The sequence below is a fragment of the Pygocentrus nattereri genome, chromosome 3 (genome assembly GCF_015220715.1).
Source record: "Pygocentrus nattereri isolate fPygNat1 chromosome 3, fPygNat1.pri, whole genome shotgun sequence".
Classification (NCBI taxonomy): domain Eukaryota; kingdom Metazoa; phylum Chordata; class Actinopteri; order Characiformes; family Serrasalmidae; genus Pygocentrus; species Pygocentrus nattereri.
In genome coordinates, this window is record NC_051213.1 from 37,869,815 (window position 1) to 37,937,491 (window position 67,677).

General features: G+C 40.9%; 3 protein-coding genes across 3 annotated transcripts in view; 1 reads left to right on the top strand and 2 right to left on the bottom strand.

Annotated features, from left to right (window-relative positions):
• The window catches only part of LOC108429188 (C1q-related factor-like), a 10,253-nt gene extending 2,813 nt beyond the window's left edge, over nucleotides 1-7,440 (bottom strand). The window contains exon 1 of the mRNA XM_017700751.2: nucleotides 6,439-7,440. Within this exon, the coding sequence (XP_017556240.1) occupies nucleotides 6,439-7,083 (645 nt within the window). The 5' untranslated portion in view covers nucleotides 7,084-7,440. The remainder of the gene's footprint in view (nucleotides 1-6,438) is intronic.
• Nucleotides 7,441-31,967: 24,527 nt separating this feature from the next.
• Nucleotides 31,968-39,186, bottom strand: LOC108429160 (endonuclease domain-containing 1 protein-like). Its single transcript, XM_017700708.2, has 3 exons — nucleotides 39,060-39,186; nucleotides 38,340-38,717; nucleotides 31,968-32,952 (listed from the first exon to the last, which is right to left on the bottom strand). Exons 2-3 carry the CDS (start codon nucleotides 38,658-38,660, stop codon nucleotides 32,329-32,331), a joined length of 945 nt encoding a protein of 314 aa, XP_017556197.1. The 5' UTR covers nucleotides 38,661-38,717; nucleotides 39,060-39,186; the 3' UTR covers nucleotides 31,968-32,328.
• Nucleotides 39,187-42,291: 3,105 nt separating this feature from the next.
• LOC108429187 (UDP-glucuronosyltransferase 2A2-like) lies at nucleotides 42,292-49,988 on the top strand. Its single transcript, XM_037536705.1, has 2 exons — nucleotides 42,292-42,400; nucleotides 46,421-49,988. Exon 2 carries the CDS (start codon nucleotides 46,429-46,431, stop codon nucleotides 48,034-48,036), a length of 1,608 nt encoding a protein of 535 aa, XP_037392602.1. The 5' UTR covers nucleotides 42,292-42,400; nucleotides 46,421-46,428; the 3' UTR covers nucleotides 48,037-49,988.
• The last annotated feature ends 17,689 nt before the right edge of the window (nucleotides 49,989-67,677 follow it).

Below are 67,677 nucleotides of genomic sequence, written 5' to 3' on the forward strand. Positions count from 1 at the left end.
AAAACCACAGAGAGAAAGCAATGTAAAGAAAGAAGGAGAAAAAGAAAGCTGTAGAGAGAAAAATGTAGAGAATGAGAAAGTGATGTAAAAAAAGAAAGAGAAAGGGATGTAGAAATGGAAGAAGAGAGAGAGAAAAGAAAGATGTGGAGAGAAAGATGTAGGGAGAAAAAAGAGTAAGAGACAGTAAGAGAAAGATGCAGAGAGAAGGAGGTAGAGAGAGAAAGATGCATGTATCAGAGATAGAGATAGTAAGAGAACAAAAGAAGCAGAGAGAGAAAGAAAGATGTAGAAAAAGAGAAAAAAGGACAAATACTTAGCGAAAGCGAAAGTAAGAGAACGAAAGAAACATCTATCTAGCTTCAGCAGTATTATCACTATTACTGTTAAGCCATCTTATAGCTTTGGCAGCAGCTGTTAATGGTGAAGTGTCCCAGTTAAGCCATTAGGATCTGAATAAGAGAGAGAGATTAAAGTGGACTGTGAGTGTTTTGTGGTTGTGTTGCAGTGCTGTTGGGATCGAGGTGTGAGCTGGACAGGCAGAAAGGAAGTTGTTGCGAGTGCAGAGAGAGAGAAGTGAGGGGAATGTCAGTGTATCAGTCAGGCGAGGAGAAGCTGTCCCTGTAGGCTGCATCATCCTGCTCTCTTTAACATGAGTAACAACGCTGACTCAACCAACATGCACTGTCTGCGTGTGTGTATGTGTGCAAGTGTGTGTACTAGATCAGTGTGGGTTAGCGCTTAAAGCACTCAAGGTCAAACCACAACACGCACGCACGCACGCACACACACACACACACACACACACACACGCACACACACACACACGCACACACACACAAACAAATCTGCACATTTTACTCTGTTTAGCAATGCTTTAGTACACATTTGATGGTTTTGACAGATTTTATATCAGCAGATATGACTGTAAGGTCAAATTGAACTCCACATACACATCGCTACATTAGATCCCACATAAAAACAAACACACACACCAGTATTTATGTGTAAACCCTGCAGTCATTCAATTTCTAGTCAAAACAGTTATTAGATGTTTATTTTTCAGTGTCAGAAAAAACAGAAAACATGTCTTTAACCAAAAATGACACAGCCGAAAACGCTTTCAGCTTTGATCTATTTCAGATCTGAAATAAGAGTGGAGCTTGTTTTTATCAAAGATAAAGGTTTACAAACTGTTCATATGATAGTGACAGTTTTGGTGGTCTACCAGGTGCAGTTGAGCTCCATTTTCTCTACAGTTTGTAAAAATTTTTTTAACTTTTTGAATTTTGGAAGCTTTTCCCCCCTCGCTTATTTTCCTTTGCTATTCCCCTTTCCTTATGCCTAATCACATTAGAAATTTCAAATGAATCATTTGTACCTAATTGCCATTGTAACTGAAAATTAAGTAAATGATATACTTCAGTATATGTATGCATATTGTATAAGTAATTTTCACAATTCAGAGATTGAATATGCACAACCATTTTAATGAGTGGATTACACTGAACATATTATTAACAGATAATAGTAGCAAGACCATTTTCTAAACCACTTATCCTTCTGGGTCACAGGGGGCACTGGAGCCAATCCCGGCAGTCACTGGGCGGAAGGCAGGATTCACCCTGGACAAGTCGCCAGTCCATCACAGGGCTGCATTTATTTAGTTTAGTAATATTTTGGACATGAGCATATATACATCACCTTTTCTTTTAAGAACACTTAATGTTCTAAAGTGGAACATTTGGCATTTGTCTGTATGTAATATACAAATCTTCAGCTGAACAACCATACAGGGCTTTTGCTGTCATAGGTTAAGCTTAATAAAATACACATTTTCAATAGGATACAGGCCAGGCCAGTCTTGAACCAGCACTCTCTGATTACACAGTCATACTGTTGTAATTCATGCAGAATGTGGCTTGGTGTTTTCATGTTGAAACAAGTTTGGATGTCCTTAAAAAGACAATGTCTGGAAAGTGTCTAAAAGGCATCATATGTTGCTCCAAAATGTGTCCAGCGGTAATGATGCTTTGACAGATGTGGAGGTTACCCAGTAATATGCCCCCATACTCTGACAGATGCTAGCTTTTGAACTTTATGCTGGTAACTGGGTTGACTCATCAGACTGCAGTGTTCATTTCCTCTGTGCCTCAGTGCATTTCAAACGAAGTGAAGCCCAGGATGTTTCTGGATATTGTTGATATGTGACCAGCTTTTATGGGTACAGCAGTGCGATGGTGTTTATTGACAACGTTTTTCTGACCATGTGAAGTGATATCCATCACAGAAAAATGCACCGTTTTTAATGCAGTGCAGTGCAACTTTTTTTGGAATTGAGTTTGTATAAGTGAGCTAAAAAACAAAAAGGTGATCATGCTAGACACCATTTATATCTAAGGTTGGCTGCTTTTGAGGGACGTCAGAAAACCATAATCAATTGTGCATTTGGGCAAATGCTCTTTTATTTTAAACAGGCGCTTTAACAGAGGCAGCGAAATGCCAGGCTCAGTGCTCCCCCAAAGCAAAACATGAGCAGGGGAAGACACAGGAAGACATGACACGCAAGGAGGGTAGACAGTTCTAACCACTAGTTATACTACAAGCCCTCCTCCTCACAGGCAATTCTGCAACCCAAAGTCTGTAAGGCATGCAAGTGTGCACTGCAGCCTCTCTGCAGCTGGAGTCCCAGCCTCTCCACCATCCTGGCCAGTACAAGGGCCGTGGGGTGCCTCCTTCTTGGCAGCAAACACCTCCAGTCATCTCTTGGGGCTATGTTCTTGGCACAACGGTGCTTCCTTGTCCAGCGCACAACATGGAGACGGTGAAATGGCTCCTACTAGGGGCAGTGTAACTCCTCACAGCTCACAGCGTGAAGTCCAGGGCTACTGGGAGCAACGACAGCAGCAGCAGTCCTCCTCTCAGCCACCTTCCACTTTCTCTATCGTCCATTGCGTCGTCGATGCTGAAAGGGTTGCTGCTAGTATGGCCTACCCACGGCCTTTGGGATCCACTGTTAGCCGTCACAAACAGCATCACTTGCCCCATTTCCAAGCCCAGACATAATTTGGACAGTCTTTGCTTCCCAGTTGTTGGGTGTACCACTCCTGGGATGGGGGAAGCAAACCTGAATGTAGCGTATATATGTTCGGTTTGGACTGAGAGTTATTGTTAGCTGCAGACAGTGGTTGTTATTCAAATTAAAGTTAAATTTCTAGGTTTATCTCAAAAAGAACTGTAGTAGGATAAATGATTATTTTGTGTTGCAAGCCTGTTGTCTCGTGTTTTTGTAATGTAAGGCTCATGAATCATTGTTTAAGAGGAAATGGGCTGGACAGAATACAACAGATTGCTCTTTGCATTTGTGAATGCTACTAGTTCAACATGCAAGTCTGTTTCAGTGATTATCACCATCTTAATGTGTCCTTCAGTTGCACAGCGAGATTTATTGGACTATTAAACAGCAGCCCCCTTCCCTATTCCATGACCACCATCCGCCTACTCTTCCAGCCATTCTAATGGAAATTCTCATTTAGAATGTCTTTAAATGGCTGATTACAGATGTTCGCTGCGCTGCATGTGTTTATTTTGCACTTTTAGCACATGACAGGTGTTGTTGCCATAACACTAACATTTTACAACAGCTTTTGGCAGCAATAGTGCTGCCTGTGAGAGTTCTGTTCAGTGCTAACAATGCTGTGTGTATCTGTGTGTGTGTGTGTTTGTGTGTGTGTGTGTGTGTGTGTGTTTGTGTGCACTGTATACTTGTTTTTCTATACTATTGAGGACTTGAACACCAGACGTCTTCATAAAGATGTATAAAAATTCTAAATGTCTATTTATTTTTGAGATTTGGTTATGGTTGTGTTAGTTAGGCTTATGATTAAGTATGAAAACAACTAATTATACATCAGACAGATCTGACAGAACAGAATTAGAAGATTTCACCTTTAAATAGCCAGGACCCACCAGAAGATTCAGGCTTTTGTGGCACACTTAAGTGTATAGTAATAAGTCTGTTGCATGTACTTCCATAGTATAGATGATGAACTTGTACGGCAGCTTCCAATTTCTTTACAGCTAAATTGACAAACTTTTTGGTTGATTTCTATGTTCTATTTTTCTATTCTATCATATTAACTTTCCAAGTCACAATATAAATTACATTCCTTGCTTGTTATGTGCCTAACTGGCATTTCAGGTTCTAAAAAAACAGTTGAAAAAAGTTATTTCAACAACAAATGAATAATGAATCAAATTAAGTTCTACATCAGCAGGACGAGGCACCTGGCTCTTTAGCACAATCTGCTCATCTAAAATGATGCTGCTGAGGTGTAGCAGCATGTAAATGTACTTACCATGTCAGTTACACCACAAAAAACAATACATATGAACTGAGATATTTATAATAAATTGGCCGATTGCTGATTGTAGGTTTGGAAAATACATACAAAATATTTGTAGTTTATGTTTATATACATATTTTTTGTTTAATTGCATAGTGTATAGTGCATAGAGAAAATATATTTTTGGTGTAAAAAAAATGTTGATTTTTATTTTTCTGCATCATTTGAATCTGGTCATCAATAGAAATGCTCCAAAATCTCTATACTAAAATCTCTTTACACTGACTTACATACGAAGTTAAGAATTATATGTAAAATGTGTTAATACATCAAAAATGCTACACCATTGGCTATGGCTTGGTTTTCTTTGGACAGTGATGATATGTAAGTATAAACATATATGCATAGACACTCAATCCCTGTCGCAGCCTTCACAGGCTGTGTATGGGGGTGTGTGTGGGTGTGGGTATGTGTGTATGTGTGTGTGGGTGTGTGGGTGTGTGTGTGTGTGTGTGTGTGTGTTTGGCGGGCCGTATGTGTTTGAGAAAGCTACTGATTCTGGATGACACAGTAAAAGAAGGCAGGAAAAAAGGACACACATAAACACACACACACACAAGCAAACATGCTGTTCTTGGTTTGTCCTGCGGAGGAAGCTTTTGGTTCAGTGAAGCCTCATAAGCTCTCACTTCTGTTTACGCTCAGTAGCGTACGCACTGAAATATGTACTGACATTGCTCTGTTTTCAAATGTCTTCCAAAAGATAACTTCATTGGTGTTTGTGGCAGCATGTACACTTTCAGCGCAGCACTCAGATTCCCTTAAGCGTTTCATTACAGAGCCAAGAAACTCAACCGTCTCTGCTTGGACAGATGGGATATGACTGGCTATGACTCTTACGCTCATGCTGCATTTATAGGTACTGTTTTCTGTAGTCGGTCTGTCCGTCCGTCATGCACCTCCACTCCATTTCTTTACAAGTACAGTCAAATACAGAAGTTTGGGCGCCCCTGGTGAAATAACATGTTTTGTTGGTTTTGAAAATAAGTGAACACATCCTCTACAGAGGACCATTTTAATGCTTAATAATTAAAAGGTGCACTTTATATAATAAATTTAACATGTTGGGAAAAATGTGCATAACATATGGCCTGTGCTAAAGTTATGGCACATTTTGTTTTTTTCAATATGTAAAACAAGTGAATGGAAACTATGAATTAAATGAATTAAAACCTATGAATTAAAAAAAAGTCTTTACTTATAATGGAAGTTAATGTAACAGGATTTTTTACGTAAGTAATTCAACCTTTATTGTTGAAGATGAGTCCATTCACCATGAAATGTAACATAATGTATCACATGGAATTAATTATGGAAAAAGTTTCAAGAGTGGTACAAGATTTGGACAGTGGACATATCCTGCCCACTTTTAAAATTTTGTGAAATAATTTCGAATGGTCTGTGGATGGTTGTCATAATATACTAGAAATATTGTGCCCTGTATGTATGTGTTTTTAAAACCATTTTTAAGTACACTGTAAGTTATTAATAGTACTTACTGCTTAATTATCATCACATTTCTCTTTGAGATTTTTTTTTTGCTGAAATATTTATAGGTATGTTTTGTTCACCAAGCTGTATGCAGGCTGTAGCCTCCCAATGTTGGTACTCCTTGTCAAATTTGACAGGGGTTAAATGTGTACCCCTGTCCTCAGTTCTCTCCGTGATTAATAAAGTACATCTGCAATTATCTGCAAAGTGAAATTAGGTTCACACATCATCTACAGAGAACACACTTCTCTACATTTTCCTGCACAATTATTGTTTATTTACTGAATTTAACATACTGTGGAAAAAATAAAGCATAAATGTGGACTGTGCAAAAATGATGTCACATTTTATATTTTAAGGTTTCTTTTTTTTCCAATTCATTCAACTCAAAATTCCATGTAGAGGATGTGTATTCTTATTTTCTCTTAGAAATCAACCTTTCCATACAACTGTTTGTTTGTATGTTTGCCAAAATGACATTCTATAAAAAAAAGCATCTATAGAAACATCTATTAAATTCATTAAGCAATGGCAGAACCCTCACCTGTCCGTTCTTCAGAAGGTCCGCCCACATGCTGGTCCCATCCCCACCCCTCATCAGGACGTTGTAGGTAAAGAAGTACGTCCCGGGCACCTTGCACACAAACTTTCCTGATGAACTGTCATAATTATTCCCGATGTTGGTGACCACGTCATCGAACCTCAGGATCTCATAGCCCTCCTGTGGGTTCCTCAGGCCGGCATAGAATGCCACACGGGGCCCCATTGCGTAGGTGGCTGTGCTGATGCCTGTCGCAGCTCTACCACCCAAGGAAAAGATCCCTGGCTGCTCTACCTCATTCTTTTCACCCGGTGGTCCCATGGGTCCTGGTGGACCTGGCTCTCCAGGTGGTCCTGGTGGTCCTGGAGGTCCAGGAGGTCCAGGCTTCCCCGGGCGTCCCGCCCTGCCCTGTGGCCCATGGGCATAGGTGGGCAGTGGGGGACCCATGCTGTTGTCAGTCAGGGCCTCAGCCTGGATGTGCGTGACGGCCGTGCCCATGGCTCCGGCTGTTGTGCCGCCTGCTTTATCCAGGTAAGGGTCGCAGACCATCCGGCAGGTGCCTAGCATCTCATAGCGGCTGGTGTCCTCACTGCTGCCCACTGAGCTGACCAGGACGGGGATGAGCACCACCAGGATGAGTAGCAGCATGACGGCGGCTGCGGCCCCCAGCAGGGTCTTCCGTCCCAGGCTGAGGCGGGAGAGGGGCGGGGCCGCCAGCGCGGAGCTCTCCCCGCACGGCGGAATGGTGAGAGATGGACGGGAGAGGGAATCCAACTCCCTCCACCTATACGCTCAGCACGAGGACGCTGGAGGGTCCTCCAAGTTTGTGTGCACGTGTCTGTGTCTGTGTGTGTGGTATGTGTGTGTGTGTGTGGTGTATGTGTGTGTGTGTGTGTGTGTGTGAGTGTGCGTGTGTGTGTGTGTGTGTGTGTGTGTGTGGAGACTAGGAGGGTTCTTAGGTGAGTAGAGAAGAGTCTATGTATGTGTGCTGGAGAAAGAGAAGAAAGAGAAAGAGGATGATGTTCTTACACTCTCCTGACATGACTCAGAGAAGGCAAGGCGGGGGGAGTGGGAGGAGAAAGAAAGGAGAGAGAGAGGATGGAGAAAAAAAGGGTTGGAGGGAGGGAGAAAGAGAGAGAGAGTGAGAGGGAGAAGTGTAGCCAGGCAAACCCAACACTCAAAGACATCACAGAGTCATTTTAGTGTGCTTTCATTGTTCAGTGTTTTGAAATGTGATTTCATTTTTCACTTGTTGAGCTGGGAGATTTCAGACTGGTGGACAGACAGAAAGAAATACAGAGGGGGATAGAAAGTCACCTTATGGGCTTTTGTGTGTAGCGTTATATGGCTTTTTGTGGCCTTAAAGGGGAATCCTAATGAATTTTCCAAATTTCTCCATAAATTGTTGAGAGTTTAATTTAAATTACAGATCACCTTCTATGCATTCTGGATCCAAGGGTCTGTCTCACAACAATGAATTTTTATTTTTTTTGCTTTTCCAGCTAACTAAGCAAAGTTTGATCTAACCCTGGTGGCAATGGTGACCGCATTGCCTTTTAATATTATAAACACTTTTTTCTCATGTTTTTATGGATTTATTTCATCATAAATGTCATGCTTTGTTTGAGGATCAATCACAGCCTAAATATCTAAACCTGGATTAGTCACAGCCTAATCTAAATTTAGATTAATCTCAGTTTGAGTATCTGAACCTGCACTAATCACAGCCTGAGTATCTTAACGTAGATTAATCTCAGCCTGAGTATCTGAACATGCACTAATCATAGCCTGAGTATCTTAACCTAGATTAATCTCAGCCTGAGTATCTGAACATCCACTAATCCTAGCCTGAGTATCTAAACCTGGATTAATCACAGCCTGAGAATCTAAACTTGGGTTAATCACTGTCTGAGTATCTAAACTTTGGTTAATCACAGTCTGACAATGTAAACCTGGACGAATAACAGACTGAGTATCTAAACCTGGGCTAATCACAGCTTGAGTATTATCTAGATTAATCACAGTCTGAATACTATCTAGATTAATCTCAGCCTGATTATCATCTAGATTAATCACAGTCTGAGTATCATCCAGATTAATCTCAATCTGAGTGTCCAAACCTTGATCAATCACATCCTATGAGTATGTAAACCTTGAATAATCACAGCCTGAGTATCTAAACCTACATTAATCACAGCCTGAATATGTACACCTGGATTAATAGAGGCCCCAGTATTATCTAGGTTAATAACAGTCTGAGTATCTAAACCTGGATTAATAACAGCCTAAATATCTAAACCTGGATTAATTACAGCCTACATTTTTAAACCTGGACAAATCACAGCTTGAGTATTATCTAGATTAATCACAGTCTGAGTACCATCTAGATTAATCACAACCGGAGTATATAAACCAGAATTCATCACAGCCTAAATATCTAAAGCTGGATTAATCACATTTTGAGTATCATCTAGATTAACCTCAGTCTGAATACCATCTGGATTAATCACAGCCAGAGTATCTAAACCAGAATTCATCACAGCCTAAATATCTAAACCTGGATTAATTACATTTTGAGTATCATCTAGATTAACCACAGTCTGAGTACCGTCTGGATTAATCACAGCCAGAGTATCTAAACCAGAATTCATCACAGCCTAAATATCTAAACCTGGATTAATTACAGACTAAATTTTTAAACCTGGACAAATCACAGCTTGAGTATTATCTAGATTAATCACAGTCTGAGTACCATCTAGATTATTCACAACCGGAGTATCTAAGCCTGAATTCATCACAGCCTAAATATCTAAATCTGTATTAATCACAGTATGAGTGTCATCTAGATTAATCACAGTCTGACTATCTAGCATTTAAAGCAATAAATGCTTAAGATAGCTGGTTCCTATCATCACCATTATAAACAATTTTGACTCTGTAAGTTACACCAGAATGTAACATTTCACATCAAATCACTCTGAATGACTTTACACTTTAATTTAATTAGGCAGAAACTTTGAAAAAATGGTGGAATTTTCCTTTAAATTCCAGGGACATATTCAAGCATGCCTGTGCCTAAATGGAATATGAGGACGAGATGGAAAAAAAGAAAACAGTGAGAGCCGTTGAGGGAAACTAAAAATGAAGAAGAGAGAGGTCCCACCATCATAATGTCTCAGCTGATTAAATATCAAATTAAAGCCTGGATAATTGTCATTTTATCTTAATCATCTTGCTGCCTGGAGTTGGACTCTGGCCCAGTTGGTTGGGCCAAGCTCTGTCCACCATTGATTCTTGAGCAACAATCACTGACCACAGAGAACGGCAGGGTCTGGCTTTCACCTGCTGCTAAGCTAGGTACCTGCCAGTTGGAAGTGCATGGTTGTGAGGCCAGGTTAAACGATTAGAGATGTCTGAATGCCCAGAGGGTGCTTGGTAGCAGAGCATGACCAGTAGTCCAGAAAATTGGCCAACTTTTGCCTTCCCAGACTGGTGATGTGGATCTGTCCTAGAAGAAAGAGTTGGCTGGAACTGGCTGCTACCTTAAATTGGATGGAAGAAGGGAAAACATGTTTAGCATCTCTCTCTCACTCGCACACACACTTCCACACACTCACATCCTCACGCAAGCTTTCTTTATGCCCTCTGCCTTATGGAACATTATATAATCATGTCATTATACGTTAGCTCGCCTTGATTCTAGCTGTTGACAATGTCCGCATCTGAGGCATTTCCGCTGTGCTAGTGAGTTGAGTGGAACTGGTTCCAGGCATTGCATGTGGCTAGCAAATGCCTAACTGATTCATTAGAACAGAAAACAAACCACTTCTGTTGGAAAAGACCTCTCTTGTTAAAACTGGACATGATTCCGGTGTGCTGGTGCATGAAGTAATATTGCCCTGAAATGTTGGCTTCTATATTAGCATACTCAGGCCATGCTTAGAAAATCAGCATTAGCTGACTAGCAGTAGAGTCCTTATAGGCAAGTCTGTTCAGTTCATGGCAAACATCCATTATTTACAGTCATACAAGACTGTTTCCAATCAACTTTCAAAAACTTGGGGAATGGTTTGCATTAAATACAAATTTTAGTTCATTTTTATTGAACATAATCATAAGCGTAATCATAATTATGCTACAGTAAGACTCTTTTTTTTCCACCGTTAAACTTTGGTTGGAAACAAAAGGTTTAAACTGGAAGGATTTATTTTTTCTGTGGTGTCAGATGCTGCACTGAACACAGATTAACCACTTATGTAATTAGAAAGTCATGTTTTGATTCAATAAAACATCAAATGTCTATTGTAAATTCAAATCTTTAATCTACAGTGGCCAATATATGTGAATCACTATTAGATTAGTGCTAATGTACTACTAGAATCCCAAATTAGTATTATCATAGTTTTTTCATGTTTTTGATATTTATAAAACAAATGCATGCCTCATCCTGATTGTCACAGTTTGCCACTGATAAAAAAAACGACAATATCAATTTTTTTGACAAAAAGTTTATTTGTTCTAGCCTCAACACATATGTGTATTTTCACAAAAAGGTGTCTTTTACATCTTTACAAGCAGTTGTATGCTGGAGGATAGGGAACCAGCCATATGACCGGAAGGTCGCTGGCTCAATCCCCTGAGCTGACAATATTAAGCAAGGCACCTAACCCCCAACTACTCCCTGGGCACAGCAGATAGGGCTGCCCACCACCCTGGGCAAGTCTGCTCACTGCCCCCTAGTGTGTGTTCACTAGTATAAGTGATAAGTGATACTTTTTTGATCCCACAACCGGGGAAATTCCACCTCCGCATTTAACCCATCCATGAAGTGAAACACCACATACACACTAGTGAACACACACACTAGGGGGCAGTGAGCAGACTTGCCCAGAGCGGTGGGCAGCCCTATCCACGGTGCCCGGGGAGCAGTTGGGGGTTAGGTGTCTTGCTCAAGAACACAGTCATGGACTGTCGGCCCTGGGGATCGAACCGGCAACCTTCTGGTCACAGGGCCAGATCCCTAACCTTCTGCCCACAACTGCCCCCTAAGTGTGTATATATGTGAAGTTTCACTGCACTAATTGTGGAAGTGAAATTTCCCTGTTGTGGGAATAAGGGTTAGTTAATCTAAGGCAGTTAGCTTTTTATGGAAGGTTGGGAAGGTGGTGACATGTTAGTATATGTTGTGCTGGTACGAGTGGATCAGACACAGCAGTGCTACTGGAGATTGCACTAATTGCACACTGTGTCCACCTGCTATCCACTCTATTAGACACTCCTACCTTGTTGGTCCACCTTGTAGATGTGAAGTCACAGATGATAGCTCATCAAGCTACACAGTTTGCGTTGCTCAACCTCCAGTCCATCATTAGTAGTCACAGGATGCTGCCCACAGGACGCTGTTGGCTGGATATTTTTGGTTGGAGGACTGTTCTTAGTCCAGCAGTGACACTGAGGTGTTTAAAAACTCCACCAGCACTGCTGTGTATGATCCACTCCTACCAGCGTGATAGACACTAACATACCACCACGTCAATGTCACTGCAGTGCTGAGAACGACCCACCACCCAAACAATACTTGCTCTATGGTGCTCCTGTGAGGGTCCTGACCATTTGAGAATAGGGGCGAAAAAGGGACTAACAAAGTATGCAGAGAAACAGGTGGACTACAGTCTGTAATCATAGAACTACAAAGTGCAACTATATGGTAAGTGGAGCTGATAAAATGGACAATGAGTGTAGAAGCATGGAGGTGGTTTTAATGTAATGGCTGATCTGTATATATTCATGGCAAAATACCATCATAATGTATTATTTATACTTCATTCTAGGCCTAAGAAAACCATACAGCCCAGCTGTCCCCATTCATAACCAACCACAAGCTGTAGAACATGACTTATTATGTCATCCCTTCTCTCATTCTGTTCATCAGTATGTCTGTAATAGTTTCAGATGCTTAGTATTAACCATAGCTTTTAGTTTGAATTGTAGATGACTGGCATATCACTGTCATGTTGCATTTGTACAGAATTCAGAATCATCTGCGTCCTTCCGCAGTCGGTCTAAATGACACGACCTTTTCGGATTGAGCCCCTTCCGCTGCTTGAAACAGTCTAGACTGAGGCCATGGCCATAATCCCCCCTTCCTTCGTCTCTAATACTACACATTATGACTCAAGTTGTTTGACTCCCGACTTCATTTATTAATTTTTTATCCCCCGCCTTCTTCATGGGTGGAGGAGTTTAGCTGTGGGTTGTTGGAGGGGGAGAGGACGTTTCATCACTGACTGTGGGCTGCCTGAACAGCGGGCGGTAGAACTGCGGGCACCGTCCACTCGCCGCTGACTCACAGGAGCCTTGCCCTTGACCGGGGCCGTAACGGAATGTGGACAGCACACTGCAGAGAGATTCTCTCATCAACTCTCCACCGTCCCACAGTTCCTCCACTCCCCTCATCTGTCCCTCACCCACAAGGGGAGAACAACATCTCCCCCGAGTCATTCCTGGAGGCCAAAGAAGCACATCCCGGTCATGTTTGTGTACCAAGAAAAAAATCCATGAGGGCTCATCGCTAACTTGTAATTTGATTTTACTTGAAAGCAAACATAATGCAGAGATCAGACCCAGGGCAGAGTCAGGGACATGATAGGAGCTTGTGTGTGCATGCGTGTGTGTGTGCGTGGGTGTTTGTGTATGTGTATTTGTGTGTATGTGTGTGTGTATGTGTGTGTGTGGGTGGGTGTTTGTGTGTGCGTATTTGTGTGTGTGTGTGTGGGTGGGTGTGTGAGTGTGTGTGAATGTGAATGTGTGTGTGAATGTGAGTGTGTGTGTGTGTGTGAGTGAGTGTGTGCGAGTGTATGTGTGTGTGTGTATGAGTGAGTGTGTGTTCGAATGTGTGTGTGTGAGCGTGTGTGAGCGTGTGTGAGTGTCTGAGTGTGTGCGAGTGTGTGTGTGTGAGTGTGTGTGTGTGTGTGCAAGTGTGTGTGTGTGTGTGTGTGTGAGTGTATGCGAGTGTGCATGTGTGTGTGTGTGTGTGTGTGAATGTGAGTGTGTGCGAGTGTGCGTGTGTGAGAATGTGTGTGTGTGTGTGTGTGTGTGAATGTGAGTGTGTGGGTGTGTGTGGGTGTGTGTGTGTGAATGTGAGTGTGTGCGTGTGTGAGAATGTGTGTGTGTGTGTGTGTGTGTGAATGTGAGTGTGTGTGTGTGTGTGTGGGTGTGTGTGTGTGAATGTGAGTGTGTGCGAGTGTGAGAATGTGTGTGTGTGTGTGTGTGTGTGTGTGTGGGTGAATGTGAGTGTGTGCGAGTGTGAGAACGTGTGTGTGTGTGTGTGAATGTGAGTGTGTGTGTGTGCATGTGTGTGTGAATGTGAGTGTCTGCGAGTGTGTGTGTTTGTGAATGTGTGTGTGCATGTGTGTGTGTGTGTGGGTGAATGTGAGTGTGTGTGTGTGTGTGTGGGTGTGTGTGTGTGAATGTGAGTGTGTGCGAGTGTGAGAATGTGTGTGTGTGTGTGTGAATGTGAGTGTGTGTGTGTGCATGTGTGTGTGAATGTGAGTGTGTGCGAGTGTGCGTGTGTGAGAATGTGTGTGTGTGTGTGTGTGAATGTGAGTGTGTGGGTGTGTGTGAATGTGAGTGTGTGGGTGTGTGTGTGTGTGTGTGTGTGTGTGTGTGTGTGTGTGTGTGAATGTGAGTGTGTGGGTGTGTGTGTGTGTGTGAATGTGAGTGTGTGCGAGTGTGAGAATGTGTGTGTGTGTGTGTGAATGTGAGTGTGTGCGAGTGTGCGTGTGTGAGAATGTGTGTGTGTGTGTGTGTGTGTGTGTGTGTGAATGTGAGTGTGTGTGTGTGAATGTGAGTGTGTGTGTGTGTGTGTGGGTGAGTGTGTGCGAGTGTGTGTGTGTGTGTGAATGTGTGTGTGCATGTGTGTGTGGGTGAATGTGAGTGTGTGCGAGTGTGCGTGTGTGAGAATGTGTGTGTGTGTGTGTGAATGTGAGTGTGTGTGTGTGCATGTGTGTGTGTGTGTGAATGTGAGTGTGTGCGAGTGTGCGTGTGTGATAATGTGTGTGTGAATGTGAGTGTGTGGGTGTGTGTGGGTGTGGGTGTGTGAATGTGAGTGTGTGCGAGTGTGCGTGTGAGAATGTGTGTGTGTGAATGTGTGTGTGTGTGTGGGTGTGTGTGTGTGAATGTGAGTGTGTGCGAGTGTGCGTGTGTGAGAATGTGTGTGTGTGTGAATGTGAGTGTGTGTGTGTGTGTGTGTGTGTGTGTGGGTGTGTGTGTGAATGTGAGTGTGTGTGTGTGTGGGTGTGTGTGTGTCAATGTGAGTGTGTGCGAGTGTGCGTGTGTGAGAATGTGGGTGTGTGTGTGAATGTGAGTGTGTGAATGTGAGTGTGTGTGTGGGTGTGTGTGTGTGTGTGTGTGTCAATGTGAGTGTGTGCGAGTGTGCGTGTGTGCGAGTGTGCGTGTGTTTGGATTTGACTCTGATTCTGATCTAGAAAGATTGAATGAACAGCAGCAGAGCTGAATAAAGAATTAAACGAGGAGTGTGTGTACAAGAAGCATCCCTATAAGAACAAATTATCTCCAAAATGGTAAAATTTGCAGCAAGAAAGAAAAAACATTTTAGTTGTAATGTTAGACAATGTAGCAACTTTTTTCCATGTAATTTTATACCATTTTTATTCATCTGTTCACCATAAAAGTTTAACACAGTGACAAGGGTTTGTATATTTACACTCATTGTCCATTTTATCAGCTCTACTTACCATAAAGGAGCACTTTGTAATTCTACAGTTACAGACTGTAGTCCATCTGTTTCTCTGCATACTTTGTTCACCCCCTTTTGCCCTGTTCTTCAGTGGTCAGGACCCCCACAGTACAACACAGAGCAGGTATTATGTCGGTTGTGGTTCATTCTCAGCACTGCAGTTACATGGATGTGGTGGTAGTGTGTTAGAGTGTGTTGTGCTGGTAGGAGTGGATCAGACACAGCAGTGCTGCTGGAGCTTTTAAACTCCTCAGTGTCACTACTGGACTGAGAATAGTCCAACCAAAAATGTCCAGCCGACAGTGTCCTGTGACCACTGATGAAGGACTAGAGGATGACTAACGCAAACTTTGCAGCAACAGATGAGCTAACGTCTCTGTCTTCACATCTACAAGATGGACCATCAGTAAAGATATATACAACTAAATATATTGTTTGTTGTATTTACTGCTTTTCACAATCCAGGTGATCCCAAACATATTCAACATCACTGAAAGTGTTTGAGATTGCATGCATTGTCCTTTGTTCCTTTGGGTTGTTCTTTTTGCTGAGAAAAGGTGCAACACATCCTTTCAGACTCACAGTGCTGAGTTGTCTTCTCACAGTAGAAGGATAGGCAGAAACACCTGTGGATTTTTTCAGATGTAAAGCAAGAGTGGATCTTAATTTTGTTCTCTCTCTCAAAGATAAAAGCTTTAAGTGCTGTTTATCTGATGTGGACAGTTTTGGTGGTCTACCAAGTCTTGCATGGTTGTTAGGAGTCCCATTTTGTCTGTAGCTTCTGTTTTTTCACATATTTCTCTTTGACATTGCTGATAGTTTTATATATAATCTATATGAAATATTTGCTTCTGTGTGTGTGTGTGTTTGTGTAACAGTGAGCAAGGAGTGGTCAGTGGACAAAATAAACCTACTAGTGAGTCTATTTAAAGTCATGTGACTGTGTATGTCATGAGTGAGTGGTTATGTGTTCTGTGTATGTGTGTGTGTGTGTGTGAGTGTGTGTGTATGTGTATGTAAGTGCTATCTAAAACTGGAGGAACAGCAGAGCGGAGCTAGTAACGTCAGAATAAGCAGCTGTCTGCTCCTGTCAGCATCACACACAGCGCAGTGCTGACACCCAGAGCGCTCACCACAGTCTCACACACTTCACCAACACACTCTGTTCTCACACACCCTTTGCACGCTCAAGCTGCAAATACACCTCGCACAGTGCAACCAAACTCAAGAAGTTGTATGTAACTGTGGGAAATATGACCAGAATATAAGACCATGATATCTGAAGACACTGTCACAATACATGATGGGTATCATGACAATTAGTGGTTCTGAGGTTTGTGAACTAGATATGCCCCAACACAGCAGCAGTGCACCATTTTAAAAAGGACTAAAAAAAGAAAAAAATAATGTAGTGTTTGCAAAGAAAAACAAAAAAAATTGGTATTATAATAATAAAAATTACTGTACAGTTTGTGCAGTTGCTGTACACATCGCTGTTTACAGGCTCTAAATCTGTGAATTATGTCATCTATGATACATACAGTAGCTCAGTGTTATGGAAGATGCTCATGATACACTCAGAAAAACATATCATGACATAGGTTGTTTTGACAGTGATAACATAGTGTCGTATTGCCCATGATTACTCATACGCAGAGCTCAGCTGAGACTGACTCTTGTGCACTGAATTCTTGGTCAGTTACAAAGTATTTACATGAGATTCCATATATTTTCAGGAGACTCAGTTATGACATGAGATGTGAGTACAAACACAATTTTGATATCTTTAATTATTGTCCCATTTTTAATCAAAAAGTTTTTTGTACACTTTTGCGTTTACAAACAATTCAAATGTAGTGAGTTCAAATATCTTGTCACAAATGATTAGTGTCTGTGGCAGTGGCAGTGTGACCATATTTTTATCGATTTTCTCTCCTCTTGGTTTTATATTCGGCAAGTCAGTATGACAGGCCTTGGAAAGCCATGGTACATTATTTACATATTGCTTATATTCCTTAAACAATTCCACTGAAGAACACTGCACTGTGCAGAAAATGCACATACATGTGGGAAGTCAACTCAGTACAATGGAATCAAAACCAACTCCTAACCCACTGCAGTGTGTGTGTGCCGTGTTTTTCCACCCTCCACACTGAAGGATGTGTCAGAGCCGGTTTGTTCTGTGTGAATTGTTTGGAAGCGATCCCAACAAGCTACATTTGAAAGGCTGAGCACCCAAACCGACACTCTGGTGTTGCCCTCAAATCCTCACTTTCACACACGTCTCTCCCATTATGCTGCAGTCTTCATTCCCTCAGCCAACCAATCACATCTGCAAACCCGCACACATTACACTGTAGCCTACCTACCACACAACATATATCGGTGTTGACAGTTGCTCCAGATTTGGCCGATACTTTTAAAGGCTGGACTTTTGATTGGTTGGACCATCAACCAATTCACAACTTAAAGAGGAATCCCACCCAGTTTTTTCACAATTATATGGTTAAAATGTACACAGTCATTTAGAGCGCATTGATGTGAGTAGGTGACAGGAAGCAGACATCTGAAGAATTTAATGCCCGTATAAGCTCACTCACACTATGTGAATACATTAAATGGTTATGAATATGCTGGTTTGATGCTTAGACATTATTATATGATAATTTTGCAATAGGATGCTGGTTTAAGCTTTTTAAAACACATTCATGGTGGAGAAGTACATGCAGGGTGTTATAAGGCAAAATAATCCCCAAACATACTTTTCAGATTTACCACAATTTTACTGTTATCATCATCGTTACATAGAAGAGCTCAGAAGACATGTGTAGGTAGGATAATAAATATAATGCTGATATTTGTTATGTAGGGGTGGTGATCTCTGGTTTCTGTCACTACCACTGTAAAGAAATCTGAGTTGGTAAGTCTCTTTACAACAGACATTATGCAGACATTTTGAAAAACTGTTGGTAGTACCTCTTAAGGTGAGTCACTATGGGTGAATAGTGTACTTTTTAAAAAACAATAGATATTACAGTGATTGCTTCTCAGTTTTTGCCATAATTTTAAATGGGACATTTTATAAAAAACTGATTTAGATGCAAATGTGTTTTAAAAAAATATTTAAATCAAATCAAATGAAATGTATTTGTATAATGCTTTTTACAACTGATGTCACAAAGCAGCTTCACAGAATTTCAGAATTACAGTGAAGACAAAGTTTTAACATAAAACGTAAAAAGATTTAAAGATTTAAAAATTTAAAGATTTTTAAAAATATTTTTCCTCTTCTTGGATCACCCCTTACCGTGGTGGAGAGGTTTATGTGCCTACATGATCCTAGGAGCTATGTTGTCAGGGGCGAAAGCTCCTGGTAGGATCTCCCAAGGCAAACAGGTCTTAGGTGATGGGCAAGACAAAGGGTGATCCAAAAACCCTATATGATGAAAAAGACGAGGACCCAGTTTCCCTCGCCCGGATTAGGGTTACCGGGGCCTCGCCCTGGTGCCAGGCCTGGGGAGGGGCTCCTCGGCGTGCGCCTGGTGGCTGGGCCTTTACCCATGAGTACCCGAAAGAGCTGCATGAGACCACTCTCCCATGGACCTACCACTCGTGGGAGAGGCGCTTATGGGGGTCCGGTGCAATGTGGATCGGGTGGTGGCCGAAGGCGGGGGCCTTGGCATTCCAATCCTCTGCTACTGAAACTGGCTCTCAGAACATGGAACGTGACCTCTCTGGCAGGGAAAGAGCCCGAGCTAGTGTATGAGGCTGAGAGGGCTCACCTCAACACATGGCAGGGGCTCTGGAACAGACTTTCTCAAGAGGGGTTGGACTTTATTCCGTTCTGGAGTTGTCCAGGGTGAGAGGCGTTGGGCATGAGTGGGCTTACTCATAGCTCCCCGGCTCAGCACCTGTACGTTGGTGTTTTCTCCGGTGGACAAGAGGGTTATTTCCCTGTGCCTTCGGGTCGGGGAATGGACTCTGACTGTCGTCTGTGCTTATGCACCGAACAGCAGTTCAGAGTACCCGGCCTTCTTGGAGACCCTGGAGGGGGTACTGGAAAGTGCCCCCTGTGGGGACTCCATTGTCTTGCTGGGTGACTTCAACGCTCACGTGGGCAATGACAGTGAGACCTGGAAGGGTGTTATTGGGAGGAACGGCCACCCCAATCTGAACCCGAGTGGTATTTTGTTATTGGAGTTCTGTGCTCGTCTGTCCATAACAAGCACCATGTTCGAAAACAAAGATGTGCATAAGTGCACATGGCATCAGGACACCTTAGGCCGCAGTTCGTTGATTGACTTTGTAGTTGTGTCATCGGATTTGTGACCATGTGTTTTGGACACCCGGGTAGGACACATGGCAGGGGCTCTGGAACAGACTTTCTCAAGAGGGGTTGGACTTTATTCTGTTCTGGAGTTGTCCAGGGTGAGAGGCGTTGGGCATGAGTGGGCTTACTCATAGCTCCCCGGCTCAGCACCTGTACGTTGGGGTTTTCTCCGGTGGACAAGAGGGTTATTTCCCTGTGCCTTCGGGTCGGGGAAAGGACTCTGACTGTCGTCTGTGCTTATGCACCGAACAGCAGTTCAGAGTACCCGGCCTTCTTGGAGACCCTGGAGGGGGTACTGGAAAGTGCCCCCTGTGGGGACTCCATTGTCTTGCTGGGTGACTTCAACGCTCACGTGGGCAATGACAGTGAGACCTGGAAGGGTGTTATTGGGAGGAACGGCCACCCCAATCTGAACCCGAGTGGTATTTTGTTATTGGAGTTCTGTGCTCGTCTGTCCATAACAAGCACCATGTTCGAAAACAAAGATGTGCATAAGTGCACATGGCATCAGGACACCTTAGGCCGCAGTTCGTTGATTGACTTTGTAGTTGTGTCATCGGATTTGTGACCATGTGTTTTTCGACACCTGGGTAAAGAGAGGAGCGGAGCTGTCAACCGATCACCACCTAGTGGTGAGTTGGATCAGATGGCGGGTGAAAATACTGGACAGACCTGGCAGACCCAAATGAGTGTGACGGTTTGTTGGGAACGTCTGGCAGAAGAACCTACCAGAATGATCTTCAACTCCCACATTCGACAAAGCTTCGACCGCATACCGAGGGAGACCGGTGACATTGAGTCCGAGAGGGCTCTGTTCCGTGCCTCTATTGTCGATGCAGCGGATCGGAGCTGTGGCTGCAAGGTCATAGGTGCCTGTCATGGCAGCAATCCCCGAACCTGTTGGTGGACACATCAGGTAAAGGAAGCTGTCAAGCTGAAGAAAGAGTCCTATTGGGCCTGGTTGGCTTGTGGGACTTTGGAGGCAAAAGATGGGTACCGAAGGGCCAAGCGGGCCCCCTTTTTTTTTTTTTTTTTTGCTGAGGCAAAAACTCTGTGTGGGAGGAGTTTGGTGAGGCCATGGAGAAAGACTATCAACAGGCACCGAAAATGATCTGGCAAACCGTCAGGTGCCTCAGGAGAGGAAAGTGATTTCCAACCAACACTGTATACAGTGGGGCTGGGGGGCTGCTTACTTCGACTGGGGATGTCATTGGACGGTGGAAGGAATACTTCAAGGATCTTCTCAATCCCACCAATGATCCTTCCCAAGAGAAGGCAGAGCTTGGAGACCTGAGCGAGGGTCCGTCCATCACTCGGCTGAGGTAGCCAAGGTGGTTGGAAAACTCCCTGGTGGCAGAGCACCGGTGGTGGATGAGATCCGCCCGGAATTCCTGAGGGTTCTGGATATTGTAGGGCTGTCTTGGCTGACACGCCTCTGCAACATCGCATGGACATCTGGGGCAGCCCCCCTGGAATGGCAGACCGGGTTGGTGGTCCTGCTTTTTAAGAAAGGGGACCGGACGGTGTGTTCCAACTACCAGGGGGATCACACTTCTCAGCCTACCCGGTAAGGTCTATGCAGGGGTACTGGAGAAGAGAGTCCAACCAATAGTTGAATCTCAGCTACAAGAAGAACAATGCTGGTTTTGCCCAGGTCATGAAACACTGGACCAACTTTTTATCCTCAACAGGGTCCTGGAGGGTGTGTGGGAGTTCGCCCAACCAGTCTACATGTGTTTTGTGGATTTGGAGAAGGCATTCGACCGCGTCCCTCGGGGGATCCTGTGGGGAGTGCTCTGGGAGTACAGGGTGAGGGGCTTGTTGTTACGGGCCATTCAGTCCCTGTAGAAACATAGCAGGAGCTTGGTTCGTATAGCCAGCAGTAAGTTGGATTGGTTTCCAGTCAGGGTTGGACTCCGCCAGGGCTGTCCGTTGTCACCAATTCTGTTCATAACTTTTATGGACAGAATTTCTCGGAACAGCCAAGCGGCGGAGGGTGTCCAGTATGGTGGCCTCAGGATTACACGTCTGCTTTTTGCGGATGATGTGGTCCTGTAGGCGTCATCAGGCCCGGACCTCCAGCTCTCTCTGGACCAGTTTGCAGCCGAGTGTGAAGTGGCTGGGATGAAAATCAGCACCTCTAAATCTGAGAACATAGTCCTTAGTTGGGCAAGAGTGGAATGCTCTGTCCAGGTCAGGAGTGAATTCTTGCCTGAAGTGGAGAAGTTTAGATATCTTGGGATTTTGTTCACGAGTGAAGGAAGGATGGAGCGAGAGGTTGACAGGGGGATTGGTGTGGCATCTGCAGCAATGCGGACCCTATACTGGTCCGTCATGGTGAAGAGAGAGCTGAGCCAGAAGCTGTCAATTTTCCTGTCAATCTACATTCCGACTCTCACCTATGGTCTTTTGGTAGGAGATAGGGTGAGAAGATCGGTGAATCGGGAGAGGCTCGGAGTAGAGTTGCTGCTCCTCCACATTGAGAGAAGCCGGTTGAGGTGTCTGATTCCAGACATGTCTGATGGGGAGGAGACCCCGGGGAAGACCCAGGACACGTTGGAGGGATTATATCTCTCGATTGTCTTGGGAACGCCTCGGTATCCCTCCGGAAGAGCTGGAGGAGGTGGCGGGGGAGAGGCTGTCTTTGCTTAAGCTGCTGCCCCCACGACCTGGACCTGGATAAGTGGTTGAGGATGGATGGATGGATGGATGGATGTAAAATCCCCCAGGTGAGCAAGCCAGGGGCAACAGTAGCAAGAAAAACTCCCTTTGAAATGCATACATTTCCATGAATGAGAAAGAATGGCTGGAATCTCAAACATTTTTCCATAGAACAAAATCAACGTGAACATAAATTCAACAGTGAGTGATATATTAGGATTCTTGAACATGTAACATTTAAAGAATGCATGTTCTAGCTGAGAATTTTGGTTCTGGATGTAGACAAAAATTGATTTTGAGAAAAAGACTTAAAGATGAACTGCACCACCCAGTAAAATTTCAGTAAACATGCACCAAATAGACATATTTAGACTCACTGTACAGGAAACAAGCTTTTCAGTGATATATGAAATGACATAGTTGTGCCAGATGGGTGGAGCTAAGCCTTCTTTAAAGTTGCCAGATTTTAGAAAATATAGTTTGATGCTAGTGGCCGTGACTTGACTAAACATACTGAAATAATAATATTTAATTCAAACTTTTTTATGATTACAGTTTTAGGGATGCAATTTTTCCAAAAATCATTTTTAGTGTCTTGCTTTGAAAGGATTAGATTTCAGAGCAGTATTTAGTATGCTGAACAGTAATTATATGTCACGTTGAATTACGTAGACAGTTAATGCTGAGTCAGCATGGAATCAGTGTAGAACAGCCTCAGGAAGGTCCTGCCCCTGACTGAGAGTGTTTGAGAGAAAGAACCCATAGTGGACACAGGATACTCCATACTGCACATTTAAACACTGCCGATCAAAAGTTTGGTGGCACGCAGCTTTTTAAAATGTGTTTATTAAAAATAAGTCTGTTTTTTTGTTTGCAATAAAGAGATATGTTAAAAACAAAATTTTTTAGATATTGTCATATAGACACTTTGAAAAACTGCAAAACTGACAGAAATGATAAAAGTCCTACTGTGTGAATGATGCCAAAGCTCACTTACTTTATCCCTTTGCTGTGATGTCAACTCTCATCAGCGCTCAAACTTCTCCGCTGTGTGATTTTCAATATGTGCTTTTAAACCTTCAAATCAAGGAAGACACTTTGCTGAATATGAAATTAATGTTGCAAAATATACTCAAAGTTTTACTAAATAGCTGCTTCATGTTTTTAAAAAGGTTTATGATACTAATTGTTTACATGTGGTTTGAAGACATCAGTGTTTTCAGTAAGACATCCTGGGCTTGCCAGAAGCATTGAAATAAAAGTAAAATGAATTAACCCCATTGTGTATATTTATAACTAAATGGCAAAAACTCATTGCTGTTACTCATTTAAGCCTTTGTCAGCAAAGAAAACAAAAAAGTGAGATATTGCTCCCAAGTAGATTAACACATTTTGTGACTGTTTAAATGCATATTTTCTTCGATACAATGCTGAAAATTGCTAAAAAAAATCAAGTTTAATATGTACGAGTTATAGTTGCTAAATGGCATCCCAATCATTGAATCACCCAAATTATACAAATAAATACAAAGATGCATTATATTCAGTATGTAAACTAAAGGTACAGAGCTCATTTAGCTTTTTATCTAACCAAACAAACTTTGTTTACTTAGTTTTTATCAAGAGGATATGACTGCACATGTTCAAAATGGGCTAAATATGATATCGCCCTGTTTTTACTCAGTCCATCTCACACTCTGTGCCCACTGCTTGCTCCACTGCTCTTTTCCCACCTTCTTCCACTTTTTTTCTGTCCTTCCACAATCTTTCTCTGTCCCCTCTTCTCATCTCTCTCCTTCTCTCGGATTTTAGATGTCCAGTGGCTAGCACTTGGATGCCCTGCTGCCTGCAGGCTGCTCCGCTACAACTGACATCTGCTCCTTGACTGAAGATGACAACATGGCCCCCAGTCTCATGAAAGGTCCTGACCTCCAGCGGGAGCTCTTCAGCTAGCTGGGCCTTGGCTGCAGCGAGGTGATCGCGTCATGTTCTTCACGACCTTCCACAATAGCTTCTGCAAGAACATGCTGCCAGAGGGAATCTTTAAACCTATCAGCAGTGCAATGAAATGCTGTGCAAGCACATGCTCTGTGAAAAGGACTTGGGGTGTGGTGTGCAAGGTCAGAGTGGAGTACTAATTACACTGAACAGCATTTCAAAACATTCTTATGGGAGGTGTTTATGGAGGTCTAAAATAGCAAAAGTTATTGCCTTATCTGATGCGTTCCAGAGGAGGATGTATTTGCTTTTGAGTCTGGATTCCTGTGTTTCTTCCTTGTGCTCTCAGGCTTTTTCCGGACCCTGTCATCCTCAACTATGCTGGATCTGGATCCATGTTTTTGGAAAACTGCTTTAGAATATCTACTGTATCAAGGATGCACAGTGTCACTGATTCAAAGCACCACACTTATGAAGCACCAAAAGCTATATGAAAGGTAATAGAACCCTGTTGTGGTGACCCTCTTTGCACCAATGTTAGAAAACCTTTTAAATCGAAATATGGTACAGTTTCTGGTAATCTGTAAAATGTAACATGATACTGATGGTCTACAGGAAAAATAATCCATAACCTACATACAAAAACAATTAAGATTTTCTTAAAAAAATAATTAAGACTTACTAGGTAAGATACATTCAAGGTAGCTTAAATGCTTAGAAATATGATTGCATATAAAAACATTAGGCTATCATGATTTGTGTTTAAAATAGTTTATTGTGATTAATGTGTCTTATTCCTCCCGTAACAGAAACAGTGGTTGCAAATTCCAGCGCCTCTGCCATTGTAACCTTTCTCTCTCATAGTGCTGCATTACTTCTTATTTTGAGGGAAGCTGTATATTTCCACTTTGCTGATATTTTTCAATAGAACTCACCATCTAAAAGCTGTGTTTGAATGAGCTACAGCAGTGGAGTCACATTACACGACACAAGCAGCTGGGCTTTAAACTGTTTAGGCTGGAAGTATGAAGAGGCTGATGGCTTCTTATTCTAATTTGCAGTTCCACTTTAATTGAATAGGTGCCAGAATGAAACTGCTGCAACATTTAAGGTGGAACGACAAATTTGAATAAGAAGCTGGCGAACAGGACTTTGGTTTTGTGGAACTGCTGATGGCTGGAAGAGAAGTTTGAGGAAAATATGTTAACTGTATAAAAAAACTGTGGTGTCGTTCATTTACTGCGCTAATAATGTGTTAACTTTAACACCACTAGAATAAATACCATGGCGCTGTGGGACCCACTGTCCTCAACACACATGATCAAACTCATCAACTGATTATTAAGCAATGAGTTGGATTTGGTGTAAGACAGACTCATCCTAAAGATCAGTGTCATATCAAGAGATAAGATCATAAGATCAACCATATGGTCAGTGTTTCTCCAGACTATCCTTTCTTCTCTTTGGAGCTTCAGGATTTTCATGATTCATGATTAGTCCTACAATTGGGAAATTTCATCTCCGCAATCTAACCCATCCATGCACACACTAGCGAGCAGCAAGCACACTTGCCCAGTGCAGTGGGCAGTCCTATCTGCCGTGCTGGGGGTGCAGCTGGGAGTTAGGTGCCTTGCTCGAGGGACCTCGGTCTCAGACTGTCAGCTCAGAGAATCGAACCAGCGACCTTCCAGTCGCAAAGCTGGTTCCCTAACCTCCAGCCCATGACTGCCCCATTCCTCATACAATCAGATTCCTCTGATTGTATCCATCCGTCTTGTAGCTAGTCGTTTTCTTCTTTTAAATGTTCCCAGCATAATGGTCTTCACTAATGAATTTGTTCTTCTGACAACATGTCCACGATAAGATACTTTCATATTAGGCATCTGGGCTTTGAGTGAGAGCCGAGGCCTGATATGGTGGAGGATCTGTTTGTTTGTTTTCTTTGCCGTTATCTGATTCTACCAATCAAGGACTACTAAAGAAGATCATTAGCTGGAGCAGTGGCGTCGGACAGCGGTTGGATCTAATGTCCAGCGGAAGGTTAATCTCCAGGACCAGGGCTGGTAACCACTGAGGTAAGTAATTAAAATATTAAAAATAATAAAATATTAAGTTGGTTATTAAGTCATTAAAAATTGTTAAGTTAAAACTGTGTCTACAGTTGAGAAATACAGGTACAGAAGACCAAGATCAAAGCTAGCAAAAGACATATAACTACAAAAGACAGCGCCACCTCTAACGTGTTGGAAACTTCATGGAAGCCTCTTGCACAGCCGAGCTGTATAGCAGGTATTGTCCTTATCAAAGCATGTGAATTACACATTTAATGCATGGCTTACTAGTCTTATTTCCATTGGGATGGTATAGCTGCAGGTCTTCCTTCCAGCCCAGCAGGAGCACACCTTGGAAGTGGAATATCAGGTGCTTCTGCTTGACTCTAAGGAAAACCTTCAGTCACACCAGTCATTTGTGATAAGACTAGTAACCCCTTATGTGGTGTAAGTACATACAAGTCAACATGGATCGGAAATCGTCAAATACACCGATCAGCCATAACCTCGTTTCTATATTCATTTAGTGTTTTTTTTCTCTGATAGGTGAGGATGACAGGGGTGTGTATCGCGATGTTTCTGAGGTGGCCAAAGGTCATTTTGATGGAAGATTACCACTAAACAAGAATCTTGTCTTTTAAATAATATTATAAGACAAATTGTGCTGAATATGACCAGGTAAGTGAATTAACAAGATGAATTTCAGGTTGACTTTAAATATTAGGCTTTAGGATTTATTTTGTCTAAAATACATCTAAGTTAATGTAGAGATACATTCAATACGTTTTGCATTACTTTGCATTATTTAGTTGCCTGTTATTGAAAACTGATATCTTTACTGAGCCCCAGTCTTCATGAAATAAGAGGACAACTCATTTCAGGCTCATTTTGCATGAAACGCTGTGTGAAATTGCATTGGGATTGGATTTTCTTCATGATTTTCTTCATCGCGTTGCTCTGATGATTGCAGTAGCAGCAATCATCCTAAGGTAAAAAGGCTGGTGTTATTGTGGCACATTTACTACTACTGTAATCTATGATTTATTTCTGGTGCAAAGCAAAAGCAATAGCCTGTGTATTGTGTTGCCCTGAAGTCTTCTCAAAAATGCACCAAATAAGTCCAAGATTCATTTTGTTCCAGGGTGCAAGTGATTTACTAATTAACTGTTTTGTAGACTTATAAATTGCATGAATATATGAGAAATGGAATACTGAGGTATAGGAAAGTATGTTGATGTGTTAGAGAACATTTCTGTACAGTTAATACAGTAATTCTAAACAACGTGTGAATTATAGCAAATTAAAATTGAATGTTGAAACAATGTTACAAAATTGCACACATGATTTTCAAAATCATGATAAGTATGTGATTTGTTCTACAAAATCTACCAAAAATCTGCTTAGTCTTTTTTTGCATACTATATATACAGTTTATTAACCTCACACTGTGGTCTCGCTGCTGTGCTGCAGTCTTCCTCTCGTTTTTTAAACATGTGCTGCCGTCCAGTGGTGGAACCACACAATTGCAGTGATTCATCTGGTTCAAACATTTCAGTTGGATCTATACCTTACGACTACATTAGGGCCACTGTTAAAAAATGTAAACTGCTGTACTGACAGAAGTAATAGATGGCAGTACGCTTTACAGTTTCGTTTTTCAGGTTTGCTGCTTTCACCGTCTTTCTTGTATTGTCGTCTTCATTGAGGTATTTGTGTTGCTTGTAAAGGGGGAATGCATGCTTTATGGGAAATGTTGCAGACATTGTTTGGTTTATGTTAACTGGTGTTCTCATTAATGTGTGCATAATGGTATTATTTTGTTCTAAAAATGTGCCTATAGTGACAGTGATGTGCCTAACACTGCAGTCAGTATGCTGACATAATGGTGCTGAAAAAGCCTGTTACCTGCTGTGATATCATTAAAAATACACTGACCATCCCAAAAAAAAGGCAGCTAGGTAGAGGACTACCAAACATGTGAGCCCAGAGCCTTAAAACTTGATAATTCTGGCCTGCAAAGAGCCAGGCTGAGGCAAATAATGAATAATAAAAAAAACTATTGTTAATATCGTTGTTAATTTGTTGTTCGTTAAAGATATGTGTTTGTATTCATTGTGTTATTGTGTTGTGGAGTGGGTTTCATACTAAGTACAACTGTATGGCTAATCTGAATACTGACTGGTTGTGAGTACTGCTACTGAGTGCTGGTTGGTTGTGATTACTGCTACTGAGTGCTGGTTGGTTGTGATTACTGCTACCGAGTGCTGGTTCGTTGTGATTACTGCTACGGAGTGCTGGTTGGTTGTGATTACTGCTACGGAGTGCTGGTTGGTTGTGAGTACTGCTACTGAGTGCTGGTTGGTTGTGAGTACTGCTACTGAGTGCTGGTTGGTTGTGATTACTGCTACCGAGTGCTGGTTCGTTGTGATTACTGCTACCGAGTGCTGGTTGGTTGTGATTACTGCTACCGAGTGCTGGTTGGTTGTGATTACTGCTACGGAGTGCTGGTTGGTTGTGAGTACTGCTACTGAGTGCTGGTTGGTTGTGATTACTGCTACTGAGTGCTGGTTGGTTGTGATTACTGCTACCGAGTGCTGGTTGGTTGTGATTACTGCTACTGAGTGCTGGTTGGTTGTGATTACTGCTACGGAGTGCTGGTTGGTTGTGATTACTGCTACTGAATGCTGGTTGGTTGTGATTACTGCTACGGAGTGCTGGTTGGTTGTGATTACTGCTACTGAATGCTGGTTGGTTGTGATTACTGCTACGGAGTGCTGGTTGGTTGTGATTACTGCTACGGAGTGCTGGTTGGTTGTGATTACTGCTACTGAATGCTGGTTGGTTGTGATTACTGCTACTGAGTGCTGGTTGGTTGTGATTACTGCTACCGAGTGCTGGTTCGTTGTGATTACTGCTACCGAGTGCTGGTTGGTTGTGATTACTGCTACGGAGTGCTGGTTGGTTGTGATTACTGCTACTGAATGCTGGTTGGTTGTGATTACTGCTACGGAGTGCTGGTTGGTTGTGATTACTGCTACGGAGTGCTGGTTGGTTGTGATTACTGCTACTGAATGCTGGTTGGTTGTGATTACTGCTACTGAGTGCTGGTTGGTTGTGATTACTGCTACCGAGTGCTGGTTCGTTGTGATTACTGCTACCGAGTGCTGGTTCGTTGTGATTACTGCTACGGAGTGCTGGTTGGTTGTGATTACTGCTACGGAGTGCTGGTTGGTTGTGATTACTGCTACTGAATGCTGGTTGGTTGTGATTACTGCTACTGAGTGCTGGTTGGTTGTGATTACTGCTACCGAGTGCTGGTTCGTTGTGATTACTGCTACCGAGTGCTGGTTGGTTGTGATTACTGCTACGGAGTGCTGGTTGGTTGTGATTACTGCTACTGAATGCTGGTTGGTTGTGATTACTGCTACGGAGTGCTGGTTGGTTGTGATTACTGCTACTGAATGCTGGTTGGTTGTGATTACTGCTACGGAGTGCTGGTTGGTTGTGATTACTGCTACTGAATGCTGGTTGGTTGTGATTACTGCTACGGAGTGCTGGTTGGTTGTGATTACTGCTACGGAGTGCTGGTTGGTTGTGATTACTGCTACTGAATGCTGGTTGGTTGTGATTACTGCTACGGAGTGCTGGTTGGTTGTGATTACTGCTACGGAGTGCTGGTTGGTTGCTGATCCAACCAGATCCTTGATGGTTCACATTCACTGGTGTTGTGGTGTTGCTAAGCAAGTTCAAAAGTGTACTAAAAGAGGTGTTAAAATATTTTATACTGTTTGGTATTTATTTTCTCTTTACACACACACACACGCACACAGACACAGAGAGAGAGAGAGAGAGAGAGAGAGAGAGAGAGAGAGAGAGAGAGAGAGAGAGAGAGAGAGAGCGAAAACAGTTATAAAGGCCTGAGAAAGTAGGAGTCTCTTTTTCTCTAAACATTTTAACAAACTTACCAAATACTTCAGGAATTTGTAAAGGCTGTTACCATTTTTCCTGAAGAAATGGATTTGCCACTATTCACCACTTTCCTGCCTAACAGATTCCAACAGATATTTAGTCTCTCTGAAGATGAATAATGCAAAGATAATTCAAACTGCACCACCACAATCTGAGAAATTCAGACATTTATTCCCACTGAGGTCCATCTTAGAAGACTACAATCTGCAATTGAAGCGGTTCCAGACAATTCAAAACTAAGACATCCAAATTAAACAAAACAGAATCAAATATGAGGGTATGCAGTCAACATTTCAATTCAGGGACAATGAACATGATCTGCAAGCAGTGAAGGGTCACCCAACAAGATGTAAACTGAAAGAAACTGCCATTTATTGAGTGTTCTGGTATGAAGCAATGATTCTGTCTTTGATGCATATATGTATCTCTGCATTCTGGCTGGAACAAGTTTACTTGGACTTCTCTGCGCACCCAGGTTGCTGTTATTGTCCAGATATTCTCCAGGAATTCTCTGTATGGGGCAGCATTCATGGTACCCATTCATAGTTTGCTTACAATCTCTGAGTATGTGTCTGTCTGGAGTAAGGTGATCTGTTTCGATGCATGAACAGAATTTTTTTTGGTGAGAAATGTTCTCCTGGTGACAAGGAAGTGGCTTCCCATATGTAAAATAGGTGAACTCTACTACTACTACTACTACTACTACTACTACTACTACTACTACTTTTCTAAAGCACCTTTTATACATTAAAAATACATTTCTAAAGCATCTTTCATACATTAAAAATGCAGTTCAAAATGCTATAAAAGCAACAGCAGAAAAGGGAACACACACACACACACCTTCTAAGCCACGGGGGGTGCTGGAGATTATTCCTGCTGTCATTGGTTATAAGGCAGGATACACCCTGGACAGGTCACCAGTCCATCGCAGGGCGGAAAAGGGAATATATTAATAACTAGATGTGCATTTCCTGAAGGAACTGCAAGAGTGCTTGAAAAGAGCTGCAAGTGTGTGTGTGTTTCTGTGTAGGTGAACAACACCTCCTTAGGTCTGTGTGTGTGTGTGTGTGTCTGTGTGTGAGGGAGAGATGTATGTGTTTGGGGTGGGGGGGAGTCATTCAAATGAACTGCCACTCTGTTATTAGGCAGCTCTTAGTGGAGAAGCCTTGTTTGAGTCCGATTTACGCCCTCTGAACAAACAGTCATAGGATAGATGGTGTGAGATAAGACCCCTTGAGGATTATTTTGGTGTAAGGCTGTTTGTATTGAGAAGAAAATATCTGAGTTATGACAAGTTAAACATAGAGAAAATCTTGAAATAAGCACATTCTGATTTTGAGAAATTTATATGGGAGTGAATGGGGCAGTTTTCTGTGCCTAGTGCCAAACAAATGGTCATAACTCTAAAGCTAATTGATGAAATGATGAGATATTTTGAGGTTTCAGAAATGACACCTTTCTTTACCATTTAAAACTGAAATGGAGTTTCTAGGTAAAAGTTTAAGGATTTTAAAGCAGATTCCCTGCATGACAGCTGTGTCTGTGAGACTGAGTGGCCTGCTGTGACATCATCGATGTCAGTTAGAATTTGAAGTTCTGACCATTCTGCCATTCATTCTTCATGGGAGGTTTTTAAATTTTAAACTTAATTTTATTAAAAACTACCAATCCGATTGACTCCAAAAATACATAGCACAAGTCACAGCGCCGAGACCTTCGAAACACAGTTTGAACAGAGTCTGTATGTTAAGCGGTTCGGGCTGTATTAAATCACAGAAAAGTGTGGAAGAAGAATAAGAAGAAGTATGAGAGATAACAATAGAGTGCTTTTTCAAGCACTCTAATAATTCAAATTAAAATGCACAAGATAAAAACAAATACAAAAGATTAAAAGTAAAAAGAAAAGAGTAAAAAATCCCTTTATCTTTTTAAATATCAAGCCCTGAGAGTAATCATAAAAGACAAAGTGAGGTATATTCTTGCTCAGATGGTAGTTTGTGAGACAAAAAAATAAAATAAAATAAAAAAATTCATATTTGGCTCTGTTATGTCAAGTTCTTGACAATTTGAAAATAAATATGACAACAGTTTTAAAAAAGCTTGGAATGAGAAGCTGCAGCCCCACTAGCCTTTTGTGGATAAAACTGGACATCATTGGGATATAGATTATTCATGACTGAAGGTCATGACCCTGAGCACTGCTTGTAGAAGACACTGAAGGGTGTTCCGTAGCGCTGCATCAGGTAGGTCTCCAGAGTGGGGAGAGGCATGGGCCGGACATCATAGCCCAGGACGGCCTTCTTCCGGTGTGGGTTCACTGGCACAATCTCCTCTGTGCTGTTGGGATCATTCCTCCCAATGGCTGCATACGATGGAAATGTGTCGGTAAGGCTCTTTGGAAGGTTGTGGCTGTAGTTGCGGCAGCAGTATGCTGACCACAGGTACTCAGGGATAGCCACTCTGCCCTGGTCCTTCAGCCATCTGTCTTTCTCATATGGGATGACCCCGGTCACTACGTATGCCTCCCCCAGGCAGTACGCCTGAAGGTTCTTGCTGACTCGATTTTCCAGAGAAGCCCAGGGGCCGTCATTGGAGCCGGCCCGCTGCGGGACCACGTTGGTGAGGGTGAAGGTGGCGTGGCGGTCATCAGGGTCAGTGTGGTGCTGGCTGGGGTTCAGATGACCACGGGTGTATGTGGAGTTGATGTAGTCTTCCTGAACAGCCTGGCTCTCCACTACGTTTTGGTCCACTTTCTCCGGCGGTATGGGGAATGGCACCATGTTACCATCAGCCTGGGATTTGGCCAGCTGGAGGAGAGAGACACAGGGGTTGCTTACTTAGTATAAGTATTTATAAAGTTCCTTCCAATGTTCAAAACTTTGAAATCACAATTTTTAAATGATAAAAAGCCTGCTTTGCATGTACATACAGTACTGTTGATCATCAGAGAGCACGTTTTAGTCAATTACCTGTCAAAACTGGTGTAAATTTTTCAGGAGCTATTTCTAATATAAGATAACCCACTTGCTTATGAAAGAGAAAATAAAAAAGAATCAGTGAAAAAACAGGAGTTGATTAAAAGAAAACAGACAAATATGGGACTCCTAACAACTGTGCAAGGCCTGGTAGGCCACCAAAACTGTCACCATCAGATAAACAGTACTTCAGTCTTTCGTCGTTGAGAAAGAGGAGAAAATCAAGCTCCACTCTTGCTTCAGATCTGAAAAAAAAAATACATTTCCATCCTACCACTGTGAGAGGATAACTCAACACTGACTGTGAAAGGATGTGCATCAAGAACCCAATACTGAGAAAAATGAAATCCATCCATCCATCCATTTTCTAAGCCGCTTCTCCGTCAGGGTCGCGGGAGAAAAATGAAATGAAAAAAAACAAAAACAAAAAAAAAAACAATGAAAAATGAAATGAAAAATGAAAAAACAAAAAAGGAGAAAATCTGCAATAGAAAACTGAAACTGGAATATAGAATGGAATATAGAATATCTGAAATGTGGAGAACAAATGATTTTGTCACTGGTATTTTGTGGATCATAAGAAGCAAAAAAAATGCAACCACCATCTAGCAGGCAACAAAGCGTCAGGCAACCGGTCATTTACATGAGAGTGGGCGATCTGTAGTGGCAATATAGCATCAAGTGACACGGAGGCAGGGTGACGAGTCAAGCTGAATTTTTTTTTCAACTTTACGCAAACAAACTATAATGCAGACCAATTAATGGGATTTAAGGTTAGCTTTTTGCTCCTACCAAAATTCCCAATAGCAGCAGGCAAAAAATGGGGAACTTATAACTCATAATCTTATAACCACAGTTCATATTTTGATCATGATCATGCTGGGCGACCAGCTAAACCAGCACCAGACCAGCATAAACAAGCATATACCAGTTTATTCCATGTGGGTCTGCACTGTTTTTCAGCAAGGGAGACAGAAGACATGATATTAGCAATTAGCAAAACCTCCTTATGTGAATGTATGGGAAGGCTAAACTTTGGAGGTATGGAAAAATATCCCTGCAGATTTCCTTACAAAATGGTAATACTTTATTTGAATAGTGCCCATAAGGTGCTTTGTATACAGTCAATTTACCTTTAACTTGCAATCAATTAAATAAAATTTTACTAATATGATCTTTGTATTGTGTCATATGTATAATGTATAGGAAGCACAGCTGGGCAACAATTATTATTGTAATAAACTGTATTAAAATATGTTACAATATACTCCTCTGAGTATATTGTGGACATTGTTAGTACGGAACTCATGTTTGATTAAAAAGAGACCATCATTAGTCTTATCAAATCAAATCAAATCAAATTTATTTGTATAGCGCTTTTTACAACGGATGTTGTCACAAAGCAGCTTTACAGAATTTCAGAAAAGACAAAGTTTTAACAGGACTGTAAGAATGCGCAAAAACCCCTCTATGTAATTGAATTTACTGCAGCAAAGTGTTTGTAGTGTTGAACAGAAATCACTGGATTCATAGTTTTTACAATGGTTCACAGTATTTATTTAATGTGGCAATACTTTTCTTTTTACAACTTATTTACTTTTCTCATATCATATCTCATCATTTCATATTCTGTTTGGGGAAAACCTCTTTAAGTATTGGGTTAATACATTTTTGCCAACTACCCTTGACTACAGCATCAAAAAGACATTCTGTTGTCTAGTTTAATATGAATATCAATGTATAATTTATTATTGAATAAACTAACAAAAATGACTGTGTGCTTCCAAACTTCTGAACGGTAATGCATTTCTGAATTTCTATTTCTTTTTCTTGTAACCTGATATGCAAAATTTGTCAACTCCATCAAGATGGTTGGTTGTACCCTATGGCACATTGTGTCTTTAGAGTGTCACTGATTTTCAGATGAAAGCTGATTTATATACAAAATGACAGAGCTTACATCACCCTATCAGTCAGGCCTAATGGTTATTATTATTTTAACCCGCCACTATTAATCTGATATCAGATCAACATTCATGTTCAAAAGCCTAAACATGAGAGAAAAGAAAGAAACCCTCCATGTAAGCACCAGCTGACTCATAAGCCAACTCAACGAACAGAATAAGCTTAGTACAGAGAGAGACGGAGGAGAACAAATGGCTCAAAGATGCATGTTAACACGGTGCAATTGTTCCATGTGGTAAACCACAGCTGAGTTCTGCTTCTTTTCTTAGCTTCGCTTCCTTTTTGAGCATTCGGTCTGAGCACATTTAATCTCATCGAAACCAATGACTACCATATAATTAGTATTATTGGACTTCTCACTACTGGGTGCAAATGATATTGGTATGGATGATTGTATTTGAATGTATTTATAAACCGAGTACAGGAAATAGACTAAAACTTTTTAATGCCAGTCCTGGCAATTACATTATAATTACGCTCATAATACTACATTGTGTTCAAATACTGATAAACCAGAATATTATGACCAAGTGCATAATATGCTGTTGGTCCTCTATATCCCACCAAAGCAATATTTCCTCCAACCTTCTGAGGAATGGACTCAAAAAGACCTTTGATAGATAGATAGATACTTTATTGATCCTGAAGGAAATTTAGCAAAATGAATATGGTACCTGGCTCCAAGCCATTAGCAGCAAATGCCTTAAGTCCTGTAAGCTCTGGGAAATTTGGATGCACCTTGAACTCTTCATCATGTTCCTCATATCACCACTGCTGACCGAAGCCCCTCACAAACCTTGTCGTTTCAGAGACTAGCCAGCTCCGAGCCAGCTGTCTGGACTTAAAACTTTGGCCTTTGTCAAAGACATTCAGGTGGGTCTTCATGCGGGCCCATTTCTCAGAGATATACTGAGTTTTTCATTTTGAGGAAAGGAGGGTTCTGTTGCCAGCAGAAAATTCTGATAGAATGCTTCCTCTCCTCCACAGCATAGCACTAACTTACAGTGATTATTTAGACAATCCACAGATACAGTATTTAATTTTTGTGAGCCAATCTGAACTAAACAATGTTACACTAACATGAAACGAGAGCCACGTTTCATGAGTGGTGAAGATTCTTTTACTTTCAGATATTCAGATTATTTTCTTCTTTCAAACCATTCCTTTGTTTGCAATCAAGACCATCGTCTACAACATTTTGTCTGAAATAGATTTCATTGATTTACTATGAGGCTCTCTAAAGATTACATGGTGGTCATCTGGAGATAAGCAGAACACTTTAAAAAATAATAAAAAGTCTCAAAAGAAGACACACTGATCTTTTGATCTTGGTATGATAAACAACAGATTTTTAACAAATACATCAAAATACCTAGAAAAAGAGTACATTTAGACATGTTTGCATTTGCATAGTTGTTGAAGGTACTTGGGACTGGTTTCTGCCCATATCACCTTTTTCACTGTTAATGAGTTTATGGCTGCAATATGAAGAGTGACTCAGACTACCTAACGTGATGGAAGAGATGTTCCAGAGACCAACTCTGGTGTGTTTCTCTGGAGAAAGCCAAGTTTCTGAGACCATGGAGGATGGACAGAGGAAACGTAAAGCAGCTAAGGACGACCTAAAGTTACAGGTAGGTTAATGTGGTCTGAGAAGAAAGGAAGGAGTGAAGTTCTTGAGGCCTTTGTGCTTTGTCTCACCTAACACACAAGATTGAACTCAAAAGCTGATTAACAGACTCATCTGGAGTCTGGTCGCTGGTTTAGGACTAGATGTTTAAACTTTAATTCACAAAGGTGCCAAGATGTCTGAGACCCGTCACAAATGCACATAAATTGCAATATTTTTTTGTTAAAATGCCATTTTGCCAAATTTTGCTTCTGGGATTCTATTCAATAGTGCTGACATAATGGTGGTCCAGAACAGACTAGGATGATTGAGCAAATGATCACATTATTAAACAAACATTCTACTTCTTGCACTTTTCATGCCAGAGTTGGGAATCACTGCAACTGACAGAGTTTTGGTCATCTCTCAGTGCAAAACAGAGCAGAATATCATACTGCTCATAAGTCGTTATTGCAGTATTGGTTTCTGGTCAATGCTGTGAGCTGTGACCACTCAGAACAGATTTTCCTGATGAGTGTTCTTTGATTGCTTCTATGAATCAGTGCATTCATGTGATCTAACAGACATATAAAAATCTGGTCACAATAACTGTAGCAATCAGTCTTTGACTCTCAAATCAATCAAACATTTTAGCCTAAGTAAAATTGTTGAGATGTAAACAAAGTAATTGTCTACTTTGTTTACATCTCAACTGGTTTAATGTGCCTCCCATAAAGTTATTACAAAAAATTAATGGATGAGACATTGCTCTATGATAGTTTAGAAAGAAGGTTTAAGCCTAAAATATATGTTTTAAAATCTATTCAAGGCACTTGCTGTGACAAGAATTTTTTTTCATATCATATCAAATAAGATGGATGTTTTAATGTTTACATCTCAATGACTGGATTATGCAGGGGTGGAATTCCCCTGTAATATTGCGAGGCATGTCCAGATTACAGTATGGAGAAACACTGTTTTATTGATAATTCCATATTTTGCAGTCCTAATGTTGAAAAAAGGCACCCCCTACAAGCACTCAAAGGCTTACAGTATAAGAATACAATGAATAAGTGATATCAGGATGGTTCACACAGAGGTCAGTGTACCTCCACTTCTAGATTCACATGCAGAGTTTGGCCCCCAAGCGACCCACTGACAAACATAAGAGGCAAAGGAGTTACTATCCATTATGGAGAGGATGGGCTTCCCCTTTTCAGTCTTGGTTCCTCTCAAGGTTTCTTTCTTACCACATCTCAGGGAGTTATGTCTGTTTCTGCGTTACTCAACTATCAGTGCTTTACAATACAGTCACAACATTTATTGCAGAAAGTGTTGCACAAAAACCTCAGACAAAAAATATTAACTAAGTGCCGTGTCCTGTGAGCAAATAACTGCACAATATGATTTCATTTTAACTCACAGAATGACAACACTCAGTTGGCGTGCAGACTGGCTTAGCTAACCCTTAAAATTCACAGACCTCAAGCAGGACCAATACTTTGCAAATTATTACACAAAAATATTACACAGAGCTCCTGAGATGAAACTGTCCTGAAGAATAGGTGCTTCAGTATTTTTATGTTAACCATTCACATGATGTACCTTTCAGGGCAGCACAGGAAAAAAAGGGGGATAAGCTTACCTGAGGCTCATACTTCCAGACCTCTTTAGGCCTCTTGCCCTGCGGTTGGGTGTAGATGTATGCTGAAAACCATGGCGTGCGCCGTTCACGGCTGTACAGTGTGGCAAAATGATACTGGTTCTCGTAACGCTGGCAGATTGGAGTGCCCTGAATACCTTTGGGTGGCCAGGCCTGGTAGAAGTAGTTCAAGCAGGGTGAGAAATCCCCAACATCCCCACCACAGGGGCTCAGCAGTGAGCTCAGGAGCAGCAGACCCCCCAAGGTAATGGAGTGTATTCTGGGAATGGCACCCAACATGCTTGAGAGGGAGTTATATCGCATGTATCATATATCCTGAAGAGGATGAAGGTGCTTAAAACCACTTTAGTTCAACAATGCCTAGAGAAAAAGAATGTAGAAGGTAAAGTAGCTACAAAAACTTGAGTAAAATGCATCACACCTAAAAAGCGCTTAAGATGAATTATACAGTAGGTTAGCTACAGCAGTAAAGCTTCTTAGTACATGCAGCATCTAGCAGCACAGGAAATTAAGCGTACATGTATGACACACTTTGGTCTACAATAAAACGGTTCATCTCGAAAGTGAGATACTCTCACTGGTGCAGACACCAACAGGGAAGAACGCAAACACAGAAAAAATACTGATTACATCTACAGAAGTTTATCGTTAAAAAAGTACGAACCCATCGAAATGCGAAACTGAGAGAATGTAGTTACCCACCTCTGCATTTAAACCTTCTCGCATGTCCTTCCTTCGTTAAGCCTCGACAGAACCTCACAGTCTCGACTCGTGACCCGCGCTAAAGCCGTGGGCTCAAGGTTAATGACGTGTGTGCAGTGTCCTCGTGGGAAACGTCGTATTTCCCGATTTGTTTTGCCACAAATCCCGCCTCCCGCGCGAGGATTGGCTAGTAGCACCACAGCATGTGCGCTACGATTGGTGAGTGTTAGTGCAGGGCTGGTTAGGAACTCAGACTCCGCCAATCGGAACGAATGGGCGGGTTTGTTTGAAAACGGGCGGGAATAGAAACAACGCTGACTGGAAACCAAACGTAAGCAGATTTCATATCCATTTTCGCTTTCCTATTGCACCGCATCTGCACAAACTCATTGCGAAACATGACGGGGAATCACGCCAAGAACACATCTGACGGTAGGTCATGTGCAAAACTAGCCATATGTCAGCAAACATGAGCTGTCCATCTCTTTCTCCATGGCTAGATGAAATAACGGCTGGAAATATAAAATATATCCAACTTATTTCTGCGCCCCATGAAGCTTTGAGTAACTTACAGACAGCATTTCCATCGCAGCATAAAGAGACTAGGCAAGGTTAAATGCTACGGAGACCAGCTGGTGACATCCTGTATAAATAAAAATAATGCTTTAGGATCTCGTTCTGACGCTTTACTAAGGCATGGCCCCGACTTAATTATCTCGTTCCCACGCCTTACTAAGTTGTGGCCATGCATTATTTTTATTTATACAGGATGTCACTTTCCAACATGACATTTTTTTTATTGGACACCAACAGAAACTAAAATATTTCTATGATTTTTTTTCTGCAGAGACGGCAACACTGAGAGCTTTATTAATCTGATGGTTGCCTGTTTGTCTGAAGAATCAAACCAACTCAAGCGATAACAGCAGCAGCCTTTTTAGAAAATACAGGAAACCACCATCTATAACCTGAAAGCTGTGGGTCCAATTTATTTCACTTACGACACAAAAACCAACAGAAATCTTAGATGGGACAACCTGGTTTAAAAAAAAAGAGTTGCTGCGTACAAAGAAACCAATATGTCCAACGCCCAAGGTTACAAGTTAACAGTGTCTAGACAGTGACTTGTATCTGCCCTTACTAAACTTTGAACAGGGCCCTAACTCCCAGGTTTGAATGAAAAGTTGAAAACATGACATGATATGAAATGCTGATTAAAAGCTGTATGTTTGCCATTTTGCAAAAGGATTAAACAGGCCTTACAGGCCTCTAGTGTTATGCCGATTCCAGACCAGCACATGACAGTAAACTATCACTATCTTGCCAGCTTTGGCACCTTATCGGTATAAATGATTATAAGGTGCCAAAATGATTAAGTAAGTGATTAAGTACACTTGCAAATTGCTGATAGATTTTTTTTATATTCTGGTAGATGATAATGATCATATTAAAATGATAAATTATAATTAGAAATCTCACCCTGTGGTGGCCTGTTCAGGTGTTTCCTACATTCCACCAGTGAGTGCTGGGTTAGGCTTTAGCAACCCCCCACACCCAGACACATAAGTGGCATCTGTGATTTATAGTACAACTTTGTCCAGATTAAAATCTGCATTTTACAGTTTGGTGTGCACAGAACGTTGAAATGCATTGATCATTACCCACTCATTATCATAAAAATAAAAAGTGCCAAAAAGGGTTCTTTTACATGATCCCATAGAATAATTACTTTACATACCCTAAAGGACCTCTCAGTGAATGGTCCTTTGGAAAAGCATGTTTGTTTTTGTAAATGAGATGTATGAGTGTGAAGAACATTTTTAAAGTGTCAAGAACCTCCACATAATTGTAAATGTTCTTGGAAAAACCCTTAAATTGTAAATAGAATTTTTCCAAGCAATTTTGCACGATTCCTTGTGGTCCATTCATCATGAAATTTACATACAATGTTAAGGGCAGCAGGTATGTTTAAATTATTGTAAAAAAAAAAACAAAACACAAAAAACAGAAATTGCAATATACTGTATGTTAAAAAGTATGTAGACACCCCTCCTAATTATTGACTTCAGATGTTTTAGCCTCACCCACTGATAACAGACCTGTAAAATCAAAAACATAGCCTTGAACTCTGTACACACAAAGATTAACAGTACAATGGGGTCAATTGAAGAACTCAGTGATGTTAAACATGACACCATCATAGGATGCCACCCTTGCCACAAATCAGTTAATTAATTTTCTGCCTTGTTAGATCTGCCCTGGTCAACTGTAAGTGCTACTTCTATGAAATGGAAGCCTGTAGAAACAGCAACAGCTCAGCCACAAAGCAGTAGACCATGCAAATTTACAGAGTGGGGCCACCCAGGGCTGAAGCACATAAAAATGTGTTGCCTCACTCAAAGTGCCTCTGAAAGAAACAACAAGCACAAGAACTGTGCATTGGGAGCTTCATTAAATGGGTTTCAATGGTCGAGCAGCTGTGCAATGCCAAGTACTTGCTAGAGTAGCATAAAGCACACTGCCACTACACTCTGGAGCAGTGGAAATGTGTTCTCTGGAGTGATATATCGCTCTTCACTATCTGGCAGTCTGATTGACAAACCTGGGTTTGGCAGATGGCAGGAGAACACTACTTACTAGATTCCATAGAGCCAACAGTAAAAGTTTGGTAGAGGAGGGATAAAGGTCAGGGGCTGTTTCTTATGGGTTTGGGCCTGACCCCACAAATGCAACTCCATTTTAATTCTGATGGTTTTGGAAAGGGACATTTAACAAGCTCATGTAAGTGTTATGGTCAGGTGTCCACATACTCTTGGCCATTTAGTGTATGTTCCAACAGCAACAATATAATATTTAAGAAAGAAAATATTTGATAGTGTTAGCACTACACCATGGAGCTAATGAACATGTTTGAATGGAAATGCACCAAATGCATCAAGAACCTTTTAAGAACCCTTTAAGTAGGTAAAATGTTTGTTCCTCTTGGTTTGATTAACTCAGAAACAGCTGCGAAGTTTCGGTGTCTTTTGTGTGAAGGCATATATTTTCCCTCTTCTAGTCAGCAAAATAATAAAAAAAGTTTTTCCTCTTGCAAAATGAGAAGAAGTGTTGAGGGAGTAGGGGGACTCTCCCTTTCTCTCTCTCTCTCTCTCTCTCTCTCTCTCTCTCTAACACATACCCACACACACACAAATAATATTCCCCTGTGTCAAACCTCTCCACTGTTATGAAACAGCAATTGTGGGGTTTGGAGTTTGAGTTGCCTTCTCAAAGTTCTACAAAAAAAGATACAGAAGGGCAGAGGGCGTTCAAAGAGTAGAACAGACAGACTGAGACAGTAGGTAAGCTACACAGTCTTTTCAATTTTGACATATTAAACACAAACCATTTCTGTATATGTGGAACTGTCTGTTGTATTAGTTTCTGTGGAGAGGAAGGAATGTGGTGTTTTCTTTTCCTAGAGGCATTTAAAGAATGTGTTCAAGTCCTGCTCCACTGCTAGTGCTTATGTGACTGGTGTTTTACATCCACGATACAGGCTGTTTTGTCCCGAGTTAAGGAGCAATGAATTATGTGTGGAAAGGAATGAAGCATGTTTTATTAGTCTGGACCCCACAAAGGGCTGTGTTTGTATAAAGGTCAGTTCTGAACTAATTAGTAATACTTTACTAGAGTGGACATCATGTGCAGACTTTGATATTTTGCGAGTGTAGTGCAGCATAGTAAAATCCCTGTACTTCTGAGTAGATCTCATATGGAAAAGAAATACATGGGCATACATATTTATATATAAATATATGAGGTACATTTCAAATATGTTAAACTGTTCAAATGTATGTATGTGTGTATGCATGTATGTATGTATACACTTTCAAATGTATTTGGTAAATGCACTTTACACATTTCTTTCTGTATGGGAAAGCATATAGCGTGAGAAGGGGCCCTGAGCAGATGAATGCTTACACATGCACCCTCGCCAAGAACATCTACCCCTCCCCCTTCTTGCTGGCTGCTTCATTGTTAACAGTTTCTGGGCAAGGTTCAGTATAATGACTGGCTGTGTGCAAGTTTGTGTGTTAACCTTTTATATTCCTGTTAGGTATGTGCACAGGTACACAGGTTTAACTGATTGTTTTAACTAATCGAAGTGCCAGTATTCAAATGCTAAAATCACAATTTGGGTAATTGTTACTTTTCAGAAGACGGAAAATACAGGTTATCAATTCAGGGATTTAAAATTTTTTAACTGGACTGAGAAGCACGATCTTTTCTGAGTAAGTATATTATATAAAGACAACTTTAACATAAATGTCACGATGGGCTCCTCCCACTCTTCAATGTGCTTTCTGTTTTGGTCTAGTTTTCTTTGTTTTGAGTCCTTCCCTGCCCGACCCCCTTGTTTTCTGACTCCGCCCCTGATTTGTTTCACCTGTTATTCACCTGTGTCTTGTGATTTTTACATTCTTGTTAAAACTTTGTCTTTTCTGGAATTCTGTGAAGCTGCTTTGTGACAACATCAGTTGTAAAAAGCACTATACAAATAAATTTGATTTGATTTGATCCCTTGTATCCCTTGTGCTACTTAAGCCCCGTGTTTGCCCATGGTTTTGGCTGGTCTTTGATCTGTTGGATGTTTTGTTTGTACTGTTTGAAGTTTGACGTGTTTGTATTGTTTGGAATTCTGTGTTTATTTTGTCATGTCTGTCCCTTCTGCTCTCCATGTTGGCTCTCTAACCCTGGACCGTCTCGCCCCTGATTTTGGATTTTCCCAGAATAAACCTTGATGTTTTCCGCACATGCAGTGCAAATATGTTAATTTTATCCCATTTAATGGCTGAGTCAGGTTTCTTTCAGCAATCCCTCATCTCCAGCTGTCATCAATGGCAGTCTGAGATAATGCTATGTTATCAAATTGTTGTTGGTAATAATAGTATTTAGCCTGGCATTATTCTTTTACATAGGAGCCAGCTAGCTGTGCTTCTCTTTCCTCTAGCAGTGCATGCGGTGCCACCTCTGACGGTCAGCTGCTTCAGACAACACCTTGGTCTCAGGGCCTGGTTTCTTTTAAAAATGTATTCTAAATGCTAAAGTAGATTAAACAAAAAAGTCATTTTTGCCAGGAACATGCAAAGAACCATAAAGCAGTGACATTACACAGCAATGTCTAACATACAGATCTGTTTTTCAAACCAGTGCGATGATAATACTTCTTGTATTTTCACCATGTTAGCTAGCTGTGTTAGCAACACACTAGCAGGGTTAGCTCTGCATTATATGGGACTTATATGTCTGCTATAGTTTGAATATGAACGTTTTGAGCTTGTAACAGGCATGTAGATAACATTCTTTAATTTGTATGTCTTTATTCAAAGGTTTGAATTTGAAATCTGTCTTTTATTATTGTAGCATTAGTTTGATAGTTGATTAGCTTTCTGCTACCTGTTCAGCTTACTAGTGAGGGCAGAACTAAGTCTGTTAGGAGCAAACAGTGATGTTCTCCAAATGGAAAGCATTTAGAGAGTGGAAAGTGGTGGAGCGATGATAAGGTGGACGCACAAGCTGAGAGAAGCGAGATTTATTAGGGACAAATCCAGAGTAAGGGTCAAAACGGTCCAGGGTCAGAGAGACAACACAGATAGATGGAGGGGCAGACATAACAAAAAAGCAAAACACCGCAATGCAAAACAAAAGCACATGGACAGGACTAGAAGGTAAACACAGGCACATGGACAGGACTGGGAGGAGCCAATTGTGACAGAGAGAGGCTCCCACGGACATTTTAGTGTTCAATTCATGGCAGCAACTGGATCCCAGAGCTCAAAACTGGACCCTTAATCGTTCTTCAAAGCTAAATGTTATCAGGGTTGGGATAACTACTAAAAAATTAGTAGCCAACTACTTTGTAGCTACTTTCCCAAATTTTATAGCTAGCTGCAATTTGGCTACTTCTTAGCTACTTTTTGAAAAGTAGTGCACTATTTTTTAGCTACTTTCAAAGCGTGATCGTCAGAATGTTTGTGCATCTCCACCTGACACACTGAACAAGCCCAACGGATAGTGTAAACAAGATGCTGTATTTAATCATGTGCCAGAAAGAAACATACAGTTGAAAAGAATCCTTTGTTAAACCTCGGAAACACTTAAAATTCTCATCAGTGACCCTGGCTCTGTTTGGGGTGAGAATCAGGCCTGCGCAGGTGAATAATCTTTCCGCTTCAGCATAGCTAATGCGGCTCCACTGCAGAACTAGAATTTTAGATAAAATAACATAATCCTCCTTTGCTGTAAAAGCATTATAACACACAGTTCTAACATAGTTTTTTCACAATAAATGGTTTTAAACACTGGAGTTGATGTATAACTGCTAATTCACTAACCTTTAATGCCGACGTGCAAACTGCAGGTCACAAAGCAATGCAGATAACTAAATAGCAAAGAGAGAAATTTAAGATGAACATAGATTTTTGGATAATTTGGAGATGAATGGACTTATTTGAATTTATAAGCACGTACCTGGTTTCCTGATACATTGAATCTGCAACAATTTACGAAGCTGAAGTCGCTTCTCGTTCTCCTACTTCTCATTTGAGATTTCCTGTTCCACGTTAAATAGTGCAGCAGTACAATCTGGTGCCTCAGGCACCATTTAAGGTTGAACTGGACAATTCGAAAAAGAAGCTGGAGAATGAGAAGCGACTTCAGCCTCTTAAAAAGTCGAACACAGAGAGAGAAAAGTTTACTGAGATGTGAGAAAAGCGGCTATAGCTGAGTGAAAGGTTAAAGCAGATGAAAGTAAGTGTTCATTTTCATTTTAGCCTGTAGTAGTGCATCAGCACATACTGAGACATATTTACAGCCAAGATAGTAAAATGGACATAAAATGTTGTGGCTCCCCATGTGGTTTCATTTTGGTTGAAAGGACAAAATGGCTCTTCTTAACATTTCGGTTGCAACGACTGAGCTAAGCCTGCTAGTAAGAGATGATCAGCGTGGACTGTCTGCAGCTCACACAGTTGCCGCTAGCCCAGTTAACGACCGTGTTCTATGGTTCACATTTTGCACAGTTCTCCTGAAGCCTGTAGCAAAATTGTAGTAAAAATTATCACTATAGCTACACAAAAATTTGTAGGCACTACCGTTATTAGCTACATTTCATAAGACTGTAGCAGCTACAGCTATTAGCTACAAAAAATTGTAAAAAAAGTGGCGAGCTACTTAGCTACTCCCCCCACTCCTGAGTGTTATATATCAACATGTTTCTTTGTAGTCACCTGCAGCCCCATCATACCATTAATATGCAAGTGACTTTTGCTATGTAACAACAAAAGATTAATACTGTGTTTTTTGTTTTTTCATTTCAGGGGAAGTCATGGGTGGCCTGAAATATCTATGTTATGTTCTCTTGGGTCCCATGATCTTCTTTACCTTTTGTCTGCATGCAACTATGGCTGGAAAGGTTCTTGTCTTCCCCGTAGATGGCAGCCACTGGATCAACATGCATGTCATGATCGAGGGGCTCCATGCCAGAGGTCATGAGGTCACTGTGGTGCGGACCTCCACCAGCTGGTATATTAAAGAGTCATCACCACACTATAAATCCATCACTGTGACTCTTCCTGAGGCTGTCTTCATTGAGGATCCAGACTTTTTTGTGTCTTTCCTAAGTAAAATGCTGGAGATAAACCGGCAAGGAGGGTCTCCTCTAGCATTCATGAAGTTCCTCTGGGAGATGTTTACCACGTTAGCAAAAATCCACCAGCAGGCAAGTCAGCTGGTGGTGGAGATGTTTGAAAACAAAGCGCTTATGGAAGAGCTCCGAGCCACACACTATGATGTTGCTCTGATTGACCCTGGTATTCCTGCAGGGGTTCTTGTGGCTCACAAACTAGAATTACCAATTGTGTTCAACGTACGATGGATAACTAGTGGGGAGGGGCACTTTGTTGTTGCTCCTTCACCTGTTTCATATGTTCCTACGTCAGGCTGTGCTGTCTCAAACCAGATGACATTTGGTGAAAGGGTCAAAAATGCCCTCCGCTATATTATCAATGTGTGCTCTGACCACTTCATCGTAACTCCACCCTACAATGCGCTGATGGCGCGGTACTTTGGGCCTGATGCCAATTTCTACCACCTCCTTCAGGGCGTTGACCTCTGGCTGATGAGGGTAGATTTCGTTTTTGAGTTCCCTCGCCCGACCATGCCCAACATCATCTACATTGGTGGGTTTCAGTGCAAACCTGCAAAGCCAATACCAGCAGAGTTGCAGGAGTTTGTGGATGGGTCAGGAGAGCATGGACTCATTGTTATGTCATTAGGCACACTGGTGAAAGGTCTTCCCATTGACATTACGTCTGAGATCGCTGCTGCTTTTGCTCAACTGCCTCAGAGGGTAATCTGGAGGCATCTGGGGGAGCAACCCAGTAACCTGGGCAACAACACCCTGCTTGTTAAATGGCTGCCACAGAATGACTTGCTTGGTCACCCCAAAACTCGGCTGTTTGTCACCCATGGTGGGACTAATGGTGTCTATGAGTCCATCTATCATGGTGTTCCAGTAGTGGGTGTTCCATTATTGTTTGACCAATTTGAGAACATGTTACGTCTTAAGGTGCGAGGGGCAGCTAAAATTGTTGATGTTGCTACACTGGACAGCCAGGTGTTTCTCACAGCAATACAAGAAGTCTTACATCAGCCTTCATACAGAGACAACATGCAACGGCTGTCTAGATTGCACAAAGATAGGCCTATGCATCCTTTGGAAAGTGCCCTCTACTGGATAGAGTTTGTAATGCGGCATAAAGGAGCTGCACACTTACGCACCGAGTCCTATAAAATGCCTTGGTACTCGTACCACTCCCTAGATGTGGTGGGGCTTCTACTGGCTGTGTTGTTGACATTAGTGGGTGTTGTAGTATTAATTGTTCGTTTCTTGTCTCTCCGATTATGCAGAAGACAGAAACCTAAACTAGAATGATGAGAGTCTGTGGCAGAACAAAGGTTACATAAATAAAATTGATTTGTCAGTGGGTCAAAATTACTTTGAGTCAGGACCAATACAGAAAGTGCTAAAGGACTATAACAGGTCAACGAATGTATATTTGTCATATGGGCAAATCATGTCACAGAATTGAAATATTGGATTAAATAATAATAATGAATGTTAATGAATTATGCCAGAACTTAATTTCGTTAATGTTTTGCACTAATAAGTTAATTTTGCATGTCATATTGATGTTTATAAATGGTCTTATTTACTCAGCAATGTTAAGAGCCCCTAATGGAGAGTTTTCAGCCCTGTGAGAGAGCTACAAGTCATGTCAATGTTATTGTTGATTATTATTCTGTTACTGCAACTAAAGGGTGAGTCAAAAGTCACAGGACACCGTTTTATTTTATTTTATTTTTTATGCTGTCACAAGCCTCCAAGATGCGGTGCTGAAGGTGATGTTTGTCGCAGATTTTCTCAGCAACAATTTGTTTGAGATGACCCCAGAGATAAAAGTCGATAATAAAATATTTAATTAAATTAAACGGTGTCCTGTGACTTTTGACTCGCCCTGTATATTGTCAAAATTGTACTATGGTCTTAAGAACTTGCATAGCAATTTCTTGATTTTAGAAAAATGTAGTTTGTTGTTCTCTGGGAGTTTCTTTGCTTGTTACCTTCAGTTTCTATCAAGTTTTTCATGGCACAAACATGAACAAGGACAGAGTAACTAAGCGTTTAATGATCTATTATCAAGTATGTCTGTTCAGGACAGGGTGTGCTACTTGTAGCTTATCTTTTGAGAATGTCTAGGAGTTGAACAAGCACAGAGAAACTATAGTTATATGAACATATGGGTGCTGTGTCAAAATCACTCAGTTATTAAATGTAGAAAAAAATATTTACATTTAAACATATGCACATACTGTTGGCTGGTCTGTGCATTGTGGCACTGTAGTGTTCTTGCCCTGGGGAAGCTGCTATGTCTTCCCTCCTAAATACACAGTTGTAATAAGCATTGGAATTTCAGTCGGTGTTTTACAGACAATGCGATTAGATCTTTTTGTTAAAGAGAGTGGTTTTCCCTGTAAACAGATGCCATGGTGATCTCATTCATGTTTCAACCTTTTCTCCTTTATAAGTTTTCTCCTTTATAACATAGGGCTGGGGTGCTCAATTCTGGTCTTGAAGATCTAACACTGGAGAGTTTAGATCCAACACCTTTGGCTCTAATGTTCTGACATCCCTGACCTGGATCAGGTGTGTTAGATCAAGGTTGAAGATAAACTTCAGGACCAGGATTGGGCACCGCAGATGACTTAGGTGCAGCATGCCAAACATATGCTCTTATTTGTCCAGTAAGAGTTTGGTGAAAAGGCCTGGCACAGAGAAGGAGAAAGCATCCTCCTCAAGGAGATCTAAGAGGGGACTCCAGGGAGAAATAGAGACTCAGTATCTTCCTGTACTAAACAGCACGTCAGATTAGTGTGGCAGAAAACCACGGACAGATCATTGTCTTGTGAAGCATTGGGCACAGGACTATATGGAGCCACTCACACTCCAGAAACTACACATAATAAATAAATACTGATAAAAATGACCTGAAAAGTGAAATTAAACAAAATTTTGTGTTTGTGGTGTTTTAGTGTAATAATGGACACACACCTTTTTTTATATGAAAATTAATAAATTTAGCTTCATTAATGTACAATATCCTGTTGTGTCATTGATGCTGTTTCTACTGCTTATTTTCTATTTTCCATACTTTATATGTCTTTGCTTATTGTTTCATTTCTGTAACTTCCTTGACCATTATGCAGTTCTGGCATTGTGGCAAATAAAATATGAATAAAAGATCCTTAACACAACTTAGAAAATCAATAGAATTCAGAAAAATCAGTTGAATAAAAAAGATCTTTTCAGTTTAGAATTTAAAGGGGGATGTTCAAACTTTTGCATATGACTGGAAAAATAAAAAATGATCACAAAAATCACAATTGACATTTCTCATTCAGACAGTTCTTATCTAATTATCCCATAATACAAAAATATATGCTTTTACCATTATCTTTTTGTGACACAAATAAGCATTTGACCTCTATGACCATTCTAGTATTTAGGTCTAAATAAAAATGTAAGGAGTAAATGATGTGTAACGTACTAATGTCCCAAAATTGTATTTACGTATAGGAACAAAGTACAAGCCTACAAGTATGTCCTTCTTTTAATGTGTGGTTGATTGTCATTCCTGTGAGATCATCATCTCATATACTTACTTCACTGCTTGAGTGAAAATACCTCATTTGGATCACATGATCTCTAAGGCACTGTTTAGTGTCATTAGCTTTGACGGACACATCAGGTCAATACAGTTCACTTAAACCAGAGGTCACCAATCTTCTCAACAAAAGGCTGGTGTGGCTGCAGGTTTTCATTCAAAGGCAAGCAGGAACACAACTTATATAACTGACCAACTGTCTGATGGACAGACTGAGACCAGCTAATTAAACAAATTGTATCAAATGCCTCTGTTTGTTTGGAATGAAAACCTGAAGTCACGCCAGCTCTGTGTGGATATCATTGGACACCACTGGCTTTGACTATTCCAAATAACCTGAACTCACCTCATAGGCATCTATACAAACATATTAGTTCAAACTGCAGTCCCACTATTCAGACCTTAAATATTTAAAGCGAAGGCTTAAATTGGTGTATTACTTACCTTTTTGGCATTTTTTAACATTATTTATCAAAACATATTTAGAATTTCTTTTAAAGAGATGTTGAACAATTTAGATTCATCATGAGTTTAAATTTTACGTAAAAAAATTAAAAACTGCTGTCCCACATTTCCTTGTCACACCGAGTGCCTTGGGGTTCAGGATTCAAGAACATCAACAGAGAAGGCATCAACAGAGAAGCAAACGGCAGCTGCGGAGCACACTTTTAAATATAAGTATTGGGTTTTAGCAGAGGCAAATGGCTAATGATACAAATGGCAGTGAAACATCTTCAGCTCTAATAAATGTAAAAATAAACAACTCAAATCAAAGTTTCTGGCTCCATCTTTAAAGAACTTTAAAATAACTTGACAAGAGTGATGCTTCGTTATGCAACAGTAAGGGTAGAAACAGCTGAGCTGAGAGGCAAACAGAAAATCCACCATAGGGTAGACTGTCTCATTCCTTCGAAAGATCTGTCTCCTGGACACAGTGAAAGAGTAGGCAGGGCCTTATTTTAGCCACACCCCTGCATTTTAGGCTAGGAAGTGAAATTGCATCAATATCCCTCATGGCCACATAGTGAGCAGTTATGCTATGCTTACATTACCAGGTTAAAGTTGCACAAATCCTATTTTTGTCCTAATGTGACTCAGAAGTTAAAGCCTATAAATGGTGGAAAAGCAACACATCTCAACTTTTCTTTTTTTAATGATGAAGCTGAGAGCTGATCAGAGGTAATTATCTTCGTAGAGAAGGCTTAATCTGCTCATTAGTTTGAGTTTTGGATGTGCGCATGCAGGTCAGTTCAGGTCGCAGATTTGTTCCCATTAATGACAGTTTTGAATCACTTACCTAAACCAGTGTGAACCATTGTGTTAGAGAGATTGGATTTGAGCAATGAGGCTTGTAATGTGAACGTAGCCATAGATGCCACCATTTGGAAGTAAATGTCTCCCAAAGTCTGACAATCAGTGTGTAACCTTAAGAAAGGTCACTACAAAAACACACGATTTCTGAAATTAAGTTTATGTTTGTTGTAATGAAAAATATGATTGCATGTGTGTATAACTGTTCAGAGCTGTGATTGCTAGTCATGTACTGGACAGCATTTTTGAGTTGTTTAAAATTAGCTAAAACTGTCACTACTAAAACAGTCACTACTGAAACATTCGGTAAAGTTGCAGATGTTTTATGGTTATTTTGGTAGTAACAACATAGAATATTTAGCAATTTGATTTAATGAAATAAATAGAACTAAAGTATCACTCAAATATATGTGATTTTAATCTGTAGTCCTCATCAGTTAAAAGTACTGTAGCGTATTTGGGCAACTTTTCCTGTTAGTTTTTGGTGGTTGTTTTACTGCATTTAAGCACTCTACTGAAATAGTTCTTCTCCTTTCTTCATAGTCCAGACATTACAGTACAAAACGTGTGTGGACAAACCCAGCACAGCAAACGGCCATCCGGATCTGCAGCCATTAATCCGGCGCTGATCAACAGACCCGTTACCCCGGGGGGGTAAAAGAACAATCAGTAGATAATTGCAGTAACTTATTGGTGAAATAAGAAGATGCTTGCTTTTTCCCCAAAAAAATAAATACTGAATAAAACATCTTAAAATACCTTCTAATTTTTAGCGTACAGTATTTCAATTGACACTGTATAAGTTATCATTAATTAAAATAACTACATTTATGAACTGATTCCAAACTTTGCAGACTTTTGCTGAGATTCCTTATGTGATACACCAGGGAATATATGCTCTATAGAACCTCTTAAACTGCACGTAGCCCATATAACTGAATGATCATTCATATGTGCAGTATGTAGGTCAGTTAGAAAGAACAGCAGTGCTGGCCATAGACACTGCTGACCCCACTCCCAGCCTTAAGGGATATAACACTCCCAACACATGATACCTTCACTCACATTCTGCATGACATTATACACTCACCGGCCACTTTATTAGGTAGTAAAAGGTTGGACCCTCTTTTGCCTTCAGAATTGCCTTAATTGTTTGTGGCATACTTTCAACAAGGTGTTGGAGATTTTGGTTGGTTATTTGAGTTATTGTTGCCTTTCTATCATCTCGAACCAGTCTGCCCATTCTCCTCTGACCTATCACATCAACAAGGTGTTTTCGTCCACACAACCGCCGCTTACTGGATATTTTCTCTTTTTCTGACCGTTCTCTGTAAACCCTAGAGATGGTTGTGCGTGAAAATCCCAGTAGATCATCAGTTTCTGAAATACTCAGACCAGCCCATCTGGCACCAACAACCATGCCACGTTCAAAGTCACTTAAATCACCCTTCTTCCATATTCTGATGCTTGGTTTGCACTTCAGCAAGTTATCTTGACCACCTCTACATGCCTAAATGCATTGAGTTGCAGCCATGTGATTGGCTGATTAGCTATTTGTGTTAACAAGCAATTGAACAGGTTTACCTAATAAAGTGGCCAGTGAGTGTATACATATCAAATTATAGCATACAGAAGGTCATGTGAATTACAAAAAGCCAATGGTCTACGTTATGGTCAGTCATTGGAAGTTTAGTCATTTAAGTGACTAGGATCTTATGGACGGGCCCCAGTAAAATGAATGCCAACTCAGCCAACAAGCTGCAGTATGTATGACTTTTTGTTAAAATTAAATTTAGTGGGAAATAAAGACACAAAAAATGGTGTCTGTGCCCTACTGCAAGTCATCTGTTAAAGCCTGAAAAAGTCATAGGCATCAGCTTTGTAACTACCATTGGGGCAGGTGAGCTAAAGATTAATTAAAGCTGCGTTCATTAAGATCTGAACAAACCCATATTGTATTATATACACTATTGTATAAATATCTCAAGCATCTGCTATATATTTTTGGTGGGGGGTGGGGGACATAAATTATTTTTGTACTGGGGTCCGTAAGATCCTAGTTATGCCACTGGTTACAACACTATGTCCAGTACCATCCGGCATGTATAGCACCTCCTTAACTTCACTCACAACTGAGCTTGAATTATCAAGTACAACAAATTGAAAAAAAACAAAACAAAATTAGAACAGAGCAATAACACGTGCTTGCTGACTGAGTCAGCCTTAGTAGGACACTAAAATTTTATGAATGACTCAGCATGTGGTTTTACAAATGCATGACAGCACTGACATCAAACAGTTTTTGAGCAGCGTTTCAACCTAAAACTAGCATGTAATATTATTTGTTACGTAATATTCTGTAGCTCAGCTTTCCCCTGAGCCTCATCTGTTTAAGATTTTTGCACCCTTTTTTTGTTTTTCCCCATTAATCAGAATCAGAATCAGAATCAGAAGAAGTTTTATTGCCATTGTCAATGAACAGGATTCACAGACTAGGAATTTGCTTCGGCATGAAGGTGCAACATAAAAACAAGTAGTAATAGGCATGCAAAATTAAGTCCACATAAATAAATACTCTATGCAAATATATAGATAGATATATTAGATATATAGATAGTGCAGGTGGAGTACTGCAATTCAAGTAAAGTGACCAAGGCAGGGTTATAAAGGAGGTAAGTGACGTGATTATATATTGTTCTTGAGTCCAATGGCAGAGGGGAAGAAACTGTTCCTGTGGCGGGAGGTTCTGGTCCGAATGGACCGAAGCCTCCTGCCCGAGGGGAGTGGATCAAATAGTCCGTGTGCGGAGTGAGAAGGGTCTGCTATAATCCGATCCGCTCTCCCCACAGTCCTGGAGATGTACAGGTCTTGGAGAGATGGGAGGCTGCAGCCTATCACTTTCTCAGCGGAGCGCACTGGCAGTGGCCCCAGTATACCACACTGTGATGGAGGAGCTGAGGATGGACTCGATGATGGCCGTGTAGAACTGTACCATCAGCTGGGCCGGCAGTTTGCATCGTGGCAAATGCTAGCACCATCCTGTACAACAGCTAGATTTAACTAGATCATCACTCAAGGCAGCAAACCACCCATCAAAGGAATCAAGTTACCCTATACGGGGTCCCACGACGGGGAAATTCATCTCCATGTTTAACCCATTCATGCAGTGAAACACCCACATACACACTAATGAATGCACACACACTAGTGGGGCAGTGAGCACACTTGCCCGGAGTGGTGGGCAGCCATATCCACAGCACCCAGGGAGCAGTTGGAGGTTAGGTGCCTTGCTCAAGGGCACTTCAGTCATGTACTGTTGGCTCAGGGGACTTCAGTCACGTACTGTTGGCTCAGCAACCTTCCAGTCACAAGGCTGGTTCCCTAACCTCCAGCCCATGACTGCCCTAAAAAAGAGATGACAGCAGGACATCTGTCACACGAGGAGCAGACGAAAGCAGACAAAGACATGTTTCTGCCCGGAAACATGTTACCTATCGCCTGTAAGGCCAACGAGATAAATGGCACACTACAGAAACCTGCTTAAACAAACATCTCAAATGCATTTTCTTAATATATTATTTTATGATTCAACAAAACCTAAAAAAATTCTGTCACCTCTCAGCAAGAAGGGTCTGGGTTCGATTCTTTGGCCAGGTGACCAGGGTCCTTTTTGTGTGCACGTTCTCCTTGTGTCTGCATGGGTTTTCTCCCACAGTCCAAAGATATGTAGTCAGACCAACTGGTAATACTGAAATTGCCCTTAGGTATGAGTGTGCATTTGAACGTGTACGTCTGTGTGTTTGCCCTGTGATAAACTGGTGACCTATCCAGGGTGTTTTCTGCCTTCCATCCATGATTGCTGGAATAAGTTCTTGCAAAACTAGACTCTAACTTATAAAGAACACCAAATTATAAAACATTTCCATCTTCAAAAAGTATACATATATACATATTGTGTGTGTACTTGCAACTTGATCTTATACATGTTATACTGTCATTTACAGTATACACATATTTGGATGGAAAGTACTTTACTTGTTCTTTGATCACTGAATGTAAGAATGTCTTGACATTGTTACATTGTTGTTTTTCACTTTTGCCAGAAGATGGCAACAATGGGTCAAAAAAAAAATATATATATATATGTGTGTGTGTGTACATATATATATACATATACTCAGACGTGTATAAGTTCACTGTTCATTTTAGATAGCAAATGAAGTTGATCGCCACCATAAAATAACAATTATTTATAATTATTATTATACTCTGAATTACTTTACTTACCTCACAATTTAAGAGTGCAAAAAGTTCAAACAATCAGTTCCTGCGCTTTTTTGGGTTTTAGCCAACTCAGTACATGAAATTCACAGGGCACTTAAAGTGGAAGAATTATAGTCAAAGTGTTAAAGTTTACCAACTATAGACATATGCAAAAGTAAAATTACATATTTTATTGAGAGAAAATTTTCTCATACCAAATGGAATCAAGGTAAATACATGCTCTACAGGGGCTTTGCTATTTACTACAAATCTTACTGTATAATTTCTGTTCATGTTAACATATTGGAAAAATTACATAAAATACAAAATGTGACATAATTTCTGCACAGGCCACATTTTATATCTATTTAATAATAATTTGATGAATTTAACATATATATATATATATATATATATATATGTATATAGCCCAGTGTGTTAAATTCACCATATAAACAGTAATTTTGCATTAGAATGTGCAGAAATGTGTACCCTTTAGTTTGTTAACTTATTTGCATTTAGAAAATCAACTAAACATGTCATTTGACCACAGGCACCCAAACATTTGTATATGTCGTTACATAGGTCTAAGGATGAAACAATATCTAAATGATGTGTCCAGCAATTATCTCTAAAAGGCCTGTGTACACACTTCCTAGCTCCCTTTAAGCTTTGAAGACTGAAGCCTGAACATGTTGTGTTTAACTTTACTTTCTTACTTTAAACTTTTGGATACTAGATAATTCTGCAATATACACTATATTTCCAAAAGTATTCACTTACCAATGCAAATAATTGAATTCAGGTGTTCAAATCACGTCCATGGCCACAGGTGTATAAAACCAAGCACCTAGGCATGCAGACTGCTTCTACAAACATTTGTGAAAGAATGGGTTGCTCTGTGTTGACTGTGCTGACTGTGTTGTGCAAAGTGTAAAGTTTGGTGGAGGGGGGATTATGATTGTGGGGTTGATTTTCAGGAGTTGGGCTTGGCCCCTTAGTTCCATTGAAAGGAATTCTTAATGCTTCAGCAGACCAAGAGATTTTGGACAATTTCAAGCTCCCAACTTTGTAGGAACATTTTGGGGATGGCCCATTCCTGTTCCAACATGACTGTGCACCAGTGCACAAAGCAAGGTCCATAAAGACATGGATGAGCGAATTTGTTGTGGAAGAACTTGACTGGCGTGCACAGAGTCCGGATCTCAACCTGATAGAACACCTTTGGGATGAATTAGAACAGAGACTACGAGCTAGGCCTTCTTGTCCAACATCAGTGTCTGACCTCAGAAATACGCTTCTGGAAGAATGGTCAAAAATTCCCATAAACACACTAACCATTGTGCAAAGCCTTCCCAGAAGAGTTGAAGCTGTTATAGCTGCAAAGGGTGGGCTGACATCATATTGAACCCTATGGATTAAGAATTGGATGTCACTCAATTTCATATGTGTGTGAAGGCAGATGAGCGAATCCTTTTGGAAATACAGTGTATCACTAGGTTACTGTAAAAATACAAGAATATACTCAGCCAGTACCTTCTGGCTTAGGTTCTAAAGGGAATTAGGAATTTATTTAATAAGAAAAAATCTGAGCGTGTCACAGTTTGCCACTGAGTAATGTGGACTAGCTGGGTGGCTTTGCTGAATTAACAACTTTAGCTATTTCCCAAGAAATACTCATTCACTAAATAGAAACCCCTTGTTTATGCTCCCACTCTCTGGCCACTTTGATAGAAATATTAAGTGAACTGAAATGTGAAGTGGTTTTATGTTGTTGTTGTTTTCAATGAATAGGATTACAGGTCTCAGTAAATATTCTTTACTGTAAAATTATAGCTAATCATAAAGCACTGTAGTGTTAAGTAGGCCTACACAAAATTCTCAGGAGAGTGTCTGCAGATGTTCAAACTGTTAGCAAGCTCTCTGGTGGGTGTTAGGATGTGGACCAGAGTGAGGGTCAGGTTAGTGTTTTGGTTACAGCAAATGATATTTCTAGATATTGAGTTAAATGTAAGGTAGAGGTAAGTTAAATATCTACAAAACATCTAAAATGTAATACCCAAATGAAGGATTCCCTGACTTTTGCATAATTCAATGTAAGATGAATGAACATAGGAGTTTTATTATGTATACTTTACATTAAGTTGTGTGCAAATGTCTGTTAGTGTTGCTCAGTCCTTAATATTTTTCTTGCAGATGACCAAGTAGACTGCAATGGGAATGATACTGACAGGCAGGAGGGTGAGGATGAGCACCACACTCAGCAGTGAATTAGGGAAATCCTCTTCCTTAGAGCTACAGAAGTTGAAGTATTGCTTATGGGATGTCCATGAACAGCTTCTGTATTATGGGGCCCGGAAAGTAACAGCATGATTCTTGAGAAGAGTCCTCCAAACAAATTGTCAAAAAGTTATAATACCTGAAAGAGAGAGAGGTAAACACACACACACCAGACATGGGGTCATACACATGGAAATGCTGAATAGAAAACTGTCTTTGAGTGAAAATCAGATATATATGTCAGAATCTTATGTATGGAAGCATGGAGCAGAAATATGCTTGAGTGAAAGTCATTTGAACAAGTATCCATCCATCCATCCATCCATCCATCCATCCATCCATCCATCCATCCATCCATCCATCCTCCACTGCTTATCCGAATCCGGGTCGCGGGGGCAGCAGCCTAAGCAAAGAAGCCCAGGTCTCCCTCTCCTCCGCCACCTCCTCCAGCTCTTCCGGAGGGATGCTCCCAAGACAGTCTAGAGATATAATCCCTCCAACATGTCCTGGGTGTTCCCCGGGGTCTCCTCCCCATCAGACATGTCTGGAACACCTCCCTAGGGAGACGTCCAGAGGCCATCCTTATGAGATGCCCGAACCACCTCAAATGGCTTCTGTCAACGTGGAGGAACAGTGACTCTCCTCCAAGCCTCTCCCGAATCGCCGAGCTTCTAACCCTATGTCTAAGGGAGAGCCCGGCACCCCACGGAGAAAGCTCATTTTGGCCACTTGTATCCGTGATCTCGTTCTTTCGGTCACTACCCAAAGCTCGTGACCATAGGTGAGAGTCGGAACGTAGATTGACCGGTAAATTGACAGCCTCGCTTTCTGGCTCAGCTCTCTCCTCACCATGACAGACCAATTTAGGGTCCGCATTACTGCAGATGCTGTGCCAATCTGCCTGTCAACCTCTCGCTCCATCCTTCCTTCGTGAACAAAATCCCAAGATATTTAAACTCCACCACTTGGGGCAAGAATTCACTCCCGACCTGGACAGAGCATTCCACCCTTTTCCGACTGAGGACCATGGTCTCAGATTTAGAGGTGCTGATTTTCATCCCAGCCACTTCACACTCGACGGCAAACTGGTCCAGAGAGAGCTGGAAGTCCCGGCCTGATGGTGCCAACAGGACCACATCATCTGTGAAAAGCAGACGTGTAATCCTGAGGCCACCACACTGGACGCCCTCCGCCACTTGGCTGTTCCGAGAAATTCTGTCCATAAAAGTTATGAACAGAATTGGTGACAACAGACAGCCCTGGCAATGTCCAACCCTGACTGGAAACCAGTCCAACTTACTGCCGGCTATATGAACCAAGCTCCTGCTATGTTTCTACAGGGACTGAATGGCCTGTAACACGAGCCCCTCACCCCGTACTCCCAGAGCACTCCCCACAGGATCCTCCATGGGACGCGGTCGAATGCCTTCTCCAAATCCACAAAACACATGTAGACTGGACCCTTGTGAGGGTAAAAAGCTGGTCCAGTGTTCCATGACCTGGGCAAAAGAAGTGTTAGTTCCCTGATCCCTGATAGTTGGAACACACCCTCCGGTCCCCTTTCTTAAAAAGCAGGACCACCACCCCAGCTCCGCTCCTCTCTTCACCCGGGTGTCCAAAACACACGGTCGCAAATCCAATGACACAACTACGAAGTCGATCAACGAACTGCGGCCTGCGGTGTCCTGATGCCATGTGCACTTATGCACACCTTTTTGTTCGAACATGGTGTTTGTTATGGACAGACTGTGGTGAGCACAGAATTCCAAAAACAAAACACCACTCGGGTTCAGATCGGGGAGGCCGTCCACGCCTTCCAGGTCTCACTGTCACTGCCCACGTGAGCGTTGAAGTCACCCAGCAAGACAATGGAGTCCCCGCAGGGGGCACTTTCCAGTACCCCCTCCAGGGTCTCCAGGAAGGCCGGATACTCTGAACTGCCGTTCGGTGCATAAGCTTGAACAAGAATATAAATGTAAAAAAGTGTTTCTTCCAAGTTGGTTGATTTTTGAAATTAGCAAGAGAAAGAAAAAAGGAAAATATTTTTCTTAGAAAAGTGTTTTTCTCTTGAACATGAGTAAGGCCCAATCCCATTTCACCCCTTGCCCCTACCATGTACCCCTTAGCCCTCTGTTTTGCGCATTCATGTCTAGGGTAGGGTTTCAGTTGAGAGGGGTAGGGCGAAGTGTTAGGGCTATACGGTCCTCCAAACGGAGGTTTTTCAGAGGCTTACTCCAAACGGAGCATTATGAGAAAAAAAAAATCGGCAAGATGGCTGTGCAAGCGACCAAAGAAACTCACAAACATAAGTAAATTATTTTTATAATTATATAAAAATTAAATTTTTTCCGTTTAAAATTACGATAATCATTCCATTATCTTTAACTAGTTTAATGTCATTTCAATGTATTATGGTCGTTTTCTTTATAACAAGAATAAAAAATTGCTAAAAGTATGCTAATGTCTCGGTAGCTAGCTAGCTAACTTTCCTGTTCCACTTTAAATAGTCTGGCAGTATTGACTATAGTATACTATAAGTATTTACCATATATATGGTATTTATGTATTTATGTATTTATCCCGCATTGACTACTGTAATTCTCTTCTCTTTGGCCTTCCTCATAAATCCCTCCATAAGCTTCAGCTGGTTCAGAATGCAGCTGCCCGTATTGTCACTAAAACTCCTTCATTCCATCACATTACACCTGTCCTTCAACAGCTCCACTGGCTCCCTGTTAAATATAGGATCGAATACAAAATTCTCCTCCACACATTTAAGGCCATACATAATCTTGCCCCCCCTTATCTGTCAAATCTTCTCCAAATCACAACTTCTACTCGCTCGCTCAGATCCTCCTCTTCCATTAATCTCTCTGTACCTTCTGCTCGTCTGACTACCATGGGGTGCAGAGCTTTCAGCCGCTCTGCTCCCAAACTCTGGAACTCCCTCCCACCTGACATCCGTAACATTGACTCTTTTCCTCTTTTCAAATCAAGTCTTAAAACTCACCTGTTCAAATTAGCCTACTCTCTCTGTTGATGTTTTTTTTTTTTTTTTTTATAACCCTACATTTTGTACAGTGTCCTTGAGTGTCAAGAAAGGCACTTTTAAATTTAATTTATTATTATTATTATGATTATTATTATTATGGTAGCTGGTGTTTTCAAATGATGTAAAAAAACAATGGAAAAAGAGAAAAAATGAAAATGGAATTACCAAATTTTGATATGACAGCAATGATGTGCACCTGCATGTAATAAAAAATAATACTTAGAATAACCGTAAACTAAACCCTTATCTTAATCTTAATAACAGACAGTTTAATAAAGTAACATAGAGTGTTTGTAAAAGCATTTTACACAGTCATAACCATTTTGTTGATCTTTTTCTCTGTTTTTTCCCTAGTTTATCTCTGAGCACATTTCTGTCCTCAGAACATACAAAAAATATGTACACAAACATTCACAGAGACACACACATACACTAATCTGTATAGATATCCTGAGGAAGCAGATGGAACTGTATGTCGTAATTAAAAAATGAGAAAGCTTGGCTGGGTCCCTAACTGAGTAAAAGAATGCATTCTGTTCGAAACGTCAGCCCTTCCTGTGCATACTACCACACTTCCTTTGCCTACACAGCCTTACACAGCTTATTGTTGACACCCTTGCAGTAAACTGTATAAGTAACGGTAAATGTTTCGTAATGACCTTATACTTCACGCACATCTGGTTGAACTTATACCCTCTATGTACTATATAGAACCAAGTACACTGCTCAAAACAATAAAGGGAACACTTAAACAACACAATATAACTCCAAGTAAAAACTTGGAGTGAAATCAAACTGTCCACTTAGGAAGCAACACTGATTGACAATCAATTTCACATGCTGTTGTGCAAATGGAATAGACAACAGGTGGAAATTACTGGCAATTAGCAAGACACACTCAATAAAGGAGTGGTTCTGCAGGTGGGGACCACAGACCACTTCTCAGTACCGATGCTTTCTGGCTGTCACTTTTGAATGTTGGTGGTGCTTTCACACTCATGGTAGCATGAGACGGACTCTACAACCCACACAAGTGGCTCAGGTAGTGCAGCTCATCCAGGATGGCACATCAATGCGAGCTGTGGCAAGAAGGTTTGCTGTGTCTGTCAGCGTAGTGTCCAGAGCCTGGAGGCGCTACCAGGAGAGAGGCCAGTACACCAGAAGACGTGGAGGAGGCCGTAGGAGGGCAACAACCTAGCAGCAGGACCGCTACCTCCACCTTTGTGCAAGGAGGAACAGGAGGAGCACTGCCAGAGCCCTGCAAAATGACCTCCAGCAGGGCACAAATGTGCATGTGTCTGCACAAACGGTTAGAAACCGACTCCATGAGGATGGTATGAGGGCCCGACGTCCACAGATGGGGGTTGTGCTCACAGCCCAACACCATGCAGGACGCTTTGCATTTGCCAAAGAAATCCAGGATTGGCAAATTCGCCACTGGCGCCCTGTGCTCTTCACAGATGAAAGCAGGTTCACACTGAACACATGTGACAGACGTGACAGAGTCTGGAGACGCCGTGGAGAGTGATCTGCTGCCTGCAACATCCTTCAGCATGACCAGTTTGGCAGTGGGTCAGTAATGGTGTGGGGTGGCATTTCTTTGGAGGGACGCACAGCCATCCATGTGCTCGCCAGAGGTAGCCTGACTGCCATTAGGTACCGAGATGAGATCCTCAGACACCTTGTGACCATATGCTGGTGCGGTTGGCCCTGGGTTCCTCCTAATGCAGGACAATGCTAGACCTCATGTGGCTGGGGTGTGTCAGCAGTTCCTGCAAGATGAAGGCATTGAAGCTATGACCTGAATCCGATTGAGCACATCTGTGACATCATGTCTCGCTCTATCCACCAACGCCATGTTGCACCACAGACTGTCCAGGAGTTGGCGGATGCTTTAGTTCAGGTCTGGGAGGAGATCCCTCAGGAGAGCATCCGCCACCTCATCAGAAGCATGCCCAGGCATTGTAAGGAGGTCATACAGACACGTGGAGGCCACACACAATACTGAGCCTCATTTTGACTTGTTTTAAGGACATTACATCAAAGTTGGATCAGCCTGTCGTGTGTTTTTCCACTTTAATTTTGTGCATGACTCCAAATCCAGGCCTCCATTGGTTAATAAATTTGATTTCCATTGATGATTTTTGTGTGATTGTTCTGTACAAAGTTGAATGTGCTGACAACAAAAAGTATTCAATGAGAATATTTCATTCATTCAGATCTAGGATGTGTTATTTGAGTGTTCCCTTTATTTTTTTGAGCAGTGTATAATGCATTCTCCATCAATCTGAAGAACAATTTCAGAAGCATGCAGATGGTTCTTAGAGTGTTCACAGACCTATATAGAACTATTCATTGTCTTTACTAAACCCTTGAAGAACTGTAAGAATGCAAAGTTTGAGAGTTTTAATCTATTACGTGTGATGAATGAAGTAGTTTCATATTAATATAAATTATTTAGTTGAAGATTGTGAAATAAAAAATACATTCGGCCTGGCCATATTAAGCATAATTCAAAGATTTGATTTAGTTTGTCATGTGCATTTTGTCAGTCATTATCTACATATTATATTTAGATATTATTATTCAACAGAATATATAAACAGAGAAAAAAAATATATATATCCATGGTGTATCCTGCCTTCCGCCCAATGACCGCTGGGATAGGCTCCAGCACCCCCAGCGACCCTGAGGGAGAAGCGGCTTAGAAAACGTGTGTCTGTGTGTGTGTGTGTGTGTGTGTGTGTGTGTGTGTGTGTATATATATATATATATATATATATATATATATACATTTGGGTGCCCAGGGTCAATTAACATATTTTGTTGATTTTGTATGTGAAAGACTCACAATTAATGCACAATTACTGGTTATTTGTTGAATTTAACATATTGGTAAAAAATATTGCCCATTTCCCCCAATGTTAATACACTCTGCAAATAAATAGAAGTTACGCTCAAAAATTTGCAGACAAAATATTATATTTAAATTTGTTCCCTGTAGAGGATGTGTTCATTTACACTTAAAAATCAGCAGAATGTGTCATTTTTGAGAGTATTTTAAGGAAAGTACTTTAAGGTTCACTCAAGCTTGCAATTTTTAAAATGAAACCACTAATTTGACAACATACTATCAAATAAGTTCACTCTCAGTGAAGGTGTTTCCAGCATGTAACCATCATGGACACAGAGGGGCTATGTAATAGTCACAGTCACATCACTTTCAGTATTACTCTATGTAACATATCGCTGTTGTCGGAAGAAAACCTCGTATCTCCATTTTTTCAGTTTTTGACATCATTTGAAAACACCTGTTACCCTTTACATTGTATGTAAAATTCATGCTAAATGGACTCCAGGAAATTATTAGGAAAAAATCTACTTCCATTGACTTTACCATTTTGGAAATACAAGGTTCTCCCACTGTCCCACTGCCTATACGGCACTGCACCGCTCCCCCATGGTCTCCCCACATTGCCTCTTCGGGCTGAGGCAAGCTGGGTTACGTGGGCTGCCTGGCCACCAGGCGCTTGCTGAGGAACGCTACCCCCAGGCCTGGCTCCAGGGGTAGGTCTTGGTGACCCTCTTCCAGGCAGTGTACACGATTTTCTGCATCCATTTTTCATGGTGGGGTTTTGGATCACCCCCAGGGTTGTCCTAGGACCCACTGGAGGGATTACATCTCCAAGTTGGCCTGGAAGCAGCTTGGGGTCCCTGGGAGTGAGCTGGAGGAAGTTGCAGGGGACAGGGTTGGACTAAGCGGTCAACGATGATGATGATGAGATACAAGGTTTTCTTCAGACAACAATGATGTATAACACATTTATAAATGTTACAGATATGGTATTAAGCACACCACTGGAATGAATGGAAATGGCAAACCATGTTATTCGGCTGAAAGTATCTTCAGCTATTTGTTGTCAGAACTTCTTTACTTCATTAAGTAATGTGATGAACGATAATAATGTGATAAATGGCGTATCACTTTAAAATAAATTCACACATTTTGTAAGGATGAATGAAAGAGTGGAGAATCAGCTGGCTTACCAGATAACCATGTCCCAGTTACACCAGTTTTCCTCCCCCCCGTGCCATCATATTTGGATGAAATATTAGATCCAAGCAAAATTCTACATCAGAAGTGTTTCATTACAGTGTCTGTAGTAGATCTTCTTCTGATTGTGGAAACTTTCTGAAAGGCACAGACAGAGTGAGTTTTAGCTGTACACTGCAAAAAGGGAATGCATTCAGTTTAACTGAACCAAACATGTTCTGCAAAAAGATATTACACTAATATTACACTAATATTACACTCTCTCTCTACACACAAACAGACCTTCAAACACCTTTTTACAGTCCTATTACTCATTCTGACAAGCATGTGCACTCACACAATAACACACAGTGTTACTGGTCTATTACTCACACACACAGACGTCCACATAGTGCTCCGTCCTACCTTGATCTTCGTAAGACGCATTGTGGTCAGCTTTTTCTGAAAGACCAAAGGCAGCATAAATTAAAAATTCAATTTGAAATGAATCTATGACTGAGGTTAAAGTACAGAATGTCAGTTTAGGTGTTTAATTCAGTATTTATTTTATTGGCTGAACTAGGAATTACAGCTATTTTCCTACACAGTCTCTTTATTTCATAGGGCTTTACATAATCCTAAATAATCATCATGTTTAAAAAGCACCTTTTGTGCTGGCAAATCCTTCACAGTCTGGAAGGATATAGACATCACCTGAAGTTAAATATCATGCTAGATGATTCTCTGTCAGGTGTTATTGCTGCTGTTTTCAGTTTCTGCTAGCTCTGAGGGTTTTACTCTTGTTTTCAGTAAGAGTAATGAGGTCATGAGTCATTTGGTTTGGATCAGGTCAAAAACTTTCCACATTTTGGTGACTAAGACTGAGTTTTGATAGGTTTTTGGTTGAATTTGAGCAACTAAGATTTTTCTGCGCACTTCAGAGTTGCTGCTCACCTTGCTATTGCTATTTTTAGTCACTGGACAAGCCACCAACAACTATACATATCATTCCACCATGAACCTAAAGAGGTATAGGTTTCATTCATGAGCATTTTTTAATTTCCACATTTTCCTCATTCCATCTAATTCTGGTTAATTCTTATCTCAACTCCCTATAACACTGTGTTCCAGGAGCCTTTATGTGCTTTGGAGCAAACTATAGCCTGTGCTTGGACTTACCAGTGGTGTACATTATGTGGTAAGTGCCGTGATGCAGTGTTAGTATATTCTTCATGGTAGTATTTAAAACCATAAGCATAACATTTATTCACAGGGGTGGAAAATATGTAATAATAATAATAATAATAATAATAATAATAATAATAATAATAATAATAATAATCTTTATTATTAGAGCATTTTTTATACTGGCAGCCAAAAGTGCTTTACAGACTTAACAATAATAGAAGAAATTAAGAGTTGAGCTTGACTTACTGTTTGGTAACAGCGATATAAGAGAAAAAAGCTAAGAGGAAAATCAGATCAAATGAAAAAGATAAATAGAGAAAGAGAGCTAGAATCTTAGTTAAAAGCTAAATTAAAGCGATAGATTTTCAGATGTTTTTAAAAGTGTGTACTGAGCTTGACTGCCTAATGAAAGGTGGAATTGAGTTTTACAGTTTAGAAATATAATAACTGAAAAGACCTCTTTATTTTTGCAGTATTTTAATGAAGGTTTTGTAGATGGCCAGTATCTACAGTTCTAAAATCACCCTAAAACATACAGGCAACAAAAATAGGTCTTTTAAAACAGGAGTGATATGAGCTCTTTTTTTGTTTTTTGTTAGGATCCATGCTGCTGCATTTTGTACAATGTTTACATGCAGGATGAAATTTGAATAATTGTACTTTGTTACTATATTATATATTATTTAAATATATATATAATATATATAATATATTTAAATATTATTTGCAAAATTTGTACTTCTGTACAGTTGACCTCCCTTGTATTTGCATTTACTGTTTTTTATTAAAATATCCAGCTAAATTCCTGGGTGATAAAAGAAATGCTTATTCATCTCCAGGTAAGGACCAGTACTGCCGATGAGTCGCCACACCACACACCACAGTGTCACGCACCATCAGACAAAGCAAACTTTCAATTTATTTGTTTAAACGTTTAATCTTTACTTTTTTATATATGAATATGTTTAGATGTCCATACTTTCTGATGTTTCTTCAAGTACATATTTGTCTTTATACTGTAACTTTCAAATAAGATTTTGACAAAGTACAAAATACTTTTTAAATTTATCTTTTCAGCTTTGCTTCAAGACTGAACATATTCTTCAGCCCTCCATTACTGTAGTCTTCAGGGATGTTTGCTATTGCTTCACCATATCTGGCTTCTTAATAATGTACCAAGCAGAGTAAAAAGCAAGATTGTGTGTCATTCATTTTTTCTTACTT

Coding starts and splice junctions, on each gene's coding strand:
- LOC108429187 (XM_037536705.1), top strand. CDS start 46,429: ATGGGTGGCCTGAAATATCTATGTTATGTTCTCTTGGGTCCCATGATC.
- LOC108429160 (XM_017700708.2), bottom strand. CDS start 38,660: ATGCGATATAACTCCCTCTCAAGCATGTTGGGTGCCATTCCCAGAATA. Junction 32,953..38,339: donor TCTGGAAGTATGAGCCTCAG/GTAAGCTTATCC, acceptor TCTCTCCTCCAG/CTGGCCAAATCCCAGGCTGA.